General features: G+C 45.1%; 1 protein-coding gene across 1 annotated transcript; it reads right to left on the bottom strand.

Annotated features, from left to right (window-relative positions):
• Positions 1-15552: 15552 nt before the first annotated feature.
• On the bottom strand, positions 15553-30707 carry CCNJ (cyclin J). The gene is made up of 6 exons (XM_083149329.1): positions 30493-30707; positions 28121-28227; positions 24035-24245; positions 19354-19653; positions 19098-19257; positions 15553-17775 (listed from the first exon to the last, which is right to left on the bottom strand). The coding sequence occupies exons 2-6, from the start codon at positions 28187-28189 to the stop codon at positions 17361-17363; spliced, it is 1155 nt and encodes a 384-aa protein (XP_083005455.1). The 5' UTR covers positions 28190-28227; positions 30493-30707; the 3' UTR covers positions 15553-17360.
• Positions 30708-72089: the final 41382 nt, after the last annotated feature.

The following is a 72089-nucleotide window of genomic DNA, read 5'->3' as shown; positions in this document are numbered from 1 at the left end:
AGTCTGTGGACTGGCTTGTAGGTAGGGAGAGGTGACCTGTGCGCTGGGAGATATAATTGCCGGCTATGCGGTGTTCAGCAAGCCGGCGATGTCTTTTAAACCTAAGCGGGTCCAGTCCATAAAGTCACACACAGGTTGTTCTGTTCCTGGGTGAAGTTCAATTCGTTAGGTGGAATATCTAACACTCGCAGCAGGATGCTGCCGGCAAAAAAGAAAACCTGTCTGTTAAGAGGATAGGTGCAGCCGGTCTCAGACCGCTGTGCGCTGGAGGATGTAGTGACCGGCTGTGTGATATTAGCAAGCCAGCTGTGGCTCTTGAAGCCTCGATGGGTCCAGTCCGTGGGCTCACAGAGAGGTAATGCCGTTCATAGATAGGGAGCAGTAAATTGGTGATACGTCTGTGGTTAGCAGCCGGGTGCTGCCTGCAGTGACAAATCCTGTCAGTTAAGGGATTCTAAGTGAAACGTACGTCTCGGATGTCAGGTCTCCGCTGTGCACAAGCGGGACCCTGCACGCCTCACGTCTCCTTAACTGGCACAATTATCCTGTTAGCCTGTCAGCCTATGGAACGCATGCATAGCGGACTCTCAGAAGCATTGCCGGCTTCCTACAATCTACAACCGGCTACCATGGTCTGAGACCCGCTACAGCTATCCCTTAACTGACAGGATTTGTCACTGCAGGCAGCACCCGGCTGCTAACCACAGACGTATCACCCATTTACTGCTCCCTATCTATGAACGGCATTACCTCTCTGTGAGCCCACGGACTGGACCCGTTGAGGCTTCAAGAGCCACAGCTGGCTTGCTAATATCACACAGCCGGTCACTACATCCTCCAGCGCACAGCGGTCTGAGACCGGCTGCACCTATCCTCTTAACAGACAGGTTTTCTTTTTTGCCGGCAGCATCCTGCTGCGAGTGTTAGATATTCCACCTAACGAATTGAACTTCACCCAGGAACAGAACAACCTGTGTGTGACTTTATGGACTGGACCCGCTTAGGTTTAAAAGACATCGCCGGCTTGCTGAACACCGCATAGCCGGCAATTATATCTCCCAGCGCACAGGTCACCTCTCCCTACCTACAAGCCAGTCCACAGACTCTGATTGCGGACCTCCGCTATCGCCAACATAGTGACTAGCCGTCGCTGCACCAGAGCACACACACTGTGGGATTCAGGACGATCTCCCGAGCAACACACCTTGGAGGTGGTGTCCGTGAGTTCAAACAGCCCTCAAGGGCACTGATATTGCTGTAACACTATTGTATATTCATTGCTATCTAAAGTTATGGAGGGCTAATGTGATTTTAATCTACCTTACAAAGTATATGATATGCAAACATCCTAAATAATTGGTGATTACTAACTGCATTACTAAAACCTGATCCTCCATCCTATAGGTGGAATCCTGTTTGGTGTTTTTCTCCTGTCATAATTGGGATTGATATATATATATACTTTATAGTATACATCATAGTACTAGATACCAGCTCCATCTCTCTTTAGGGGATTATTGAACCTAGGCAAGTTATCCCTATAAGATTGGACGATAGATATTGTTTCTCAGCCTCTACCCTGTGTTGAGACTACCACCCTGCCTCTCTCTAGGGTATTATAAAATCTAGGCAACTTATCCTTATAATAGGTATTGTTATTTTGACCTTTTATTTTCTTCTGAGACTACCACCTTTGCACGGTATTGTCACAAGCCAGTGGACCCCAAATACCATAGTGCTATCTACACTTCCTTCTGCACTTCATCACCAGGGTGTATCGCTCATTCACTGTTCACTACGTAAATTCACGTACACAGTGGATAGCAGCATAGACCAAGGATTAAAGTGAATGTGCTCTCTTTACTTGTTATCTTTTGAATCAGGGTTCTCTCATTCCCTGGGGACCCAACATCTGACTCTGCGCTGTCTTTGTATAACAGAGCCAGTTTGGTCACCCCTGGAAACAGCAGAAACCCTCTTTTCCTAGATTCTTGTACCTGTGACGCTCGCAGGGTCCGCTCAACTGTGCACTTATCTGTCACCCGCCATATGCACAGGCAGCAGCCTCTTTGTGAGTACTAACAGCTCAGATATTTCATTCCTATTCTAAACCTATCGTCCTAACATTGTATTATGACCGAATAGTGCCTACTAATAGCCATACCCTCTATTTCTGACTAATACAGGAAATATTGTGTTGTTTGACAGGGAGCACTTTTTTCTGATATAATTATTTATTGATATTTATCTACGTGAAGACCTATTCTGGTCAGTGAAGGCGTGTGTTTTTTGTCTGAAAAATTTGGGAATACATTGAAATTTACCCCTATATTTAAAACATAGAGGCATTCCAGCTTCTATTTCAGACTTTTACAAACATTATATTTCACTACTTTTCTCATTGAAAATATTTATATATGTTATTTGTATGTCTTTGTCTCATGTCTGTTATTTTTGATCCACTTACAGGATCATTTTAATATTAATAAAGTTTAATCTTAACTGATACTACATTACTAAAGAAGGCTGTGCCCCACCCGGGAGACTTTTTCGATATCCTCTCTTGGATATCACCCTTTTTCTCTTCAGGGTCAAAAGTATGACGTACAAATGATTGGCACATGCTTTTATGATTTTTTATTGTTTAGTTAGGGGTTAGGCACTTGCAGAGGGTTACATTTAAGGCCCCCATACATTAGTCCGACTTGTCCTAAGGACAAGTCGGACCTGATTCCCCCCTGCAGCTCCCCGGGAGGGGGACACACGATTTGGCACTTGATGTGCCAAGTTTTGCAAATGATACATCGCATGCGATGTATCATTTGCAACTCCAGGGGAGCTGCAATGTGAAGGGAGCAGGGGGCAGGGGGACATTGAGGCGGCTGGGGGGACGGACGCTGCGGGGGACACAGCTGCGGCAATTACTTACAGCTGAGCCGGGCAGGGGGAGCCGGGAGCTGTCTGTACCGAAGAAAAAAAAAAGCCCATACAATGAATGGGCAGCCTGTGATTGGCTGCTGAGCGCTCTCTCAGCCAATTGCTGACTGGCTGAGAGAGCGCTCAGCCAATCACAGGCTGCCCATTCATTGTATGGGCTTTTTTTTTTTTCCTTCCGTACTGACAGCTCCCGCCGGCTCCCCCTGCCCGGCTCTATGCCGCCTGTGTCCCCCGCAGCGTCCCTAGCTCACCCTGCTCCCTCTACCGCCGCGCCGCCCCACTAGGTCCCAAGTCGGGTGGTCGGACGTGCAGCAGGTCTGACCACCCGACGCAGATCCGATGCGCACGGGACCGCGCATCGGATCTGAGGGGACATCAAAAATAGCCGATTTTGGTCCGATTTCGGCCAGATCCGACTGATCTGGCTGAAATCTGACCAAAATCGGCTAGTGTATGGGGGCCTTTAGGGTGCTGGAGGGGATGGTTTGGATTAGGCACTTGGTGAAGGATTAAGACCCCCATACACTTGTCCGACTTGTCTGAGCAACAAGTCGGACATGATTTCCCTTGAACTTCCCGGCAGCCCTTATATCTGATTGGGCACTTCATGTGCCATATTTTACATACGTTACATCGCATGTGATTTGTCGCATGTAAAAGGACTCAATGGGAGCTGCCGGGGGAATTCAAGGGAATTTGGATTAGATAGATCCGCTATGTACCACAGATGGGTCCGATTCTCCTCTATTTTATGTTCTGCAGGTCCGACCTCCAAGGGCCTTTAGGGTTAGGCTGCAGAAGGGGATGGTTAGAGTTACACTATGTGGAGAGTAAGGATCAGACACCTGGGAGAGGATAACGTTTATGGTTAAAATAACACAAAAAACATACCCCAAGATTGTTTTTGTGTCGACCATTTGTATGTCGACATTTTGACCATATCAACTTAAATCCATACCAACCATTTATCTGTGGACCTTTTGACTTATTGTCAAATTATCTAAACACTATTCATATTTTAATCCAAACCAAAAGAGCAGTGGCAGAGATCAACTAGACCAATGGTTCCCAAACTGTGTGCATGGAACCCTGGGGTGCCTCCGAGCACTTGCAGGGGTGCCTTGGATTGGTGGTCTAGGACAGGACAGCAAGGGGCTGGTTAATATAAGTATTATGACCGGCACCTTCTCGACCAATTAAAAGTCACATGGTAATGGGGAGGGAGATGGTAGGTGCAGCGGGTATGTGAATTGCGGGAATATGGTGGGTGTTGGGGGCGGGGAGGAAGGAGAGAGGAGGGTGGGTGACATATGTTGGGTGAACCTTGAAAAATATGCCGGGGGGATTTTAAATGTGTGGTGTAAATCACGGAGCGCAGGAATTGCTGAGAGGGGAGCGCAGAGCGCATTACAGAAATGGAGCCAGCTTAGCATCAGTTACTTAAACAGCCTGATCACATTTAGGTGACCATGGCATCTCTGCTCCTCATCCCTAAGGAAGAGCTAAGGGAATAGCAAACATTCCTCGCCAGTGTCGCCCTCCAGTGGCCAGTGCCAAGAGGCAAATGCCTCCAGCTGCCTACTGGTGGCACCGGCCCTACCAACAAGGTAGTACCTCTCATTACATAGGGTATGCAGTGTAGGGCCTCTCCCTATATCCTGTATTGTGTATATGTACACTTGAAGGCATAAGGCACCTTCAGCCTAGTGTAGCACCCCTCACCACCTGTCCCTCGTGGTTTTAAGTAGGCATAATAGCAATTTTAGACTGCACATTGAGGGGCAGTGTGGTTTTGTCCATCTGCAAACATTGCAGCCTTGTCAACAGGCCTGAATCGGTCCCTTTAATTCCATGCTGACATATCTGTAGATGTTTCTGGTAATTAAAGAAAGACAACATGTTTTCTTAATGTCCGATTGCTGCAGTTGAAGAGAATAGATTGGAGTTAAAGACTCTTAAACAATGAAATTGCTGAGTTAATACAGTTAGCCCCCCTGTGGTGCTCACATCCTGGTTTTGTATATTTCATTACAAATGACATAACATAACGATTGAGATGTAAAGAGCACAGCGAACACCTTAGCAAAATGATTTACAATTATAAAGGGATCTTCTGTTCCCTTTTCTTTTGTAGCTTGGCTGCAGGTTTTTTTTTTATGGGTGTAAAAAAAATTATTTGACCAAAACACTTGCAATATATGAACTTCTGTACAGAATGGATACATCATTATTGTATAACTGTTGGACTGACACTTGCATTGTTTACTTGTATATAAATCTTCTGGACACCATAATCATATCATAATATTAATAATTAGGTGGGGGACGACGATGCTGTGGTGCGGTGTTGATAGTGAAACATTAGTTTGCCAACATTGACTGCAAAACCATCCAATATTTAATTTTTTTTTAACTGAGTAATTTTAGTAAAGAAATTTTGCATTACAAAGTATGCAGAAAATTGCAAATATATAAAACAATGATCCAATATTGAATTTTGACCATTGATGGTTGGTACCCATTAATGGTTGATGGCCAACTGTAACCAAGAAGAAGCAGGGTACAATCTAAACTAGGACTGTGAATCTCCAGCTGTTGTGAAACTACAAGTCACAGCATGCTATTAGAAATGCTAAAACTGTGGGCAATGCATGCTGGGGTGTGTAGTTTCAAAACAGCTGGAGAGCCACAGATTGGCCAGTCCTGATCTAGACTGATCTGCAACGGCTCACTAGGCTTTGCACCATGGTCAGTGTCACTGGTCACTCACCCATAATTATGACACTGTCCGAAGCCTCAATAATACACAGGGAGAATATTCAAACTCCACACAGATAGGTCCAGGTCATGAATTCAACTCATGGCCCCATCCCTTTGAACAACACTAACCACTATGCCACCATGCTCCCTGAAATTGGGAGGGAAAGGATACAAGTGGGGTACCCTAGGGATCTGTACTTGGACCAGTGCTTTTTAATATCTTTATTGGTGATATTGCAAATGGAATTGAGGGTACAATGTGCCCTTTTGCAGATGACACAAAGGTATGCAACAGGGTAGACACACCAGGAGGGGTAAAACAAATGATTGATGACCTAGGTAGATTAGAGGAATGGTCAAGAGCATGGCAACTACAGTTTAATACCAAAAAATGCTAAATCATTCACTTGGGTCTCAAAAATCCAAAGACTAAATATAGTATAAATGGCACTATAATGGAAACTACTGAGGAAGAGAGGGATCTAGGTGTCACTTATTCAGGGGACTTAAAAGCAGGTAGGCAATGTAACAAAGCAATGAAGAAGGCAAGTCAGATGCTTGGTTGCATAGGGAAAGGTATCAGCAGTAGAAAGAAAGAAGTAATAATGCCACTGTATAGGTCATTGGTACGACCTCACCTAGAGTACTGTGTTCAGTTCTGGAGGCCATATCTCCAGAAGGATATAAATACATTAGAGTCTGTACAAAGAAGGGCAACTAAAATGGTGCATGGCCTACATCACAAAACTTACCGACTAAAAGATCTTAATATGTATAGTTTAGAGCAGAGAAGGGAAAGGGGGGACATGATAGAAACTTTCAAATATATCAAGGGTTTTAACAAGGTACAGGTGGGAGACATTCTTCACAGGAAGAGGAGCAGCAGAACACGAGGACATGCACTGACACTAGAGGGAGGAAGATTCAGGGGAAATGTGAGGAAGAATTACTTCACAGAAAGGGTAGTAGATAAGTGGAATAGCCTCCCGTCAGAGGTGGTAGAGGCAAATACAGTAGAACAATTTAAACATGCTTGGGATAGGCATATTGATATCCTTACAAAGAAATAAGGATCAAATATGGTTTGAGGTAACATGTTTAAAAAAGGGGCAGACTAGATGGGCCAAGTGGTTCTTATCTGCCATCAAATTCTGTGTTTCTATCTATCTGAAATGAGACAGACCTCACTAGTTGCTGCCATGTTTGTACTTTATTCATTAAACATATTCAGCTCAACTATAGGTCTCACCATGAGTCATATAAGAGTTGTCCAGCCAGTGTGCTAATGGTCTAGATAACTGTTCTACCCAGCACGCACTTCTTCTCTAGCAGTGTGTGTGTTAATGGAAGATGAAAGACTGTTTGATAGCTCTTTTAATGCTGTGTAGCCAGCCCCAGCTTCCTCTCCACTTATCAGGTCTGTCTGCCCCAGCAGCCACACAGGAGAGCTGTGAATGCCTATTCATTAACATGCTGACCCTTTTACACCACACGTCTTTTATTACACAGTCTATTGTCTACCTGTCCTCATTGCCTATGTCACCTGGTTGAGCAAACATCAGCTCTGATGTGCGGACTGCAGACCCTGAAGGTATATGCTATGGCCATTATTCTGGTTCACTTGCAAAGGCAAATTCCTTCTCAAATGGACAAAAACATGTGCACTGCAGTGGGGGCAGATGTAACTTGTGCAGAGAGATTTAGAATTGGGTGGGGTTTTACTGCAAAGTGAGATCTACTGTATATTACAGTGTAAAAATAAAGCAGTCAGTATTTTCCCTGCACAGTGTACAGAGCATGTGATTGTGTTACACTTCTTTGAATTTTATATACCACCTTATTAATAAATCATCATGTATTATACCCAGCAAACAGAATGAGATACTTAGGATTACACTCAACAGGCAGGCAAGGAGCAATGTGCTGCCATTAGTCATGACAAGGCGTGATACTATGGGCAGTACGGATGGTGTAATGGTTAGCATTACTGCATCACAGCACTGAGGACATGGGTTCGATTCCCACCATGGCCCAAACTATTGACCTTTTTATTGTCGATTGCACCCCCCCATCTTTGTAACTGAGGGGCAGATTTATTAAGCTCAGTGAAGTGATAAAGTGTCTGGTTTTTATCACCGGCCAATCAGCTCCTAACTGTGAAGTTACAGGCTTGGTTTGAAAAATGACAGGTAGGCGCTGATTGGCCGGTGATAAAAAACACTTTATCACTTCACCCGAGCTTAATAAATCTGCTCCTCAGCCCTAAGTGCAGCCTTGGGGATATTTGCACAAAAAAATGATTAGCTTCTGTGCAGTTCAGACAGGAGATACAAACAATGGATCCACCCTTAAGATCCAGTGGGGCAGGAACTGATGGAATTGACAAATAATCAGGGATGGCCTGATGTAAGTGCCAAATATTCTCTGTACAGTGCTCTGTATTAGGTGCCACTGTATATATTAAATTGAATAAACGCTTATCCATTTGCAAATAAACTACTTTGGAAAAAAATATTTCACACTTCATAGAAAAGTGCAAAATGCAACGGATTGTACAGAACGGAAGCATATACTCAATATTTATTTTTCCTTTAAAAGAAAAAAAATCTTTAGAAAGATAGGTAAACCGTAGATTTTTTTTAAAGTAATTCTAGGAGTGTGATGCATACTCAGGCAACTACTTACATGGGGAATCAAGATTTTTTTATAGGATAGGTGCTGGGAAAAGAGTGGGTGGTGGAGGCGTTGGGGTGTGTGTTGGGGGGGGGGGAGGTGCAGAAGAACTGGAAGAGCATTAAGTTACTTTTTTTTTTTTTAACTATCCCCTTGATCTCTTTATTCAGTGATCAAACTACTGCTATTTTCATTGTTAGAAGATCATTAATGCTTATATTTATAATATTGTACATTTTTAGGGTGGATAACTACGAACGATGAAAACGGCTGTGTATATTAGGAATTATATGGGCATCCCAGGCAGCAGAATGGACACACCTGGCCAATTCATATATAATGAATAGATGGCGTGACTTCAGGAATACCAGCTCCGAATGAGACAGCTCATATTCCCATCATGTCACACAGTAGATCTCAGACACGCAGCTTCACACAGCTCCTAGGGTTCATTTTCATACATTTTTTTTTTTATTTTCATACAAACTGTGGGATGCTCTAAAGCAGGGGTGTGGAACCTTTATTGTGCCAAGGGCCGTTTGTATGGAGAAAAAAAATCCTTCGGCCATACGTAAAAAAATTTCTCTTACAAATTGTCCTTCTGCAGCCGTCCCGCGCTCCAGCGGCTGCCGCTGAATAGGACTGACAGTCTCCGGCTGCTGTTGATGAAGAGGAATCTGGCGAGAACTGCCGACCTCTTGCAAGAATTCCCCTGTACTTGACTCCCGGCAAAGCCACCAGGCCAGTGGGTGGGCCACTCACACCGGCTACGGGGGGCCACATACGGGCCCCTGGGCCTGAGGTTCCCCACCCTGCTCTAAAGCAAAAATGTGGTAAAAACCCTGTATAACAGAATGCACTAAAGCCCCACCACTGCGGAGAACATCGCCAGCCTAACCTACCAGCATGTCCCTTGGCCGGCACTGTCACTCTGTACGTGCACAGATGTACTCCCGGGTATTATACCCGGAAGTCCAGGGACGGCGCTGCATCGCAAAGGACAGCTCTGATCGCATTACTAATCGCATATGTTAATGCATATTATTATGGATGCGGTAGCTGGCGAAGGAGGGAGGAGGATGTTAGAACATTCCGCCCAAAAACTGATCTCTCTCGATCTTGGACTTCCAAGGCTAGAACACAAATTTACTAACATTTAAAAACAAATATAAAATAATCATCTGTAATGTGTTTTAGCGCCGAAAACCTAACATCGATTAAGATTGATTTTAATCAATTTGATTTAGCAAAAAATCGATTAGAAATCAGCCTTAGTAAATCTACCCCTTCGTATATCTACTTATATATACAGATCATATCATAGAGGTATTTCCCTCTTCCTCAACAATATTTAAACAGGGACCATCATTCTAGACCACAGGTCCTCAGGACCCCACACAGTGCATGTTTTGCATGGCCCCTCACAGAAACAAGCAAAATAATTAGCGCAAACTGTGGATCTTTTAAAATGTGCCAGTCAGTAATGAGTGCACCTGTCGGGTGACCTGGAAAACTAGAACCTGAGGAATCAATTAGAGAACCACTGTTCTAGACCATATCCTCCTTAAACACTGTTCCTGTTATTTGGTGATATCTCCAGCTCATCAGGACCTAGGTGGATGAAATGCTAATATTCATTAAAGTTTTTATTAAAGCTTGATGTCTCCCTTCTTCGGTTTAATTGTATGCATCTGCTTTTCATTTCATTGTTGTATTTTACTCATCTGTAACTGCAGAGAACAATTTCTTGTCGTATGGTGAAAACATCCCCATCATGATTAGAAAGGCACCTATTTCTTAAGCTGTGTACACACGAGTGCCATAGGGGCTGAAATTGCTGGAAATATGGTCGCAGGAGACCATATTGCCAGTTATGGGAGTGTGCCCAGGCGATAAATCGCCGGGTGTGCGCTCCCGGTTTCAGCCCCGGTCTAATCGCTGGTCGCAGGAGCAAGCTGATTACCTCTGCGGCACCGCCTGCAGAGGTTCTCTTTCATCAGCGACCATCTCTGGCCGCTGATGAAAAGGAGAAACTGAGCAATATATTGCTCAGCCATATATTGCTAGCAATATATGGCTGAGCAATATATCTCCCCCGTGTGTACGGGGCTTAACACAGTAGGCAGCCATCTTGTGGGAGGATCATGTACACAATGGTGAAACGTATCCATTCATTTAAAATCTGTAATCACACTCAGACTGGCCCACGGGTGTACAGGGAAAGACCCCTGGTGGGCTATACTGCCTATAGGCCCCCATACACTAGCCGATTTTGGTCAGATTTCAGCCAGATCAGTCGGATCTGGCCGAAATCGGACCAAAATCGGCTAGTTTTGATATCCCCTCCGATCCGATGCGCGGTCCCGTGCGCATCGGATCTGCGTCGGGTGGTCGGACCTGCTGCACGTCCGACCACCCGACTTGGGACCTAGTGGGGCAGCGGCGCGCGGCGGTGGAGGGAGCAGGGGGGGCTGGGGATGCTGCGGGGGACACAGGCGGCATAGAGCCGGGCAGGGGGAGCCGGGAGCTGTCAGTACTGAATTAAAAAAAAAAGCCCATACAATGAATGGGCGGCCTGTGATTGGCTGAGCGCTCTCTCAGCCAGTCAGCAATTGGCTGAGAGAGCGCTCAGCCAATCACAGGCTGCCCATTCATTGTATAGGCTTTTTTTTTCTAGCACTGACAGCTCCCGGCTCCCTCTGCCCGGCTCTATGCCGCCTGTGTTCCCCGCAGCGTCCCCAGCCCCCTCCTGCTCCCATCAGCAGCCCTGCTCTGTAGCCCCCCCCCCCCCGCTTCCCGGGTTTTTTACATGTGATAAATCGAGACGATTTACCACATGTAAAAAATGGCACATCAAGTGCCAATCTAATCAAGCTCCCCCGGGGAGCAGCCGGGGAAGCTCAGGGGGAAGTCGGGGGCGACTTGTCCTAAGGACAAGTCGCCCTAGTGTATGGGGGCCTTAAGGGGCTAACCCCATCCTCTAGGGATCCAGACTGTGCACTTCAATTATACATTTACTGCAAATGATTATGGTGATTTTTTTATATTACATTGCTGTTATTAATCTGGTACTTAGGGTCTATGCAGACCTGATTGCAGGGCACATTTTGTTTTCAATTGGACAAAACTATGTGCAGTGCAGGTGGGGCAGATGTAAATGTGTAGAGAGAGTTATATTTGGGGGGGGGGGGGGGGGCGGTTATTTTGTTTCTGTGCAGGTTAAATACTGGCTGCTTTATTCTTGCACAGAAATTTAGATTTCAGATTGAGCACACCTCACCCAAATCTAACTCTCTCTTCACAGGTTACATCTGCCCCTCCTGCAGTGCACATTGTTTTGTTCATTTGCAAACAAAATTTGCCCTGCAATCATACCTGAATTAGGCCCTATGTACTAAGCCATTGAGAAAAATAAAAGCGGATAACGAACCGACCAGTCAGCTCCTGTCTGTTATTATTCAATCACAAGCTTGCATAGGGTGAGTTTTCAGTCTGTCTGGGTGGGGACTATCTGATCATCACACAGCAGCAATTAGGTTTGAATAACCCCATTTGTACATAGACCCCCAAAGTACCAGCCAACCAGCTCCTAACTGCCATGTTACAGGCTCTTTGAAAATTGACCGGAGCAGATTTACTGGTACTTCATCTCTTCTGCCCCTTTCACCAGGTTAGCCCACTTTGGGACTCGATGTGAAAGGGTTCCCAAAAAAATAGAGGGGCAGTGTGAACTGGTAACCCGGGTCCCATTATCATTCTATGGAGAACAGGTGCCCCTGCACTTGGAAATCTCCAGTACCAGCAGAGGAGAAGCTGAGGCAATAACCTGGGTACAGCCGATGGCATAAACAGTGTTTCCAGCTTGAAATCTGTGGTCAGTGACCCAGGCTGTGCCTGGAATTTGGTATGAAAGGATAAGTGATGTTATCAGACCCTGGAGAAGGGTATGGGTCAACACTTGTAATGTCGACTGGACTTCAGTTGACATGCCTAAGGTAGACATAATTTTCTTTAACTTTTTTTATTGTCCCAAATGTCGACACCAAAAAAGTAAAAAGTGCACCGTGTCCCCTTGCATAGCTCAGTGCCTCACTATGCCCCACCCACTATTATAATCTCCCTCCATGCCTTATTGCAGGGCTGGGCAATACCGGCCCTCCAGATGTTAGTGAACTACACATCCCAGGATGCTTTGCATTAGTTTTGCTATGTGGCCATGCTGAAACTAATGCAAAGCATCCTGGGATGTGTAGTTCACTAACATCTGGAGGGCCGGTGTTGCCCAGCCCTGCCTTAGTGGATTATAGGGCATGTAGACCCTCCCAATGTTGATCTAATGCTTGTGTCAACCTTTTATCCCTGTCGTCCTTAGGCATGTCAACTTTTTTTATGTGTTGACACCCATGTCAGCCAGTCACCCATGCACCCTGAAGAATATTAAAGACAAGATGGCTGCCACATGTAGCGGATATGAGCCAGATGCACTAAGCTTAAAAAGTGATAAAATAGAGAGTGATCAACAACCAATCAGCTCCTGCCTGACATTGTTCAAACACAGTCTGTGACACGGCAGGTAGGAGCCGATTGGCTGGCTGTTTATAACTGAATTTTATCACTTTTGAAGCTTAGTACATCTGGCCCTATGGCTGTTACTGTCTACAAATTATGGATTGATATAAATGGTATGCAGATTTTTTTTGCAGTGTCAAATAATCTGGCATTCCTTGACCTGGATGACTGCAATAGGAAATGGGTCTGAGGAAAGACCATATATCCTACAGGATTTCCTGCTGTTTCATATGACCTAAACCCCAAATCATCCAGATACACGGCAGACACACTCAGGGCCTATTGTACACACATGCCTAGGCAGCTGCAATTTATCAGGCTACAGAACTGCTAATCGTCACTAGAGAAGCTACCGCACATCGAAGAATATAGACAGCCCCTGGAGCCATCACGTAGGGCCAGGTGTATCAAGCTTCAAAAGTGATAAAGTGGAGAGTGATAAACAGCCAGCCAATCAGCTACTTACTGTCATGCTACAGGCTGGGTTTGAAAAATGACAGGTAGGAGCTGATTGGCTGGTTGTTTATCACTCTCCACTTTATCACCTTTTAAAGCTTGATACATCTGTCCCAAAGTCCTTACCGACTGCATAAACATAAGCAGCGATGCGGGAGCCATGTTTATCAAAGTGCATGATGGTAGCTAAAAGCAGATACAAGCACAGTAACCGCTTCCAAAGGGTCAAATGTGTAAAGAAGTCTCATTGAGAGTAGCATTGCAGTGGGATCACGGGGCATGCACAGTCTGCCAATAATCGCTCAGTTGTGTGCATTCGCCATTGCTTACAAACATGCATTAGGCCCTCAGTAGGAACATGTGCACCACAGATTCTGTAGTGGAGACAGTGACTTTTTCAAATCGACACTGATAAAATGTGAGGCATAGGAGTTCTGCATTAGAGCAGGGGTAGCCAACTCCAGTCCTCGAGAGCTACCAACATTTAACAGTTTCCATGTCTCCGCACAGAATCATAAGTGAAGTAATTAGCTCCACCTGTGGATCACTTATAATGTGTCAGTCAGTAATGAGTGCACCTGTGAGGTGAGCTGGAAAATGTGAACTGTTGGTAGCTCTCGAGGACTGGAGTTGGCTACCCCTGCAATAGAGGGAGGGTTAGGATCAGGGTAGGGATAGTGGTCTCATACTTTCTGAAATGCAGGGGATTGGGAGGTCTGACGCGGAAGTGATGGTCACATAACCACTGGGACTTGGAAGGCTCCTCTGTAGAAGGTAAGTCACTGCTGGGCTATCAGGATTAAATATTGACACTGACATGTCAGCAGTTCATCACTGACATGATGAACGTCAACACGGCTATCGTCAACATTATGACCATGTCATCTAATTATCGACCATGCGTTGCATAGTGAAGTGATTTTGAATGGCAATTTGCTTAATGATCAGACAGGGTCATCACCAGTGGGGTAGAGCATGCAGATAGTCTCTCAGATACGAACTGCTTCAGGCAGGCAGCTGTGGAACCATCATATACACACATTTAGTAAGCGAAGCTTGGAGCACTGCAATCCCCATTATGTCATGTTTTCTGGATTCGAGTGCGCTTTACATAATGTATAGCCTAATTTTTTACAATTACCAGTGTAAAAAATACTGAAAAGTAAAAATATAGGCATGGGTTTCAACAAGCAGATTTGCAAACATGGACTTGCCGTCCCCCCATTAATAATCTGCCGTTTGCAATTACCATGACAACCACAGTCTCATGACAGATGTGATTGGGATATTTATAGCATTAAAAAACACCCCTTTTTCCCACTGGGGTCACATGAATATGGCCAAAGACTAGCTTTCAGGTCAGAGACTTATACCCCTTTCACACCAGAAAATGCAGTGACTTACCCGGAAAAATGGTCCATGGATCAAGAAGGGACATTCCGGGTTGGCCCCTTTCACACCACCCATGTCCCTGCATTTTCTGGTGTGAGGGGGCAGCGGCGTCCAGACTGTGGGGATCCGGCCAGCTGCGGCAGGGTGCTTGTAGCACTATTTGCCAGGCAGCGGGGCGGGAAGCTCCGCTGAATTTGACATTTTTTGAAACTGGCCGGACGCTCTCAGCCAATCAGTGTCCAGCCAGTCTTTTCAATATGTTTTCATAGCTTGCGCTTCCCAGCAAATAGCGCTACAAGCGCCCAGCTGCTGCTGCCTGGAACCGGCTAAGTACCTTTCACACCAGCCCGTAACACAGGCTGGTGTGGCCCGGGAACCTTGCACACCAGCGCTAGTCGCGGGGCCAACCCAGGCATTATGGATGGTGTGAAAGGGGTATTATGGAACCAACAAAATAAAAAATAAAATACAGAAAAAATAATTTAAGAACAGTTAAATTAATATAAAAATAAGACACAGATGGATTTTGAAAATGTAAAACACGAAGCTATAAGACAACATCCATATAAGAAATTACTACCAGCCCACATTAAAGAGCTACAGAACTTGCTGTAAAAATACATTTTATGTGGAATTGTACTTTCGAAGGATTAGACCTTGAACCGTTCCTGATCTGACATTTCTGCCAGATGCTTTCTTTTGCAAAACTGAACAAACAGATCAAAAGTACAGCCATAGAAATGTAATGAAACTCAAAAAGAGCGATTAGGCAAACAAAAGGTTTATTTAAAAAAATCTGAAGTGCATAGCACTCACTCAGAATTATTTGTTGTGGTTTAATACTCCAACCTCCCCCACCAAAACCCACAACCTTTTGGCTTCTGCATTTGTAACATGTAATGTGGTTGAGTCCCTTGATGAACAGCTAAACATAGCTTTGGCTGTTTACATAATGATTATATCCTCGCACAACAAAAAAAGATAGTTACAGAATAAATAAAAATAAAATAAAAAAGTAGTGTTCTTAAACTTGAATCCTGCTGGCTTCAAAAATGATTTAAAAAAAAAAATAATAATGTACAGATGTAATGTATAATCATTCATAGTTGCTCCTTCTCTCCCTAAAGAACAACTCCAGTGTTAGTAATTAGCTTGGACGTTCTAGACTAGTTGGTGAGTAAAATAAACAAGAAACAAATACACACAAGTCTAATATTAAACTAAACTTCCTAAAAAAGTATTATCATCCGGCTCACACGTTAGCGGTTATTCAAGTTAGGACGGAGCTTCATAACATTGAGGTAGTTAAATAAAGACACTTATGAAGTCCTCAAATCTGGAATGCTATTCTATTATAAAATGAGGATCCTTACTATTTCGGCACTTCTCGATTAAACATAAACTTCCTAAGCAAACTGTAATTACTACCTAAATCATGATTAAAGAAGTTGAACAGGATTTACAAACCACATAAGGAAAGGAAATAAGAACAAACCATAATAAAATACACGCATTTTACAACTAGAATATTTGGACTCCATGACGGCAAGATTTAAATCATTCTTTTAATCCTACGGCTAAACGCATTTGTCTTCAAACTGGGGAGCATTCTACACCCTAAACATAAACCGTTAAATATATATCTATAGGTCCCGTTTTCTGGCCCTTTACAGGGACGTACACAAATGGTTTTACTATACGAGATCCCCTGTGTACGTCACGTGGAGGCAGAGAACTATACTTCAAGCTGAAGTCTAAGATTTGGTCGGTTTCATTTGGCTTGTAAAGTCATTACACTAACTATCATCTACTGCATTATATCCTTATCTAAAAAATAATCCAGAGAGCGGGCTTGCTACCGAATTTCCATGCATCATATAGGGTGCTTAGTTAGGACGACTGGATGCTACAATTCTGAAGAGCAGCATACAAATCAGAGAAAAGCAAAATGTATATATACACACAAGCAAACAAAAGCAAAAACGTATATATACGTAGGTCTAACCCTATGTTAAATAAAACACCAGCAGCATGATCGATAGCAAGTTATATATTATATCCCTGAGTTAGTGTGATATATTGCATAAAAAAATAAAAATAAAATAATGAGGTATAATGGAATCAAGAACAAAAATAAAAATTCAAAAAGTTTACCAGTAGAGAATGCTATCGGTAACCGTACATCCGATAAATAAGCACCACTGTGGGTGTTTGTAGATTTCGATGCGCTCAGGATCACGCGGGTGATTTGCAGAGCAGTTTGCGTGTTAACAACAGCTGACCTCTTCACGCAACATCGCTAAACATTAATACTGTAAATGTCCTTCATAAAATATTAAGGATGTATTCTGATGAAAGAAAAAAATATATTTATATTTATAAATCGTCAGATTCCCTGAAGATCTCGGTGTTCGGACAGTTCTTTAGCACCAGCAAGTGGCTTAGGAGTCTCACAATGAAAAGATCTCAGACCTTCTTGTAACAATGGAGCTCCCTTCTCAAAAAAACAAAAATAGGAACTGTAGAATTCACAGCATGTACTTTTTAGGACTTAAAGTTTCAGCAGACGTTCATCACCTCTCGAAGCACTGCGTTATACAGGAGTAGTGTCCATTCAGAGGAAACCCTCGGTTGTAAGACACGCCTATGCACGGTTTCACTTCTAAAGGCATGGCGGCTATTGAAACACTGGCAGCAGTCTGTAGGTGCGCCCGCGGCTGCATGCTGGTTGTGGTCAGGGCTGAGGAGCACGCCTGGAGGGGGAAAGCAGACGCGTGGCCTGTAGAAACGATCTGCTGGCAGCTTGGCTGTTGAGGAGCTGGGTGGTGGAAAGGCAGCTGGTGCTGCGAATGCAGGAATTGGGGAATGTGTTGCTGGATGTGGGCCTGCGGTGGAGCCGGTGACTGGGGCGGAAATAAACACGGTGCCGCCGAGTGGCCCAGCTGCGATTTGTGCTTGTTGGCTTCTTTGACATCATTGTCATGGGCACTAGAAGAAACCGAAACGGAAGATCATGAGAACAGCATCGGCTATGGGGGTTATTCAGACCTGATCGCAAAGCTGCTTTTTTCTCAAATGGACAAAACCATGCTGCACTGCAGGTGGGTCAGATGTAACATGAGCAGAGAGAGTTAGAGTTGTAGGAGAGTTATTTGGTTTCTGTGCAGGATAAATACTGGCTGCTTTTGTTTTTACACTGCAATTTAGATTTCAGTTTCAACACACCCCACCCAAATCTAACGCTGCACTCGTTACATCTGCCCCATCTGCAGTGAAACATGGTTTTGTCCATTCGAGAAAAAAGTGACTTTGCGATCAGGTCTGAATATCTCCCTATGTGGGGAATATAGTACTTCCCCCATAAGTAAATCAATCCTATAGGTCCCGAAAACAAATGTAAAATAAATCAGGTTCAGTGAGGTCATTCTAGTGTCAATTGTAGGGGTTTTCCTACATCCGTGCCTCCAACGTGCAGATTTTCATTCAGCCGCACTTTCAATTTGCCCATAAACTGTATCGCATGCCTTGGGATCCACACCTAGTCCCTGATTCAAAGATGGACACAATGATTTCCTGGCAAATTTGGCCAGAGAGGAATGGCCCCTAAAACAAAATCAATCGGCTGTGGCTTCAGCATAAATTGTGTAGAAAGCCACAATTGCAATGGTGCGTAATTCAGAATCAGATTTTAAATGACAAAACAAAAAGACAAACCGGTATAATATTCACCTTGAGGTATAACCGTCATTGAGCAGTGTCAGCAGATAAAAAGAAACAAAAAAGAAAATCAAATAAAACTACACAAATTATATAATATAATTATTCAGACTTATCGGGTGATTCTGGTTGGTTTGCAAAAGCAAACTCCTTCTTTAAATGGACAAATCCATGTGCACTGCAAGTGGGGCAGATATAACATGCGCAGAGAGAGTTGGATTTGGGTGGGGTGTGTTCAAACTGAAATCTAAAGTGCAGTGTAAGAATAAAACAGCCAGTATTTACCCTGCACAGAAACAAAATAACTCACCCAAATGTAACTCTCTCTGCACATGTTACATCAGCCCCACCTGCAGTGCACATGGTTTCATCCATTAAAGAAGCTCAGCGCTGAAACTTGTTGTATAAGTAGGAGGCGGTCTAGCCCACCTGTCAAATCGGTTACTATACAGACTGGTTCATAGAATCTGGCCAGGCAAACGCCGTATTGTGTAGAAAAGGAAGCTAGCAAATCCAAATTATGTTTCCACGGTACATAGAAGATGCGGTAACATGCAAGCTACACAAGAGTGCTAATATGCTCAGGAACTTACATGAGTAACCTCTCAATGCACGGCACAAGGATCTCCCAGGAATACACAGTGAGGCGGTGGAGCCTTGTGGGCCAGGATGGGGAAAGCCGTAAGATAATGCGAGAAGCTCCGACACACGCAGCAGCCACAAGTGATGGAACGTAATTTAAAAACATGTGATCTGTCAGGAAAGAGAAAAGAATTATAATGCATACTCATTTTTTGAGACGATCACGCAAGCCTCAACTCAGGAGATGCAATTACAAAAAGGATCTACCTTGCAGAGACACTTCCAAGAAATAGTCTGCATATTTTGCCATGTAGATTTTGGTCTTCTCGAGGCAGATCATGGGCCAACCATCGTGGAGGTCTGTGTCATGTACGGCAATGGACAAGTAGTACTCAATAAAATGGGCGGGAGTTGGGAGACACAGATTCCACTCAAAGGTTTCCAGCAGGAGAAGCTCCATATGAAGGAGGTTCTGTTTGGTCAGCACCAGGTTCATGTTCGTCATACACCCGAGGCTGTTCAGCTGATCTAACTTTGGCACTCGGTCTTCTTTGTCTTCAAATTTGCCTGCGGTTCGGAGAAAAATGGCATTAGTGAGCCACGTTTCCTTAGCGCCTTCATAGTAGGGGACTTGTGCCAGATACACAGCAAGTAATCTTATAGGGTCAGAAGCACTGAGCTTCAAAGTGATAAAATGGAGGGTGATAAACAACCAGCCAATTGGCTCCTACTTGACATTTTGTAAACACAGTCTGTGGCATGGCAGATAGGAGCTGATTGGCTGGCTGTTTTCCACTCTCCATTTGATCACATTTATTTGCAGTTTCTTATATAGCGCACACATATTCCGCAGCGCTTTACAGAGAATATTTGAACATTCACATCAGTCCCTGCCACAGTGGAGCTTACAATCTATATTCCCTACCACATACATGTACATACATGTACATGCACACACAGACGTTCTGGGGTTAATTTTTTGGGAGCCAATTAACCTACCAGTATATTTTTGGATTGTGGGAGGAAACCGGAGCACCCAGATGAAAACCCACGCAAGCACAGAGAGAGAATATACAAACTCCGCAGTTAGGGCCATGGTGGGTATTGAACCCATGACCTCAGTGCTATGAGGCAGTAATGGTAACCATTACACCATCCGTACTGCCCATGTGGTCTATAGTGTGTGTCCAGCATTACACATATCTCTTAACCAAAGCTGGGTAAACAACTAAAGATTAATCTGTACAAACGGTCTGGTGGTAACAATCATCTGGTAACATCAATCAACCATTTGCTCCCAAATGTTGGAAAAGCGTAAAATGATTCTACATATACATCTTCTAAACCAAGTGTATTTAATGAATGTATCATTTGCTTCCATAGATCACCAGATTAAGGGGGTTATTCAATCCTGACCCTAGCTCGTTTTTCGTTTTGCTCTCCTGTTTATCGGCAGGCGGGATTCAATGTCCCATCTGCCGATTGGCAAAAAAAGGTGAGTGTCAGCAGAAATGGCCGTGGATTGTCTCTGCAAAATGGGCCCGACTGCTTTTATAGTCAGGTCCGTTCTGACGAGAGGCCTTCAATGTGGCCGGGAAAGACAGCATAGAATATGCGGCCGCCACTAATTCCCCTGTCGGAAATTGAAAGTTCGACAGTCGGAATTCAATGTTCCGCCTGCTGAGTGGCGAAAAGGCGGCGTGTCGGCAACAATGGCGGTGGATTGTCTATAGACATCTGCGAATTTGACAAACCATGGCCGTTTCTGGAAAAAAACGTTTAAAGTCACAATCCGCCTTCAATGCCGTCGTATCCGACAGAATTGAATACGTGGCAGGTGCTATTTGCCCTGTCGAAAATAGCGCCCGGGATTGAATACCCCCCCCCCCCCCCCCCCAAGGTGTGTACTCTGCTCAACACATGAATCCTGAAGTCTATGGAAATCCTGGACATACTTCAAAGGGAGAGATGTATTAAACTTTGAAAGATCAAGCGTCATTAACCCCTTGAGTAGTATGCCCGGAAGTTTTCATGGCTCAGCTGCGCTGCCGCAGCGGGCTGTCCCGGAAAATTTCTGGGCATACCACTAACATACAGTAGGTGCGCGCGAGTGGTGTCCAGGTGTGCACCACTGGCGCAGCACCTCTAGAGCCCACCCCCGTTACAACCATGAAGTCCCCCCCCCATTACCTTTGCTCCGGCAATCGGCACGCCGGAGCTCCCCCGACCCGCCCGTCGTCACTCATTTTACAGTGACGTCAGCGGCAAGCTCTGGTATAGTCGGCGTGGCTCGGGGGACTTGGGAGCGCTCAGGCACCATAGTCCTCCCGAGCCGCCGCAACCATCCCCCAGCCTGCCACCGACATCACTGCTGAATGTGACAGGCGGCCGGCTAATGCAGTGGGGACACCGGCAGCAGGGAAGCTCCGGTGTACCAACGCCGGAGCAGAGGTGAGGGAGGCGGGGCTTATAACGTCCTGTGGTGGGTTTTGCTGGGGAAGGACAAACCTGCCCTGGTAGGTTTGTGCTGCCCCAGCAAAACCCACCACTCAAGGGGATAAAGCTGTAATTTTTCAAACACAGCTTATAAAATGACAGACACCGATTAGTTGGTACATTAACTGTCTCTAAAGTTTGATACAATACTGACACTGGGGTAAAGTGTAACCATTAACTGTAATTCGGAACAACCGAAATAATCATTCAGATCTATGGCTAACATCCCACTGTGACATCTAATGGGTATCATAGAAATGTCAGATCGACCCAAAGCCCATTATATACATGAATTAAGTTAATTGCGTAGTGGCCATATTCTTCTCCATTAACAGAGCATTTCATTGTGATTATTGGATTGACGTTCCCGATGAACACTCATTATATTGTTGCCTCATTCTAGAAATCAGCCGTATGTGAAACTGGAAGAACTAAATGCCATTGTGACAAAGGGGCTTTCAAAATAAAAATTAATAAATGAGAAGAGATGATTGAAGCCAGATTGCTGTGACAAGTGTTTAGCAGGCATCACAATGTATTCATTCTATGCACAAAACACACATTATTCAGCAAAATGCATACCAGTTACACGTCTGACACAACCAACGCACCGAGGCACTTCGACTAATACAAAGAACACCCCCATTACATGGATTGTGTGTGACCATGTCCCAGGCTGTACACACAATGTGATTTGGGCTATTTTGACCCCCCCCCCCTCCAAGCTGCCCATTCCTCCCTGCCGGCTCCCTGTGTACACACAATGAGATTCTGCAGCTATCTATAAGATATCGGAGGCCGCAGGGACCCACCATTGACTGGCAGGGAGGGGGAGCGTGTACACAGCATAACAGTCCAGGTTTTAGGATAGCCCACTTCAGTTATTTTGATTTGACTATCTGTGCTCAGACTGTTAATGTGCATACACACTGGCTGATATATCGGCCGAAATAACAATGCACCATCGGCCAGTGTATACGAGCAAAAAATCTAAATGGCGTCATTCATAGATCTAGTGTCGGCTATGCAACACAGCCAATGCCCGATATATCTAGAGATATCAGCGCATAGTGGTGCGTGTACGGGCAATCCAATAACTGCCCGTACAGCTGTAGCCGGGAGCTGCCGGTGATTGAAATCTCAGTGGGAGGGCGCATAATTTGGGATGTCAGTCAAGAGGATAGGGCAGCGTGTATGGAGAATACGCTGGCCCATTAGTCAGTAGCTATATCTGCAGACTGATTGATCTACAGATATATCTACTAGTGCATGCATGCCCAAACTATGGCCCTCCAGCTGTTGTGAAACTACAAGTCCCATCATGCCCTGCCTGTGTTTTACTATTAGGAAATGCTAAAACTATGGCAAGGCATGCTGGGATGAGTAGTTTCTAAACAGCTAGCGGGCCACAGTTTGGACATGTCTGTCTAGTGTGTAGCCACCTATAGTGTGGCTTGAAGATTAATGTTGGGTCAAAAGTCGAAATATCTAGATTCTAGCCCATAAGAACCAAAGTACCTCCACCACCATCTAGTCTTTGCACAAATGGGGGGGGGGGGGGGTGTTTTAAACAGTTTTATAGCTGCTGCAGTCCACTTAGCGTTATTCAATTGCTTGTAGATGGGGAATACATCTAAACCTTTCAAAATATTTCTTAGATGGACAAAACCATGTGCACTGCAGGTGAGGCAGGTGTAAAACCCCAACCAAATCTAATTATCTCTGCACAAGTAACACCTGCCTCACCTGCAGTGCACATGGTTTTGTCCATCTAAGAAATATTTTGTCGGAAAGAGTGAACTAGAATAAGGGCCTCAGTTCCTGCTGGAGCCTGCTGAAAAATAGCCCTGCCTATACTCAACTTGATACATTACAGCTGGATAGCCCACTGTCCCCCTATGGAAATCTCATAACGGACTCTTATTTTCTATGTACAGAAACTGGTGATCACCTGTTAAATAATGTGTTACATTTTATTTTGTTTGTTGAATGACACAGTGTTTTTTTATTTTATTTTATTTTAAAGAGCACTTCCCCCCTATGTAGTGCTATGATTACTGTGTGAACTGCCCCACAATCAACCCCCCCTCCCTGTACTATAGCTATAATGAAAAGTAAACAGCTAGGCAGTCTTCTGCTAAATGAGTTACAGCATGCCTGGACGTGAGCGCATGCTCCGGGGGACTAGAGACTGAAAATGCGGACAGAAGGTTAAACATGTTACAAGGCAATGTGAAATATCCATACAAAGTAGTAGTTTAATTCAAATAGGAATGCAGAGCTTAATAAAAAGTCAATCATAATAAAAAAAACATGCAGACATATATAAAAAATTAATTAAAAAAATGCTGCCTGATTGTAGGTGTTTTGCGTTACTTTTAAAAGAAAGGAAATGTTTTACAATGTTATTCAGTGACTTTAATTTTGACATCTGTAACCGTGTATTTCTTACTTGCTAACAGCAAACAGGATAAAGCCACGATGTGCAGCTGTTGGATGGAAATATCATATCGGTCCATGAAGAGGTCCAGCAGGTATACAGCAAGATGACGGGCAGTGGAGCACAGCTTAAACCGATTACTGACAATGGCTATCAGGTCTGCAAAGTAGCGTCTGAGGTTCAGCTGGGGAGACTGGCCTTTGTAGTTTGGGAGCTTCAATTCCTATGTAAACAGGAAACAGCAGAAGGGTCATTTAAGCCAGGAGGCAAGTGAACGAAATAATAGATCACAAGTATTTTACTGTATGGCCTTCAAGTTCTATACAGGGGGATGGAACACAATAAGTCATACCTATGTATGCACTGTTAACAGGCTTCTCGATTATGGACTTGTTCTGATTACAAAGCGAATGCAACAGGCACATATGCACCATGTAGATATGCTAGTACTGTGTTATATTAAACCGTATACAAGGACGCGGCCTTGTTCAGCTTTTCCCTATATAGCAGAAGTGAATGTGGCCCAAATCGCACAGTCCTGTAGTCACATTTCTGGGACATAGAATGAGAGCTTCTTAAAATCTGCTTGTCCGTACGAGTTGCTATACCTGGTTCACACGCATGGTTACCTGACACTATAAATGTCAGATGCTCCTATTCAATGCCACCCAATGGCTAAATGACGTTTGTTACTATGGCGGCATATAGAACTTAACGTTTGCATTTCCAGTCTAGCACACAGACAATGGGGGTTATTCTGCTCCGTTCGTTCGGACCCCTTCATTCGCAAGGGGTCCGATGGTGGGCATATGCACATTTCTGCACATACGCTGGGTGCGTGCGTCCACGGCGAACAGACCGTTCGCCAGGTGCACTTACCGAAGATAGCCGAGATGCATGAAGCGCTCCCATGGAGCGCCCAGCGTTTTATGGGCGTTCCCCATGAAAATGCTGGGTGTTCTCATGGTAATCGCCCGGTGACGTGTGCAGGCAGCTGACATCACTGGATGTCAGCTGCCCGCCCACTTCCTCCCGAATGTCCACACACATCTAATGCTGTGTACACAGCCGCATGATCCTGCTCATGAGCGGGTAGTCACAGGAACGTACGACCTGCTCATGAGCTGAAGGAGCCGCTGACCCGTACAAAAGAACCCCGATTTGATCGTGACCCGCACCCACTACAATGGTTGTTTCTCAGATCCTACCTGCAGCAGGTAGGATCTCAGAAAAGATCTAACAACCTGCGGGGCCGCACATCGGATCGGGATCGCATCAAACGGGCAGCGAAATGGCCCAAAACATGGCCGATTTACATACAATCGGTCGAGATTGTATCTAAATTGGCTGGTTTTGGGCCATATCGTCCTGGTGTGTACCCAGCATTAGGTTACCTGAGGATTTAGGGCGAGATGTATTAAAATACATCGCCACCCTTCGCGCCCCCCCGTCGCGATGCGAGCGCATATGTACTAACATATGCGGCTGGCATCGCGATGCGCTGACGGAGCCCCCCCCCCCCCCGCGATACCTGTACTGTGGTGTGTGGGGGGTCTCCGTCACCTCCCTGCTGCCTGGCTCTCCCCTCACGCCGGGGACAGCTAAGCAGGCTGCCCCCGGCGCCGCCTCCTCCTCCCCCCTGCAGCCGGAAGGATGTCCGGCTGCTTCACTAGGGGGAGGGGTTTACCTTCCCAAAGGTGGCGATACCCTTCAATGCGGTATCATTTTTGATACATTGGAAAATGCGGTAAAACCGGGGTTTTACCGCATTTTCCGTTTGATACATCTTGCCCTTATACACAAGCGGAGCACCATTCTCATTAGGGATCCAAGATTCATATAACAGATTCTAATATTGCAGCAACTATGGGCCCGGGTCAGGCCCCAGTGAATATTTTGTCTATAAAAACTAAAAAGTACATATTACAAGATATAGACAAATTACCATAGTAATACATTAACATTGTGCAGTCGCCGGTTCTAGGCTTCCATAATATTTTGGCCCACGCTAAACAATCTGAAGTGTTAATTAACAGTTTCTTATATATAGCGCACATATACAGTATATTCCACAGCGCTTTACACAGAATATTTGAACACTCACATGTACACACAGACATTCTAGTGTTAATTTCATCAGCAGTCAATTAGCCTGCCAGTAAATTTTTGGATTGTGGGAGGAAACCGGAGTACCCGGAGGAAACCAACGCAAGTACAGGAAGAATATACAAACTCCGCACACTTAAGGGGCATACACACGTAGAGATCTGTGCTAAGCAATTTTGCTAAGCAATTTTTCTGGTGTCAAGATCTCCCATGGAGAGCACATACACACGCAGAGATTTGTGCTAAGCAATTTTGCTAAGCAATTTTTTTAAGCAATTTTGCTTAAGCAATTTTGCTTAAGCAAAAAAAGGCCGGGTAGTGGTTCAGAATGAGAGATTGCGATCAGTATCTCTCATTCTGTACACACAGACAGATTTGCAGTCATTTGCTAAGCAATTTGACTAGATTGGGACTGCATGCACTGACTTAGTTAGCAAGAGATATTTAATCTCTCTAAGCATACACACAGAGAGACCTGTGCTTACTTTCTAAGCAATCTAGTCAGATTGCTTAGAAAATAGCACAAATTTGCTCCGTGTGTACACCCCTTTAGAGCCATGGTGGGAATCATACCCATGACCTCAGTGCTGTGAGGCAGTAATGCTAACCATTACACCATCCGCGCTGCCCCAAAGTGTTCTGTAAGCATGCAAAATATATTAATATATATTTTAAAAGTAGACACATTAACAGTTATAAAAGCGTAACTGAGCGAAGAACATAGGAGAAGTGCCTTGTACAAACACTCTCTTAGTGGGGTATTAATCAAAGCGCAGAGACTAGAGCTTAACTATTAGCCAAACATTTTGCAGGCGGAGTTGGAAAAAAATTACAGTTAGGAGCAGATTGGGTGGTAATTTATATCTTTCCATGTTTTGATAAATAACCCTCTTAGGCTAAATAAAATATTTATATATATTTTTTTCCACCAGGAACAAGCACAATAGTTTAACAATCTGAGGAAGATTTTGCTAGGTTTCTATGGATTGCCATGAAGATAAAATATACTGATTATACAGAATCCCTCCCCCCTTTTAAAGAACAGTTTATAGCACCAGTCACAGACACTGTATTCTAAACTTCTCACAATACATCCTCTTATTTTAGATTTAACATGCCTTAGGACTAATTGCATAGCACAGATTATATACGTGGCTGGGGCTGGGCAGAACAGCAATTCATCACATTAATTAATGTAGGTAACCACGGCAACCTAATCCACTCCACCAAGCTGCACTAGAAATTAAAGGGAGAAGCCAAAATTAAGTATTATATATTCTTCTTGATTTATACTGCGATTTTTAAAAGACAAAAGATGCAGGACATCTAAACTTTGCATTGCAGATCGAAAAAAGCAGAGGAAGAAAAGAGTTCAACAACTTCACACAGAACACTTGTGGCAAGGAAAAAAAAAAAGCCATTTGCAATTGCTAGCCAGTTTGCAGTCTTCAGAGACATCCCCCCGGCCCGCTGCTGAATAACAAAAGGGATTTAAACCATGAAGATATATTTGCAGCAGCGGCACACCAGGGTCTGGGGCAGGGAAGTATTCTCCTACACAAATGCCCTTAAGGAAACTGCAGGCTCCCTGCTACTTAACACTGGAGTGTGAAGCAAAGCTTGGGGAAGTTACCAGCTGGCCTTAACTCAGACACAGCTAGCAGACCAACAAGACAATAAAACACCAAGGATCACCCTTCAGCAACATCATTTACAGAGAGCAGGGACACAGGCCAATGACACCATATCTGCCCCCCACGCAGACACTAATACAATGGCAAAAATAACAAAGACCATTTAAAAAAAAAAAAACATATATACACATACATACATAATGGTTATTGGGGGCACATTTATTAGATTTAAAAACATTTAAAATTGCAATTAAAAGCAAGCTTTGGTCTTTTAATGCAAAAAAAAAAAAACTTGCATTAAAACTGCAGTATACAATTTTTTGCAAAGTCTGATTATACAGGGCATGATGAGACTTACTTTATACCGTAGAGTCTGATGGATGTCTGCAGCCAGCTGTCCCTTCCACCACAACCCTTCCAGCTCCATGGCATGGGGAAGTCAATAAGGCAAATTGCAGATCTAGTCTGCAATAGAAAAAAAAAAAAAAAAGAGGTTTTAATTTCCCCAGAACCTGCCCTGACAGAGCTGCCTGAGCGCACGGACTACTCACCCAAACTTTTACATACAATAGAGTTCCAAGGAGGGGAACTAGCAATACAATACACAGTCTCCCCAGACTTATTTGCACTTAATTAAAATCCCACCAGTAGGGTTTTATTTTAACCCTTTAGTCTCTTTAAAAAAAAAAAAAAAAAAAGATAATCCCCTGGCCCATCACACCTGTAGTGCTAATTGGCATTAGAATGAAAGCAATACTTTGTGGCTGCAATATGGGTCTGCAGCAGTCAGCAGCGCATGAGAAGATACATATACACAAATAATATATAGAACACAGAGAAATTATATATATATATATATATATATATATATATATATATATATATATATATATATATATATATATATACACACACACACACACACACATATATATACACACACACACACACAGAAAGAGCATGCAGGACATCTGTGCATATAGAGTACAAGTGATCCAAATAGATCCACACTGGGGTGGCAAAGGCACTGGCTGTAGATTATAGGGACAGGAAAGGCACTGGCTGCAGATTATAGGGACAGGACAGGCACTGGCTGCAGCGTTTAGGACATGCCGCAGATAATAGGGACAGGACAGGCACTGGCTGCAGCGTTTAGGACATGCCGCAGATAATAGGGACAGGACAGGCACTGGCTGCAGCGTTTAGGACATGCCGCAGATAATAGGGACAGGACAGGCACTGGCTGCAGCGTTTAGGGCAAACTGCAGATTATAGGGACAGGACAGGCACTGGCTGTAGCGTTTAGGGCAAACTGCAGATTATAGGGACAGGACAGGCACTGGCTGCAGCGTTTAGGGCAAACTGCAGATTATAGGGACAGGACAAGCACTGGCTGTAGCCTTAAGGGTACACTGCAAAGTGCAGATTATAGGACGGGACAGGCACTGACTGCAGCATTAAGGGAACAGTGCAGATTATAGGATGGGACAGGCACCGGATGCATCTTTTAGGGCAAGGTGCAGATTACGGAAATGGGATAGGAACCAGCTGCAGCATTTAGGGCATGCTACATATTATAGATATGGGAGAGGTGCTGGCTGCAGCGTTTACGACATTTTGCAGATTATGGGAACGGGACAGGCACTGGCTGCAGCATTGAGAGAACACTGCAAACTGCACATTATAGGGACCAAATGCAAAAGTTAGGGAACACTGCAAAATGCAGAGACACCAGCTGCATTGATTAGTGGGGCAAGCTGCAGATAATAGGGACGGGACAGGCACCAGCTCCATCGATAAATGGGGCAAACTGCAGATTATAGGGACGGGACAGGCACCAGCTGCATCGATTAGTGGGGCAAGTTGCAGATTATAGGGACGGGACAGGCACCAGCTGCATCGATTAGTGGGGCAAGCTGCAGATTATAGGGACGGGACAGGCACCAGCTGCATCGATTAGTGGGGCAAGCAGCAGATTATAGGGACAGGACAGGCACCAGATGCATCGATTAGTGGGGCAAGCAGCAGATTATAGGGACAGGACAGGCACCAACTGCATCGATTAGTGGGGCAAGCTGCAGATTATAGGGACGGGACAGGCACCAGCTGCATCGATTAGTGGGGCAAGCTGCAGATTATAGGGACGGGACAGGCACCAGCTGCATCGATTAGTGGGGCAAGCTGCAGATTATAGGGACGGGACAGGCACCAGCTGCATCGATTAGTGGGGCAAGCAGCAGATTATAGGGACAGGACAGGCACCAGATGCATCGATTAGTGGAGCAAACTGCAGATTATAGGGACAGGACAGGCACCAGATGCATCGATTAGTGGAGCAAACTGCAGATTATAGGGAGGGGACAGGCACCAGCTGCATCGATTAGTAGGGCAAGCAGCAGATTATAGGGACGGGACAGGCACTAGATGCATCGATTAGTGGGGCAAGTTGCAGACTAAAGTGACGGGACAGGCACCAGCTGCATCGATTAGTGGGGCAAACTGCAGATTTTAGGGACGATGACCCCCAGCCACTACATCTGCAGTTATAATGTAATCACCCGATACAGGATGGGCTGCGTGTTTAGCGTCTATAGGGGAGATAGCTCCTGCTGCAATGGGCAAGATGTGATGTGAAAGCACAGGCAGACTCCGAGTACAGCAGCAAATAAAACCCCCAGCAGAGCCCACACTCCCCGGGGAAGTTCAATGCAAAGCCCCGCCGACACCGACCTCAGTCAGTGGTCACCTCCCGAGCGCATATCGTGTCCCGTCGTGCTTCTCGCTGCCCCGGCCCCGTCCATCAATCGGCCAGGCTTCCCCCATCCATTGTTAAAGGGCAGAGCCGACTGTATACAAAGCCTCAGCTCGGACACATGCCGCTGGGGAGCTCCGCCAATAGAGAACTCCCTTACAAGTTCGGCTACCGCCTCCCACCAACCGCGAGGCGGCTTTCACAAAAGGGCTTTAAAAAAATAAAAAACGCATCGCCGCACCTCGGTACAGGTTTGAGCCCCGCAGGTTTCCGTAGGGGCCTGTGGGCGGCAGATGCCTTCTACGTCATGCAGAGGCCGGGGCTGGGGGTTGTTCAGACTGTGGGCGGGGCGTGACTTTCTGTAGGGATGACGCCCCGGGGAAATGTGTCGGCCGTTGGGCGGGGCTTGGCCGATGGATAGCGCGCAGCCAGCCGCAGCTGTGCCTATGAGAGAACGAGGCAGACAGCTCCCGGCGGGTCACCTAGGGACAACTGCACACACTGGGTGTCATGGCTGCCTCTCTATACTTGGTATTATTGTTATTGTGGCAGAAATACTAGTAACGTAGTAAAAACACAGCAATAAGTAATATAGAGTGCAGTATTAAATAATACAGGAATAATGTAGTGCAGTGATATACAAAACAGAAATAATAGATTGCAGTATTGTACAATAGGGTAATAACAGTGTGCAGTGATATACAGAACAGCAATGATAGCAGTATTTTGCTGAACAGTAATAATAACTAATACATTATACAGTACAGTAATAATTTGTAGAGTGCAGTAATATGGGATACAGTCATATTGTGGACCCGACTTAGGTCGACAGTCGTTTGGTCAACATCGTTGGGTCGACAGGCAACAAGGTTGACAGGGTTCTAGGTCGACATGGATGAAGGTCAACAAGTGTCTAGGTTGACATGGTTTTAGGTTGAGAAATCCATTAAGACGACATGGGTTTTTTGTGCTGACAGATATTTCATGCCCTACCATCCACTAGGGAGTGGTGGGAGAATAAAATAGTGCCCAAAGCATAGTGAGAGAAGCAAGGGGCTGCGGTTGACTTCCAGCTGTGTCCATATCGACTGTGTTGACATTCGGGTAAAAAAAAACAGTGAAAAAACCAATGTCGACCTTGCGACCTGTCGACCTAACCCATGACGACCTAATGTATTTGTCGACCTAAAACCCATGTCGACCTAGACACCTGTCGACCTTGACCCATGTCAACCTAGAACCCTGTCGACCTTGCTGCCTGTTGACGTCCTAATGACTGTCGACCTAAATCGGTCGACAATACGATCCACACCCAGTAATATACAGAGCATTAATAGTAATAGAGTGCGGTAATATACAGAACAGTAGTGATATAGTGCAGTAATATGCCGATCAGTAACAACTAATAGAGTGCATTACTGTACAGTACAGTAATACTTTGTAGAGTGCAGTAATATACAGAGCAGTAATAATAGAGTGCGGTAATATACAGAACAGTAATGATATAGTGCAGTAATATGCTGATCAGTAATAACTAATAGAGTGCATTACTGTACAGTACAGTAATAATTTGTAGTTTGCAGTGATGTACAGAGCAGTAATAATAGAGTGTGGAAATATATAGAACAGTAATGATAGAGTGCAGTAATATGCCGAAAAGTAATAACTAATAGAGTGCCGTATTATACAGTACAGTAATAATTAATATAGTGCAGTTATATACAGAGCAGTAATATACAGAGCAGTAATAAATATACAGTACAGTAATAATAATAGAGTGCAGTTATATACACAACAGTAATAGAGCAGTAATAAATAACAGTAATAATAATAGAGTGCAGTAATATACAAAACTGAAATACACAACAGTAATAAATATGCAGTAAGTACAGAAATACTATACACATTACAGAAATAATTGAGAACAGTAATAAATATACAGTACAGTAATAGTAATTGATTGCAGTCCTAATTTACTAAGTGGGGGGTTTTGTTTGCTCAAAAGAAAGCAAACAGAAGACAGAAAAAAGGCTTTGTGGGCGCACTGTTATTTTTATGTATGTGAGATTGGTTAAAACTTAGCTTTTATTTTGATCTTTTAAGATAGAGTAACAAGAGCTGTTAACAATAAGGAGAAATTTACTAAAAGAAAATTAGATAAAATTAGATAAAATGTAGTGTGATGGCTTTTGATGCTATTCACACCTTGATCTCCATTCTGCGCATCACGTCCTTGTCATCATTGACATAGATACAATGTGATTATGGGTGATTTTGGTCCCTTAAATAATATCGGTTTAAATAACCCATAGGGATTTGTTGCCCCAGCAACAGTGATATCGGTATTGACAGCTTGTATTGCTCATGCAGTAGGCGTGTCCAGTACAATTTATTAGGGATAGATATGCCCTTTATTTATAATACACCAGTTGTTCTTCAGGGGTCTCCCACCTGAATACTGTTCTGGCCCGTCACTGCTTAGCTTCCAAGTTCGGGAAGTTTTTGGGCAGTCCAGTGAGGAATGGTGGTATTTTCAGGCCTACTTTCAGACCAGACAATTATAACGGTGGAAACCGTCGCTAGCAATCATTAGATTTACTGTAATTTATGGTCAAACCAGAATAGGAGCCAAAATCACGCATACTATCAATAACCATGGGCAATTGGCTAGGGTGATCAGTCATTCCGACCATTAGATCGTCCGCATATAACGAGATGATATTAGTATGCAGCAATCGTCTTTTACTGTCTAGTCCCAAGATTGAGCGTAGTTTACAAGCTATTGGCTCTATGGCGATTGCAAATAATAAGGGTGAAAGGGGACACCCTTGACGAGTGCCCCTAAAGAGTGAAATCGGACCAGACAGGTATCCGTTAACTAGAACTCTAGCTTTTGGGGATTGGTATAACAAAAAAAAAACATTTGATGAACCTAGGGCCTAGTCCAAAGGCCGATAGCACTTGTCTTAAATATGGCCACTCAACTGAGTCGAATGCTTTATTAGCATCGAATGAGGCAACAGCGACACTGTACCCATTTATATCCGCCATCTGCAAAAACATAAACAATCTATGCAGATTTATGACTGTGGATTTTCCACTCATAAATCCGACCTGGTCTGAATGTATAATCTTCCTGATCACGGCATTCAATCTACTGACAAGAATTTTAGCAAAGATTTTTGCATCTGTCGTGATCAGGGAGATTGGTCGGTATGAGTCCACCAACTTTGGGTCTTTTCCATTTTTCGGAATGACCGTTATAATAGCCTCTGTCATGGAACTGGATAGTCTGCCTTCCAGCTCCATTTCCTGGAAGAATCGTAGTAGGTTAGGGGCAAGAGTTCCAGCAAACTTTTTATAGAACTCACTGGGCAGCCCATCCCCACCGGGAGCTTTTCCCGTCGGAAGGGACTTAATTGCCGCTACTACCTCTTCAATGGAGATAGGCGCGTCCAGCAGGCCCCTATCTTCATCGGAGAGAACTGGAAGACTAATACTTTCGATATCTATGTCCTCATATACAAGTTTTGTATTATAAACCTGGGTTAAGTGTTCGCAAAATGCTGCAGCAATATCTGGAGCAGAGGTGACCGTAACTCCCGTGTCTAGACTTAATTTCGTGACAATAGTTGACGGCTTATCTAGCTTAGATAGGTAGGTCGTGTATTTACCGGCTTTGTCGATATTCATGTAAAATTTATGCGAGTCGATTAGTACCTTATGAGCCATCATGGTCTGCAGGTGTTCGACCCAGACATGCTGGGCTTCCAACCATTCAGTTTTTGCACCTTCTGTGTGCTCTCTCAGAAATTTCTGTTCCTTCACTACCAACTGGTTTTCTAACAGCAAAGCGGCATCACAAAGTTTCCGTTTTACTTGCGCTATTTTTTTCAAGCACACCCCTCGCATAAAAGCCTTAGATGAGTCCCAAATTATTGAGGATTAGTCAAAATTGTCTCCAAAAAAACCGTCAACCAATGAGCGGAACTCCTTGCCATTGTCAAACTGAGAGAGCCACGATGGGTGAAGTTTCCAAAGTTTAATGCCTGTACTGACCATTGGCTCAATCTGTATCCGAACCGGCGAGTGGTCTGATATTCCACGGCGCATGTATTCTACTGCCGACACCTCCCCAAGCACATTTCTAGACACAAGAATATTATCTATTCTTGAGAATGTATTGTGGGGGGGGCGAATAGAATGAATATTGTTTCACTCTAGGATGCCTTTTCCGCCAGGCATCCCACCAGTCAAACTCGGACACAAACTGAGCCAATTTCGTTTTTGTGTTGGACCCACCCCCTTTACTGTTCCACCTGTCGATATCAACGTTCACTACGGCATTAAAGTCTCCCAGACAGATAGTGTAACAATCAGAACGAGCAGCAGCGAAATTAACCGCCAGACGTAACACCTCAAGCGAGAAAGGGGGAGGGATATATATAGCAAGGATACAATACCTATTGGACTCAACCAACCCATCTAGGAATACGTATCGACCCGACGGGTGACATTCTATGGTTTGACATAAATGCGCATTTTTTTTATCGCACCACTTCGCACTTTTGAAAATCGCAAGATTGGCCCGTTTTTTGCATATTTAATGAGATGCGAAAAACGGCCCAAATACTGCGAATTGGTGCGAGTTGGTGCGATGTGTTTAGTCCTGAAAATGTGCGATTTTCATGTCTGAAAATCGCACGTTTGCAGGAAATCGCAAATTAAAATAAAAAAAAACCAGCGCAGGGTCCCCGCCAGACCATAACCAGCCCCGGGTGACATAAAATCAGGGTCCCCGACAAATAGGGGTCCCCTTGATTTAATGAAACCAGCACCAGGCTCAAGGTCCGGCGCTGGTTCCCGAAATACGGGGGACAAAATGACTAGGGGTCCCCCGTATTTTAAGAAACCAGCACCAGACCCAACCAGCCAGCAGGGTAATGCCACAGCCGGGGGACACTTATTATATAAGGTCCCGCGGCCAAATAATTATCCCCCTGGCTGGTCAGCATGGGCAGGGGTCCTGGGGAAGTGGGGACCCCCCCAATGAAGGGGTCCCCCCCCCTCCAGGACTTACCAGCCCATGCTGAAAGTCCGGGGCTGTCCCCGATGCCCCTGGGCGGTGGGCATCGGGCTGATGGATAGTGTAAAAAATAGAAGAAAAACTATTGTTTTCTACTGTAGAACTATGAGTCCCAGCAAGCCTACCCCGCATGCTGGGACTTGGAGAACCACAAGTCCCAGCATGCGGGGCAATAAAGGGCCCGCTGGCACTTGTAGTTCTACAGTACAAAAAATAGTTAAATAAAACACACTGACACCCTGAAAAATAAAAGTTTAACACACACACTGATACTTACCTACCTTGAGCCAGTAGGTCGGTCCCTGGATCCGGGGCTCCTGGACAGAAGAGTCGGCTCCTGATTGGCCGCTAGGCGGCCAATGGAATCATTCTGAGAAGAGGCGCGGAAGATGAAACATCTCTGCGCCTCTTCAGTCCGTGAGCGGGTACCAGCCGGGAGCAGCGCGTCTGCCGGAGAAGATGCCGATGTCGTCGCCGGGGACCAGGTGAGTAGGATTTCCTTCCTTAGGTACCCCTTTTGGACTTCTTCGGATCCTGGACCGCGGAGACATCAGCCCTGGAGCCCAGGACCCCGGACCAGCCCCGGAACCAGGACCAAGGCCCCGGAACCGGACTCTTCTGTCCAGGAGCCCCGGACCCAGTATCCAGGGACCGACCTACGGGCTCAAGGTAGGTAAGTATCAGTGTGTGTGTTATGTGTGTATTAAACTTTTATTTTTCAGGGTGTCAGTGTGTTTTATTTAACTATTTTTTGTACTGTAGAACTACAAGTGCCAGCGGGCCCTTTAATGCCCCGCATGCTGGGACTTGTGGTTCTCCAAGTCCCAGCATGCGGGGTAGGCTTGCTGGGACTCATAGTTCTACAGTAGAAAACAATAGTTTTTCTTCTATTTTTTACACTATCCATCAGCCCGATGCCCACCGCCCAGGGGCATCGGGGACAGCCCCGGACTTTCAGCATGGGCTGGTAAGTCCTGGAGGGGGGGAACCCCTTCATTGGGGGGGTCCCCACTTCCCCAGGACCCCTGCCCATGCTGACCAGCCAGGGGGATAATGCTTTGGCCGCGGGACCTTATATAATAAGTGTCCCCCGGCTGTGGCATTACCCTGCTGGCTGGTTGGGTCTGGTGCTGGTTCTTAAAATACGGGGGACCCCTAGTCATTTTGTCCCCTGTATTTCGGGAACCAGCGCCGGACCTTGAGCCTGGTGCTGGTTTCATTAAATCAAGGGGACCCCTATTTGTCGGGGACCCTGATTTTATGTCACCAGCACCGGCTCAATGAGCCCGGGGCTGGTTATACTCTGGCGGGGGGCCCCGCGCTGGTTTTTTATTTTATTTTAACTGTTTAAACTTATTTTTACACCAGAACCCTGCACAGATCATTGCGATCTGTGCAGGGTTCTGGCTAATTCGCCCATCAGAACCTGGTCTGATTTTTGGGCGAATTATAGACACACTTTATACAAATCGCATACCATTAAATATGCGATTTGTATACTTTTTCATGTGAAAACATCTGGATGCGATGTGCTGCAAAAAGCAGCCATCGCATTTCCAGTGTGTCCAACTTGTTGGCCAAAATCGCACTTTTTTCCCATTTTCGCAGCTCATTAAATATGCGAAAATGGAAAAAAATGCGATTTCGGTCGTTTTTGCGAAAAAAATCGCAAAAGTCTAATTATCTCAACCCATAGAATGTCACCCGACGGGTCTACATCAGATGCCAAGAGCTCAAAGGCGGTATTTTTTTAATAATAACCGAGACACCTCGGGCAGATGAAGAAAACTGTGAATGAAAGGCTCTTCCAATCCATGGTCGCCGCAGAGATGCCACCTTATCCCCAAAGATGTGAGTTTCCTGGAGACAGATGACATCTGCCGAGGCCACCCAGCACTGGTTAAGCACTAGAGAACGCTTGATTTTCTCATTCAGGCCCCTCACATTCCACGTCATAAACCCGACCATAACAGGAATTGTGTATTTTTTACCAACTGGACGCAGTAGCCTATTAAGCAATCATGTTTGTTAATGAAAGTTTGTTGGAAAGAGATAATTCTTTTTTTTTATTAAATATTAAATTTGTATTGATAATTTCAACACAGTACAAATGTATCGATAACAGTAAACCGTCGATATTTTGTAAAAACATAAAGGGGGAGTGAGACAAATTAGGGGAATGGGGAGAAGGGGGAGGGGACACTCTGAGCAGCTACAATTGCCGGTCACATGTGTAGAGAAAAGCAACCCAAATCCGTCCATTTATGTGCCTGCGAAGGAAACCAATTACATGAGAGAGGTTCGCCAAACAAGAGGGATCTCGGACATTGGAACATATTGTGAGAAGCCTGAACCTGTTAACTTCCAAAGCTGTTGGACAGGTCTAGAGGTTGTGTGGGAGGAGGCTGGGGGCTAGGGGAGGACGTGGGTATCCTGGATAGCCAGTGTTCCGTCCAACTAAACCATTTGATCAGGGGGTTTGAGGCTGATGGAGAGTAGGTAATCCCAGCTATCTCAAATTCGCAATGCAGCTGTACACTCGATTCAACCATGTCTAGAGTTGGTACAAATGGGGTACGCCAGTGTCGTGCTATAAGGAGTTTCGTGGCCACCAAAATGTGGCCCATGACATAGCGGTCGTTGGCTGACATGTTACCACGGTAGACATGGAAAATAGCTAATAGTGGGTTTGGGGTGATTGGAGTTACCGTTATTCTAGATATGGTGTTAAATACAGATGACCACAATTTTGACAGAACGGGGCAGGACCAGAATATATGAAGGAGGGTTCCCGCATGGCCACAGTTGCGCCAGCATAAATTAGATGTAGAGGGCCACATGGAGTGTAGCAGTACCGGTGTCAAATACAGTGGGTGAAGGAGTTTATAGAAGTGTTCTGAGTGGGAAATACATCTGGACAAGCTGAAACATGTCCGGAAGACCAAGTTTCATTCATCCTCAGAGAGTGAACATACTAGGTCAGATTCCCATTTAATTATGGAGGGCAATTTATTGGGCATTCTTGGGCTGTTTAATATAGTATACCACCACGTTATGTTCCCTTTACTCTCAGGGGCGGTCAGTTTGTCTCGAAGGTATCTGGGCAGAGGTGACACCTTATGGGGAGATGGGGTGTTGTTGTAGAGCCAATGTCTCAGTTGAAGAAATTTATAAAAGTCTTTGTGGGGAGGGAGTAGTGGTCTTGGAGTTGGGAGTAGGACATCAGGAGGCCGTTAGATGTGATTCCCTCCAGGGAAACCGCGTTTCTTGCTATCCATGGTGTAAGGTTTAGGTTGGGTATAAGGTGGGATAGGCCTTGTAAGGAGAAGTCAGCTGAAGGGAGTGAAATGTCCTTTGAGTCAGAGGTAATAGCTAACCAGGCTTTACGGGTGGCCTGTACTGCTGATGAGCGGGATGCGTGGGGTGGGTTTATAGTCGACGGTAGCCATAAAATGTCCGTTAAAGGGAAGGGAGTGACTAAGCTACGCTCCAGAAGGGCCCAAGGCTTGGCATCTTTTTCTGCAAACCACGCCCCTACCTGGGCTAGCAAGGTGGCATATTGATAACGTTGCAGGTCTGGTAGAGCAAGGCCCCCATCCCATTTAGGTAGAGACAGAATTTTATTGGCCAACCTGGGTTTCTTGCCTCTCCAGATATATTTGAGAAAGAGGGAGCGGAATTTACAAAGGATGGTGTTGGGGACTAGCACGGGGATGGTTCTAAATAAATATAGAATCTTAGGGAGGATCACCATTTTTAGGGCCGCTATAAGCCCCATCCAGGAAACCGTTTGAAGCATCCAGTCCGATGTTAACATAGTAAGTTTTGCCAACAGGGGGGGGTAGTTACATGAGATTAACTCCGAGACTCGTGGGGGGATTTGGATCCCCAGATATTTAAAGCTTCTATCCTGCCACAAGTAAGGATACTCCCCCTTGTGTAATTGGAGAAGTTCCGGGGAGTAATTAATAGGTAGGGCTTCGGTTTTAGTATTGTTTAAGGTACTTGTGGAGTATCACGGCTCCCATCGTATGGCATCGTATGCCATATGTAGTGGCATACGATGCGATACGATTTTTACCGATTTTTGAGCATTTTTGCTCAAAAATCGTATGCGATCGCATCGGATGCCATACGATGGCATCCGATGCGATGGCACCGATTACGATTTTTACAGATTTTTGAGCATTTTTGCTCAAAAATCGTATGCGATCGCCTTGGATGCCATACGATGGCATACGATGCGATGCGATGGCACCCGATTTTGCACTGAAATGCATCAAAATGCATTGAAATGTGTAATAAACTTGTGAAATGCCCCTAAATGCCATTTTTCATAGTGCACCACCCCCACTATCAACGTCAATCCGAAGCGTGGCGAGCGCAGCGGTACGCGTCCTACGACCTTTTCATACCCCCACTATCCACGTCGGCGTGGAGTTGAGAATAGAAAGTGTGGCGAGCGCAGCGAGCCACCGAGCCGGAAGCGTGGCGAGCGCAGCGAGCCCCGCAAGGGGAAGCGGATACCTGTGAAGCCCGCGAGGGGACGCGTATAGCTGTGAAGGTATCCGCTTCCCCTCGCGGGGCTCGCCGCGCTTCGGGCTCGGTGGCTCGCTGCGCTCGCCACACTTTCTATTCTCAACTCCACGCCGACGTGGATAGTGGGGGTATGAAAAGGTCGTAGGACGCGTACCGCCGACCCTCGCGGGCTCGCTGCGCTCGCCACGCTTCGGTTGACGTTGATAGTGGGGGTGGTGCACTACGAAAAATGGCATTTGGGGGCATTTCACAAGTTTAATACACATTTCAATGCATTCTGATGCATTTCTGTCCAAAATCGGATGCCATCGCATCGCATCGGATGCCATCGTATGGCATCCGATGCGATGGCATACGATTTTTGAGCAAAAATGCTCAAAAATCGGTAAAAAATCGTATCGCATCGTATGCCATCGTATGCCACTATATATCGTATGCGATGCGATGCGATTTTTAGCATACAATCAGCATATGATGAAGATCGTGGGAGCCGTGATACTCCACAAGTTCCTTGTTTAATTTATAGTATGAGATATTTGAATATTCATCCAGTAATTCGTGGAGGTATGGAAGCGAGGAGGATGGGTTGGTGACCGTCAAGAGGACATCATCCGCGAATAGGCAGATTTTGTGAGAGGTTCCTGAAAAGTTGGGATCTGATAGATTCGGCTAGGTGTTCAATCCCAGTGCGAATATTAGGGGGGATAGAGGGCATCCCTGGCGAGTTCCGTTGGTTATGGGGATCAGCGGGGATAAAACTCCATTAGTGTACACTCTGGCCGAAGGATTTGAATAGAGAGCCATAATGGAGGAGAGTGTCCTACCTGTGAAACCAAATTTTAAGAGGACGGCACGTAGGTAGCCCCAGTAGAGTCGATCGAATGCTTTTTCTGCGCCCAAGGACAGCAGAAGGAGGGGGTTGGAGGACTTTGAGTTGGATAGGGATTCTAATATATTAATAACTCGTCTGGTGTTGTCAGGTGATTGGCGACCCATGACGAATCCTACTTGGTCCTGATGTATAAGGGAGGGTAAAATAGGATTTAGTCTGTTGGCTATAAGTTTAGCATAGATTTTGACATCTGTGTTGAGCAGGGCAATTGGGCGATAATTTGCCGTGAGTACTGGTTTTTTTCCAGGTTTTGGAAAGGCCACAATCCTGGACTCTAGCATCTCTTTGGGAAAGGAGCCTATTTCCGAAGCACTGTTGAACATCTGGGTTAGAAGAGGTGTAAGCTCATTTTTATAGGTTTTGTAGAACGTATTGGTATACCCATCTGGGCCTGAAGCTTTATCCGAGGGGAGCGAATTAATCACTGTATCTATCTCATCTGCTAACCACGGTTTCTCTAGAGTTGCAAGGACAGAATCTGAGATAGAGGGCAGAGTGAGTTTGTTCAAAAAGTTTTGAATATTTGGTGGGGAGGGTTGATTCGTCATGGGGTCATTCGTAAGATTGTAAAGGGATGAGTAATATTGTGCGAAGGTAGCAGCGATTTCGGAGGGGTCTGTGAGTTTAGTACCATGGGTGTTAGCAATGGATCTAATGCGTTCCTTTGCTTGCTTCCCACGTAACTTCCTAGCCAGCATCCTACCTGCTCTGTCACCATATACATAATATCTTTGCTGCAGTCTGAAGAGATTTTTATGAACTTCCTTCATAGTGAGTACATTCCATTCATCACGCGCCTGTAATAATGCTCGGTACAGAGCTTTATCCGTCAGGGTTCTTTTATGTTTGGTTTCCAGGTCTAAAAGTCTAGATTCCAGTTCAGCTTGGGTGCGTTGGGCATTTTTACGGATATGGGCAGCAGCCTGAATTGCTGAGCCGCGAATTGCAGCTTTAAGAGCACACCTGAACGTGAAGGTAGATGTGTCACTAGGATGATTAGTGTCTATATAAAGAGCGAGGGCATCTGTGATGGTACGCCTTGCTCCCGGGTCGGTTCGAAGGTGGTTCGATAAACACCATGGCCTAGGGGGGGTCTATTCTCGGAACATTCCCAGCTGAGTTGTATTGCAGAATGGTCAGACCAAGTTATGGGCAGGATAGAAGCCTTTTTGATCTGTTGGAGAGTCCATTTGTCTGAAAGAGCCAAATCTATGCGGGAATAAGAATGGTGGACCTGTGAGAAAAAAGTATAATCTCTCGTGGACGGGTGCCTCGCTCTCCAGACGTCATAGAGGTCGAATTCTGAGAGAATACATCTAAAGAGGTGGGATTGGTCACGTGTGTGTGTGTGTGGGGGGGGGGGGTGTCGTGTGATGCGGGGGTCGGTGGATCTGTCCATTGTCGAGTCTACTACCATGTTAAAGTCGCCCATAATCAAAACAGAGCCAAGAATATAGCAGTTTGCAAAATTTCCGAATAAATTGGCATTGCTTAGAGTTTGGTGCATAGACAGTAGCTATCGTGACTAGCTTGTTGTGCAGTTTCCCTAGTAGGATAAGATATCTACCATCGGGATCAGATATTAGTTTATCCAAAACAAAGTCACAGGAATTTGACACCAGAATTGCAACCCCTGCTTTTTTACTAGGTCCATTCGAGGCATAACAGTGGAGGTATTTAGCATTTGAGAATCGTGGTGGGGCTGTCTTAATAAAATGGGTCTCCTGTATTGCTACAATATGCGCCCCTGATTTGGTAAAGTAGCGTAGTGCCAGTTTTCTCTTGTTTGGCGAGTTTAAACCTTTAACATTCATACATAGCACCTGTATCATGGCGGATCGGGGAATATTTTATAAATCCACACAATAAACTGCAATTCGGTTGGTATTTTGGGGGCATCTCTATAGTACTCTTGAGTGTTGGGGGGAATAGGGTTGAGGAGGGGGGCTGGGGAGTAGCAAAAACAATAATATAAACATACAAAGTAACACCAGGACGGTGTCACAGAAGGGCACCAAATAGGGTGGCACATTGGGGTATGTGCGGCGAGGTAGAACATTGCAGGGGGGTAGGGGAAGTGTTTAATACTAGGGCAAGATCCCGGCATAATGCATACAACTCTAACATAGTAGTGTAGTATTGGTGGCCGGGTGAAGCAGGTATGAGTGTGGAGGGGGGAAGGTTACTAATCGGTCAACTTGACACCCGCTGAAACTGCAGCAGGAGCCCTTCAACATTATGTTGCGGGTATGCCATCTTTAGGACCTAAAAGCAACTCACATCTTGGAACCTATGGTGTATCGTGTATACATTGGTCTATGAACTGATTATGCAAATCTCAACATGAAATACGCCAAAATAACATATTTTGTGGGTTTAACACTCTAATCAACAATAGAGACAAGGTATCTAACAATAATGCAGTAATAATACTTGCTATTTTCTGGAGGCATACACAGCCATCGTCCCAGGAATTGACAGTCAATAGCGGGGGGGGGGGGGGTGGAATCGACCGTGGACCACTCCGAGGTAATTCGGAGGCTGGGAGGTGCCATGGAAGGAATGTTCTCTAGATTCCACGCTGCTATTATCTTGGCACCTTCATCAGGCGTAGAGATAACTGTTGTGGATCCGTTACGTCAGATGATTAGTTTAGTCGGAAAGCCCCATCTATATTGGATCTCAGCTTCTCGAAGTATCTTCGTCACCGGGTGGAAGGACCGTCGCAAGGCAAGCGTTGCAGCAGGGAGGTCGCCAAACAGTTGTAAATCGCCCAGAATATTTTTGAAGGTCTGGCAGCTTGCAGAATTTTTTCTTTAATGTGGTGATAATGTAGTCGCATCAGAGTGTCTCTAGGAGCATCATCCGGCGCATTTTTCGCTTTGGGTTGGCGGTGAATCCTGTCCAACAGGAAGTCTGTTATAGTGACCTCTGGCAACAGTTTCATGAATACATCTGTAGCATATTGCTCGAGGTCCGCGTTGGAGACCGATTCCGGGATGCCGCAAATTTTTATATTGTTACGGCGCGACCGGTCCTCCAGGTCACAGGTTTTGTGTCTCAGGGCCGTAACCTCCACCTGAAGGTCCTCGTGTAGTGAGATTAGGTGATTGTGGGATTTAATGACTTCTCCAAGTTTGTTTTCTAGATGATCCGTTCTCTCACCCAGTGCGTCTACTGATTGCTGGCATGTTTGTAGAGCAGTTTTAAATTCTGCGGTAATATATTGTTTAAACGAGGCGAGCAGTTGTTTCATTGTGCCGACAGGGAGTGGTGCCTCATCATCTACTGTAGTTGTCAAAGTCTGTCTTTGTGACGTGGGATCAGACTTGGCAACAGGAGGTGATAGTGTGTCGGCGGTTCTGTTTGCTGGCGGTCCCCCCCTTTGTTTTCTGGGTTGTAGGAGAGGGTTTAAAGAAGGTAACCGGAGGCACTCCAGGGGGATTTTTCTGACGTTTAGTAGGCATGGCGTTCAGAGATCGATTATGCCGCGGTCAGTGGGCTGTACAGTGTGAAATCAGACAGGTAGCTGGAAGATACCCCAATTGTGGGGGGCTTTACGTGGGGTGGAGCGATGGAGGGGGTGAAGTGGGTTCAGGATTTCTGCATCAGGTAGGGCTTCAGCGCGTTAAGCACCCCCTTGTTGAAATGATTAGAATTATAGAAGAGGATCCCAGTATTCGTTCGGGGAGAGTACTGGTTTGGGTCACACAGGGTCCGTGCCTTTGGGGTATGACAAGTCTCGGACCAGCCAGAGACTCTGAAGAGTGTGACTCAGTTAGAGTATAGAGGGTTATCCCTCTGCCCCAACCAATGTGGCCGCCGCTCACAGTCTCTTTTGTTACTATCTGGTGGCACTGGCAATGGTTATGGCATTTGTGGGGGCCACTTATATGAGTCTGGGGTGAGGTCCGCAGGTTGTGGGATTGGAGGGCAATGTGGGGAGAAGTTCTAGTGTGGGGAGATGGCTTCCAAGTTGGCCGCCGTTACCTCAGCTCCGGAGCCTTCAGGGCCTTTTTCTCACCAGGTAACACTGGATGGGGGTCCTGGATGGCTTCCAGCAGAACCTGGAGGGGTCCCGCTGGGTAGACAGCCTATCTCCAGCTGTCCCAGGCTCGTTTTTGCCGTGATCGCGCCGCGGAGCTCCGGCGCCGGGCAGCTGGCCAAATCAAGGCCCCGGCTTATAGGCAGGCTAGGCCACAACCTGCGGAGACCTGCAGGCAGCGGCTCCGTGACCGTGCCCAACCCGGTCCCCCGGTAATCAGAGGGCTGCTGAGTGGAGGGTAGGTAGGGAAAAGGGTGCAATGTGGCAGTGGGAAACTTTTTTATAGGGAAGGGAGCAGGAGCTGTAAATGGATGCTGCTGTCCGTCTCCCTGGCCAAGCCACGCCCTCTGGAAAGAGATAATTCTTAAACTTACTATAGCACCAAGGACCGTGATAGATATATTTACCCTTACTACAGTGCTAACTCGCCAAAAAATTACACTAAGTACACACAGACAAACAACATGTAACATAAACCCCGCCCACCCCCTCCCTGTATCACCTACCCTCTTAGGCATACCTCCTCTATGCCCACCCTCCCAGTTCCTTAATTTGTTTACCATTAACCCTTTAACAAGGGGCGATTTAATCCAGGTGCCCTCACAAGGCATGTTCGGCTCTCCAGCGTCACATATTCTTGAATTAGATGTCCCGAACCCTCCCCAACCTTCTCCCAACAACACTGATAAATGTAAAGAAGATACAATAGTACTAAATCACTAGATGATATTATGCAAAAACTTATCAAAGACCAGATTAGAGATGACCTATCTAACACCAGATCTTAACAGAGGAATAGCGCTCATATGAGGAGAACTTTAGTCCTGTGCAAGTTGTATTCTACTAGGATAAGTTTTGTCAAGCCAGACCGCTGCTTCTCCTGGGGAAAAGAAAAATTTAGTCTCATCCTCAACCACAACACGAAGCTAAGTAGGATAAATCATCGAGTATTTAAGATTCAGATCTCTCAATCTTGTTTTCACGTCGCGATAGCGTGCTCTCTCTTTCTGGACCTCATATGGTAGGTCAGGAAATGCTGAGACCCTCTTGCCGTTGTGTTTTAGATCCCCCACATTTCTAGCGAGTCTCAAGATATTATCGCGATCCTTTGAGAGTAAGATTCTCGTTATTAGAGTAGAAGAGTAGAATGGACCACCAGGAATTGGGGCTCTGGTTGGGATCCGGTGCGCCCTTTCCACTGTAAATTGAGGAGAAAGGGCTTCACTCCCGAGAGTTTGCCTAAACCAGTCCTCAATGAATCTTTCTGGCGTATATTTCCCTCAACCCGCTCCTCCAGACCTACAAAGCGAATGTTATTATGGCGCAGCCGACCTTCCATATCGGATACTTTATTGCGCCACTCAGACAGCTTTTCAGACATGGTCTTAACCTGGGCCTGCATGGGAGCGACAATGTCCTCGATACCAGAAATTCGTGACTCTACTTCAGTCATTCTAACCCGTGTTTTCTGTAGGTCATCCCGAAGTAGCATAATGTCGGATTGCACTTTGTTTATTTGTACCGATAAGCGGGATTCGGATGCGTTAACCGCTTCCAGAACATGGGACAGTGACCTCATTTTGCTGGGGATGGTTTCGCGTGATGCAGGCGGACCTTGTGCCTGTGTGCGAGCAAATTTTTTCAGCCACGAAGCTGCAGCATTTTGACCGGATTTACCCATAAGGACAAGCAGCGTACTCAGACCGGTATAGAAATAAAACGTCGACAGTTATTCTGTACTTGGTTGATTGATTTGATTTTATCAAAATATGACACAGACCAGTGTTACCAATACAGAGCCAACTGGATGCACCGGCTACTCTTCACCACACACACCTACACTTATTACATCAAGGGCTTACTCCTAGCTGCCCACAGTGCAGTAACAATGCTTTGTTGCCAGCTCTTTCACCAGAGCTGTATACACAAGACAATGTCCACAGTTAGAACGTTCCTTCAGCTCCCATGCTAAAGACAACTTAATAAGAGTGTGTGTGGACTTACCAGACTTTAGCCTTAAGTAGGCACCTATAGCGGTAGCTTATATTCAGACGGAGTTATGGCTGTATAGATAGCCCAGCAAACTTGCTGCTTGCAATAGTCCAGCGTGGTACAACGCCTTACTCCACGAGTTGCTGCGATTATACTGGAGCTCCACTAGACCAGGAGACCAGTTGCCACACTGCCTTGTCTGCTTTAGTCCAGCGCTGCTAAAGGTCCTGTGCCCGACCCACACCAAACTGGGCCTCCAGGGTATGGCATTCAGGGCCCCCCACTAGGTGACTGTGCAGGGGGATTGCGGAGGGGAACGCCGGAGAAGCTCCCAGCCGCTCGGCAGTCAGCGCGTCCCAGCACGCCGCGCGCTGAGTCTCACGTCACTCCTGAGCACCGACCAGTGTCTCCAACAAGCCGCGCGGCCGGGCAGGGGGGAGAGACCAAAGGCGCCGCTCCACTTCGTCCGCACAGACAGGCTCACTCACTCCCACGGAGCTTATGCCGGCTGCCAGCACAGACTCAACACCGGTAAAACAGCGGGCATAGATGGGAGGGTTGGGGAAGGTCCACCGGCTGGAAGTTAAACGCTGGAGAGCACACACGTCCTCCCTCACTCACACGCCGTCGTGGCCCCGCCCCCTGTCAAATAAGAAGTATATTCTGATCCCATCTGAAACAGAACGCCCATCTTAGAAAATTTACCCCGATGAATGCATAATTTAGCTGTACAGCAGAACTGCTGCCTGGTGATATGGTACCCATGGTAAGCCATCATGACGGGATACCTGTCCACAACCTGCCAACCTGAATGGTGGCTGGTGATCATTTATCTACTACTGTAGTTTATGATGGTTCTGTGAGCTGGTCCTGTACATGGAAAAACACATATTACTGAGAGACTTTCCCTTTGTCTTTCCACGTTGCTCTCGCAGTGTCTGCAGGATGTGTGATTACATAATGACATAAGACAACATGTACTGATTGCATGCATAATTGTGGACAAGAGGAAAATGGGCAACTGTTTTTTCTTTTTTTTTTTTATTGAAACTTTCCATTTCTCTGTTCTATCATAGCTGACTTCCTGGGGTATTTACTAAAGGTAGCGTTTGTTTGATTTTAATTGATTTTTTTCTTTTTCACTATCATATCGATTAAATCGATCTTGAACGACGTTGAGCTTCCAGGGCTAAAATACACATTTACTAACAGATGATTTCTTTATATACATTTTTTAATATTTGTAAATGTGTGTGCTAGCACTGGAAGCCCAACATCAAAACCGACCTTTAGTTATTACACCCCTGCAGTCTTATGGTGTGTTCACACGGGTACAATCAGCATGAGATTTTCACTATATAGTCAAAATTGCACGCAGATCGTATTCAGATCGTACAGGTTTTAACCTTGCGATCCTGATGCGATCCCAATAGCAAGCTACCCGCGCTGCCCTTAGACATCAGTGTTTATCTGTCCCGCACTGACACGGGAGGAGGAAGCAGCAGGATTAATCCTAAAAGGCGTTAGCGGGAACCCTGGAGACAGTACACAGCCAGCGGCTAGACACATAGGGAGCCAATTTCTGACCGCACACTACTCCTCCGCTCCTCCGCTAATATAAGGACACACATAAGGAACTGCCAGCATCCTCTCCTAAGGCTGTAGGGAGGGGTGTGTGACCCACGGGTCACTGCAATACACTGGGACCCTGGGAGGGCACTCAATAGGGTGGTCTTAGGCATAGCAGCCTACCCTCCCTGAAATAGCAACAATCTCCCTCTCTCCCTCATAAGTCTAGCAATCTCCCTCATTTCACCTAGCCCACATTACACTGTTACATTTGCATTGAGTAATCAGCACCATTTCCCAGCACTTTACCAAGTATAGTAGCTCTTACTAACTGCTTTGTGGCTCATCTACATTTGGATATAAGTCATTTTAAAAGATTCCTCTCAGATGTAGCAGTACACACCCACGCTTCTAGGTCACAATCTCTCCATATATGGAACTAGACACGCCCTTTAGGTGGAGCATGACACCCCCCTCAATGGGGCACTGTGTAAAATTAGATTACCAACTATAATCTCCCTAAAACTAGTTTTCAAAAGTAGGCACAGGCATAGGCAAACTAGGCAATTGCCTAGGGCATTTGGAATGCCTAGGGGCATCAGCAGCTTCTGCTGATTAAAATGATATGCAGCATGCCTATATTCTGTGTGTGAGTGAGGCTGTATCTGCATATGAAATAGTGTATTCATGGAAATCACTAACATAGCATTCCGTATGCAGGTACAGCCACAGTCGCACACAAAATATAGGCATGCCGCATATCATTTTAATCACCGGAAGCTCCTTGTGTGTGCTGGTCATAACAATGCAAATAAGACGAATTTTCAGCAAAAAAGGCACCCAACGTTAGCAGAACTGGCCAGGAGCTGCATGGCCTATTGAGGCAAGATGTATGAGGAAACATCTGTATCCAAGCAGAGGCAGAGGTCACAGTGTTAGCAGCTGTGCGAGTGCTGTCTGCGGGTGGGTTGGTTGTGCAATAGTGTTCGGCATATGTGTAAGGTGCATTATGTGTGTCATGTATAAATGCATTAATAATGTGCGACATATGTGTAACAGGTATTATGTGTGTCATGTGTATAAGGGCATTAATAAAGTGCAACATATGTGTAAGGGGCATTATGTGTGTCATTATGTGTATGAAGGGCATTCATAAAGGTTGGCATAATGTGTAAGGGGCATTATGGTTATAAGGACATTAATAATGTGTGTCATGTGTAAGGGGCATTACTGTGTATACCCTTACACATGACACACATTATTAATGTCCTTATAACCATAACCATATAACCATATCAGGGGTGCCGAGAGAAAGGGGTAGGGGGTACAAATTACCCAGGCCAAAGTCTGATGGGAGGGCCCAGTGGGGGCCCCCGGCACCCTCCCTTTAAGTGACAGCAGCAGCTGCAGCTCTTCTCCTCTGCCCAGCACACACTGCTTTGTCCTGGGTTGCAGTGTGGCCATGGAGGTGGTTAAAATACAATATTTTCTCAGGATTGTTTTCTAAGGGTATAATGTGAATAATGTGAGGAGTAATGTATATAAGGTAAAGTGGTACTACAGTGTGATGTAACGTGAATAAGGGACACCATCGCATGATTTAATGTGAAAAAAGTTACACTACTGTGTGGCATAATTTGAATTGGGGGTAAAATTGTGTGGCCATGCCCCTTCCCAGCAAGAACACACCCCTGTTTGGGCTGCGCACCAAATGTGTGCACTGTTTTTTATTTAAAATATTGCGGGTAGGAGCACCAAAATGATGACTGCTATGATGAGGGTTGATGGTGCTGGGAAAGGAGAGCAGGGTCAGAGGCGGAACTAATGGCGGTGCTAGGGGCACCAGCCAAAATCTTGCCTAGGGCATCATTTAGGCTAGGGCCGGCTCTGAGTAGGCAAGTATGGTCTTAGGGCATGCTCAGTGCCCAGCTTCCTGGCCACTTCTGACCGGGCTTCCTTTTTGTGACAACATGCCATCCCATGTTGTGTGTGGGGGGGTAATATGGACTGGCTCAGGGGCAGAACTTCTATAGGTGTACTGTACCTGCCACCTCCATTCTGCTAGAGACTGCAAGATTAACAATGGATTGATCTGCAGAAACGAGCTGTATGCTTTAATGTCAGAAGGCAAGCCATTTGCTAATCACATCCTGCCATAAATCTATGTATTTGTGTAATAATCAAATTAAATTGTGTGGTAATATTTTCCCTTAGCTGTTTTATTGTGGTTCTCGATTTCGTTAGTGCTATCATTTCCGTGCAGACAAGCTTTATTTGTATGTGTAGTTAGTTACAGAACATATACATTTTAACAGAAAATAAATGTTTGTTCTTGTGAGGTTTATTTTTGTGCAATCTTTTAACATATATTTTCTAACTGTTAATTGCTTTTAAAGGTCCATACACACTAGGCGACTATGCCCAGCGTGAATGGACAGTGATGATCGCTATCATCGCTGGGGGGTAAGCCGCTCATCTGCTGGTATTACCAGCAGATGAAACGATTTCCCGGCGATGATGTGGTCGCCTTTCAGCTGAAAGCCACTCAAACATGCTGTTTTGAGCAGGCTTTCAGCTCAAAGTCGCTCAGTGTGTATGGGCCTTTATATTCTTACCCACTTGCATAGTTAGCATGATGAGTGCACGGGGATGTAGTCATGGGGTAAATTTAATAAGATGGGAGTTCTATTGAAGATGGGATGTTGCCCATAACAACCAATCTGCCAGGTCCGCCAATGTCATGCTGCCATTTGTGCCCCTCCTGGTCATGCCTGGAATCTCTGAGAGCCTGGTGCATCTGCATGCGGGCCTGGCATTTTCCTCTTGCCAGTTTCCTTGGTTGCAGAACATGATTGCTGCCATCTCAGATAGCTCATATGATTACTACAACCATATAATCCGCTTAGCCAATCACCATTAGGAACACTGTATTTATTCTATGTCCAGCACTATGCTCATCACCAGAAGAATACTCTTCTTGAGATCCTGGCTACTGGTTGTGGTGGTTTCCAGCATCTGTTCCAGTCTCCAGTTACCTCCACTGCCAACTGCATTCTGCATCTAAATCAGTCTCCACCTAACACTATCAATACTAATGATAATGACGTCTGCGGATGACAGAACGGGAGGTGGGATAAGCTTGCACTTTTGAACGCACAAATTTTAATCTTTTCTGATTGTCACATTACAATATAAAAGAATGGTACTTGTTTCCTAGCACGGCCACAAATCTTGGCCATCGGGGGTAATTATAGTGGCCTGCGACGCGACCGACGCGATGCCCCCGATTTTTCCATTGAAATGCATTGAAAACAGTGAAAAATCGGGTCGGTTGCGTCGTGTGCGCCTAAAAATGCTTAAATGGTCCACCCGCGATGGCCGCGATTTCCCCATAGGGAACAATGTTAAATGCCTCAATTTACCCGCGATGACCCCGATTTCCCATAGGAAACAATGTTAAATGGGTCAATTTACCCAAATCATCATAGGGAAGAATGGTAAATGGGCCAGAAAGCCCAAAAAACCCCCCTGACCAGTGAAATGTCCCCCCAAAAGTAGTTCACGCCACCCCGCGATGAACGTGAACCCGAAGCGTGGCGAGCGCAGCGAGTCCACGAGGGGCGGCGGTACGCGTCCTCCGACCTTTTCATACCCCCACTATCCACTAGGGCGTGGAGTGAGAATAGAATAGTGTGGCGAGCGCAGCGAGCCACCGAGCCCGAAGCGTGGCGAGGGGACGCGGATACCTTCACAGGTAAACGCGTCCCTTCGCGGGCTTCACAGGTATCCGCGTCCCCTCGCGGGGCTCGCTGCGCTCGCCACGCTTCGGGCTCGGTGGCTCGCTGCGCTCGCCACACTATTCTATTATCACTCCACGCCCTAGTGGATAGTAGGGGTATGAAAAGGTCGGAGGACGCGTACCGCCGCCCCTCGCGGGCTCGCCACGCTTCGGGTTCACGTTGATCACGTGGTGGCGTAAACTACTTTTGGGGGGACATTTCAATGTTCAGGGGTGTTTTTGGCCAATTTACCATTGTTCCTATGATAATTTGGGTAAATTGAGCCATTTCACATTGTTTCCTATGGGAAATCGTGGTAATCGCGGGTAAATTGAGGCATTTAACATTGTTCTCTATGGGGAAATCGCGGGCATCACGTCTGGCCCATCGCACCCGATTTTTTTGCGCATGCGATGCCCGCGATGGCCCCGATTTTACCCCCGATGACCGCGATTATGATCGTTGTGGCCGTGCTAGGAAACAAGTACCAAAAGAATATATAACTGAATAAAATGCTGCAGACCTTGGGAAAAGCAGCAGACTGTGCGACTTAAAACCAGGGTTCCTCAAATTAATAAGAGAACAATGACATCACAGTTGTTTGAGCTCAATGATGTCGCTAATTCTTAGAGAGTTGATCGGCTGCATTCTCATAAATATTTGTTCAACCCACATCCCACACTAGTAAATAAAACAGGGGTAAGGATATATTCAAGCGCTGTCTGTATGTGTTCTCTTCACTTCTCCCGTCCTCGTGAGTCGATATGCGGAAAAAGAAAAAAGAACACAATGTGTGGGACTGTATTTTACTTTAAAACATACAAGGGAAATGGAAGTAGAACGTACCACACTCACAAAGGGAGTGTGTATTTCAAATACGTAAAGGTATCTTTTATTCAACGATAGTATAGCCTTCACCAAGTCCACCCTGGTGTCCAATGGAAATAGATTGGGCGTACGTTTTCACTCACAAGATAAAGATGTTATAATACATATAAAGGTTTCTTTTCAAGGCAAGCGTACCAATAACTCACAATTGGCAGGAATTTTCAAAGCACATCTGGGTTTCTTTTGCTTGAAAATTTTTTTATTTTAGTGCCAAAAAAATATTAAAATGCACTTAGACCATAGGTACACTGTAAAAAAAAAAATCCAAAGGTGGGTGATGGATGTCGGTAGAGACTCACACTAAATAACACCAAAAAACTCTCCGGATAAGCTTAGAGATGTCGGTGAGTGAACACCCGGTACCTTTGTTTCAAAGTCCAGCATAGAATGGTCCAAAGTTTAAAAAAGGGGTTGTGCAGATCCAGAAAGCCAGCCAACGCGTTTCGATTTAGAATCTTTTTCAAGGCTTGTCTCTGAAGTGCACTGCATTCATATTTATACCATAAACCAGGAAATAGATGCTCCAGGAAGGGGAGGGGTCACAGTAAACTCAATCAGATAAAACATATCAAAACAGTATATAAATGTAAGTAATGTTAAGCTTATTTATACTAGATGACATCAAATGGTTAAAAAGTGTATAATAACGAGTAAAACCAGAAAAACGAGCGTGCGTTCCACATACTTGGAACGCACGGATTTCCGGGGTTAATACCCTGATTATATATTTTAGTGATGACGCTGGATGCAGGGGCGTCTACAGGGCGGAGAATCACACTAACGTGTGATTGAGATGCCGGCCAGGAGGAGTGACGGTGGGCGAGGGGTTGGAGCCTTCAACGCGCCCGGAGTGGTCCCTCCGTCGCGCGTCATCACGGCAACACTCCCCCCCATGCCGTCAGCCTTATGCCGGAGATTTGAGATGCGCTCGTTCCGGAAGTTATAGCTGGAACGCATAGCGCTGTACAATGGAACGCACGGCCATTTTGGAAAATGACCAGTGCTTTGAAATAGATATGGAATGTATTGCGCTCATTCAGGAAGTGTTTAATGGAACGCACGTCGCTGCAATATGGAACGCACGGCCATTTAAAAAGTGACAGGTGCTTATCAGGATACATAACTTAAAATTCAAAGATGTTAAAGTATTATGAAATATTACTGTAACATCTTTGAATTTAAACACTTAAACACTTCCTGAATGAGCGCAATACATTCCATATCTATTTCAAAGCACTGGTCATTTTCCAAAATGGCCGTGCGTTCCATTGTACAGCGCTATGCGTTCCAGCTATAACTTCCGGAACGAGCGCATCTCAAATCTCCGGCATAAGGCTGACGGCATGGGGGGGAGTGTTGCCGTGATGACGCGCGACGGAGGGACCACTCCGGGCGCGTTGTAGGCTCCAACCCCCCGCCCACCGTCACTCCTCCTAGCCGGCATCTCAATCACACGTTAGTGTGATTCTCCGCCCTGTAGACGCCCCTGCATCCAGCGTCATCACTGAAATATATAATCAGGGTATTAACCCCGGAAATCCGTGCGTTCCAAGTATGTGGAACGCACGCTCGTTTTTCTGGTTTTACTCGTTATTATACACTTTTTAACCATTTGATGTCATCTAGTATAAATAAGCTTAACATTACTTACATTTATATACTGTTTTGATATGTTTTATCTGATTGAGTTTACTGTGACCCCTCCCCTTCCTGGAGCATCTATTTCCTGGTTTATGGTATAAATATGAATGCAGTGCACTTCAGAGACAAGCCTTGAAAAAGATTCTAAATCGAAACGCGTTGGTTGGCTTTCTGGATCTGCACAACCCCTTTTTTAAACTTTGGACCATTCTATGCTGGACTTTGAAACAAAGGTACCGGGTGTTCACTCACCGACATCTCTAAGCTTATCCGTAGAGTTTTTTGGTGTTATTTAGTGTGAGTCTCTACCGACATCCATAACCCACCTTTGGATTTTTTTTTTACAGTGTACCTATGGTCTAAGTGTATTTTAATAATTTTTTGGCACTAAAATAAAAAAATTTTCAAGCAAAAGAAACCCAGATGTGCTTTGAAAATTCCTGCCAATTGTGAGTTATTGGTACGCTTGCCTTGAAAAGAAACCTTTATATGTATTATAACATCTTTATCTTGTGAGTGAAAACGTACGCCCAATCTATTTCCATTGGACACCAGGGAGGACTTGGTGAAGGCTATACTATCGTTGAATAAAAGATACCTTTACGTATTTGAAATACACACTCCCTTTGTGAGTGTGGTACGTTCTACTTCCATTTCCCTTGTATGTTTTAAAGTAAAATACAGTCCCACACATTGTGTTCTTTTTTCTTTTTCCGCATATCGACTCACGAGGACGGGAGAAGTGAAGAGAACACATACAGACAGCGCTTGAATATATCCTTACCCCTGTTTTATTTACTATTGTCTTACTTGTTTTGGTTGAACAAGTTCTAGGTTATATTGAGCTGCTTTTCTGTTTCCTTTGCGCCTTGGAAACCTCCAGTATTTCATATTCCACATCCCACACTGTGTACATTTTAGGTAAGCATAGCATTTAGTATATATTCTAATTTTTTTATTCCTTATTGCAAATGATGCTGCTTTCCCACTGCAGACCAGTTTAAAGTACTGGTAATCTTAAATGGTATTTAAAACGGTATTAGCATTCACACTGCAGCAGATTACCGTTTTAAATACCATTTAAGTACCATTCCCATTGCAGTGAACCGTGTAAAATGTAGAGTGCCTAACCCCCCCCCCCCAGTGTAAAGAGTGCCTAATCCCTCCCCCCCCAAGTGTAAAGAGTGCCTAACCCCCCCCCCCCCCCGTACCTGCCCTGTGCCCCCACCTCCCCTCCCCTTGTACTTACCTGCACGGGGATGCAGGGCAGTGGGGAGGCAGCGGGATCCAGGCAGTCCCAGTGCCTGATGAGAACTAGTAGTTCTCACTTTGCGCATATGTAATGAGTGCACGCGCTGAAAATCTGCAATTTACCATTTTTTAGCTGCAGTGGGAAAGGGGCATTATATTGAGAAACACTGTATTATTAGGCTGCTACATTTTTTTGGCAAGCCCTTTCTATACATATGAAGCAGAATGATGCAACTACTTAGCTGAAGAAATAATAAAACATACATTGCAAGACAAAATAACAAAGGGGTGCTGAAAGCAGAGCAGGATGGTTCCCTGGGGCTCAGACCGCTGCAGAGTTTCATACTGTGAAACACAATACTCGCTCTTCAGATATTCCCTGAGGCTGAAGAGATTGATAATTATCTTTTGCCAGATTTTTTGATAAAGCATAATGACAGCCTATTGTTCACAAATTAAATATGGTATTCAATGTACTCATGTGTTCTAAGCTATAACATAGCCGGAAAGCCCCATACACACTGGGTGATAATGCTTAGCGCTCACTGAGCGATGTAGGCTAGGCAATTCCCCTTTAGCTTCCCTGTTAGCTAGGTCGCCCATACACACATAGCGATGTGTGTATGGGTGATCTGTGCCAACTCTTTATGCACATGCAGGAGATCTAGCTACATCCTGACTGCAGGTGCTAAAGATCTAAGCGGGCGATGGCGACGCACGGGGCCATGCATCACTATGGGGCATTCACATGGGGCGATGTGTGCTTAGTTTCTAAGCGATCTAGACAGATTAGTGTTCTACTTCCCCCTGCATGTCTTGCTTTACTTGCCATGTTTTGGGCCTGGTGCCTCGTTGCGCTCAGCACACTTTACCTTTCCCAATCACAGACCACGTGGATGATAAAGTATGAAAAAGTTCAAAAAGAATGTTGACCTTTTGCATGTGTCAATTTTTCCACGTTGACCATATTTTTGTCAACCTAGACATTGTTGACCTATACTGAATGTTATTCCCTTGTTAGACATAAATTGACCCAGGTCCGGTTTATGTACCAGGGTTAACAGTCTTGTGTCTGCAACCCTGCAATCAACTACAGTTATTCCTGGGACTTGCAACCCAGGTCTGTGCCCCAGTTTACGCGTGAACAGTATGACACAGGTCTTCATGGCATGGGTCATACCTAAAAGGAGTTAATTGGTGGCCACAGTAGCATTTGTAGATGGCATCATCTACAAGCACTGCTAGACGGAAGACCCGTGTGAATGGAAGGCCTGGGTCCAATGTGAAGGGTGATAACCTTAGAATAACCTGGTTCCATCACCCAGGTGTGAACTGGGGCAAGTGCTGAAACCTTAATTTCAAACATTGTTCTGTGTCAAGGTCTGTGCCTAGTTAAGGCCGGGTTTATATCTGAAAGGTGTATAATTCTGTTCTGTTTGTTCCATGAATTAATAATATAGACATTAACAGGGATTAACGTGGGGGGCGGGTTCCACCACCTTTGGGGTGTCATATGTATAAAGCTTCAACAAGTGATAAAGTGGAGAGGGATAAACAACCAGCCAATCAGCTCCTAACTGCCATTTTTAAACCCATTCTGTAAAATTGCCGTTATGAGTTCATTGGCTGTCTGTTTATCACTTTCTATTTGATCACTTATTGAAGCTTGATACGTTTGGCCCATGGTGAGTTGAAACTAGTGAAACCCCCTCCTGACCCTGCACGGTAATTCTAACAGTAAAGCTTTATAATTTGCAGCGGGCCCAAAGCCCTTCCACTGGCCCTGCCTTTTCCTTATGGGGGAGGGTAAGGGGGGAAAATAAGTGGCAGAGGGAAATTAATCCACAACCTCTCTAGGACCATTTTAAGCCCTGGACATGAATACATTGGCCAATGCTGGTGTACCTTAGCAATATACCAGGGACAATGCTGTTTACAGAGGCTACAATACATGGGGATGCGGTCAATATGCCGGCAGTTGGAATCCCGGCGGTCGAAATCCACGCCGGCATATCATACCGGACCCAATACATGGTGGGCCAGTGTTTTAGTATTTCATTTCAGGCCACAAAATCTGAGCTTTTTGAAGTAACTGAATTTCTGCTGCATCACACTGCATTTGCATATGTCCATTTACAAGAAAGATAACGTAATCACAGATAGACATGGACAATTTGATCAGATTATTGATAATGAACACACACTGTCTATCTTTTCTTGGCAGATTGATACAATAATTGAAGGAGTGTCTGCTATTTATAGACCTCATTGCAAAACATATGTTTTTAGCAAATGGACAAAACCATGCTGCACTGTAGGTGGGGCAAATGTAACATGTGCAGAGAGAGTTACATTTTGGGTGGGGTTTGTTTAAACTGAAATCTAATTTGCAGTGTAAAAATAAAGCAGACAAAACTAAAATAACTCCCCCCACTCTGTCTGCACATGTTAAATCTGCCCCACCTGCAGTGCAAAATGATTTTGTCCATTTGCTAAAAAATGTTGGTTGCGATCAGGTATGAATAACCCCCATGATTTCTCTGGTGTACTGATATGATCATTCATACACACGAAATAATAGATCAGGCAGATAATTCGCTACTTGTTTCCTAGCACGGCGCCCGTCGGGGTTGATCGCATGCCTTAAGTTAAGGTACTTAACCCCTTCCTGACAGAGCCAGTTTTTGCGTTCCTGACAGAGCCCTTTTTTTCAAATCTGACATGTATCACTTAAGTGGGGATAACTTTTTTTTGCTTTTACTTATCCCAGTGATTTTGAGATTGTTTTCTCGTGACACATTGTACTTCAAATTAGTGGTAAATTTGGGTCGATACAGTCTGTGTTTTTTTGTGAAAAATACCAAAATGTCGGAAAAAAATGGAAAATTTAGCAATTTGCAAAATGTTAAATTTTCTGCTTGTGAGACAAATAATCTTACCACTCAAAATAGTTAATAACTAACATAGACCATATGTATACTTTATGTTGCCATCATTATTTCAACCTCATTTTCATTTTTTTGGACACTAGGAGGCTTAAAATATGAATAGCAAATTCTCAAATTTTCAAGAAAATTTCAAACACTGATTTTTTTAGGGACCAGTTCAGTTCTGATGTGACTTTGAGGGACTTGTATGTGAGACACCCCCATAAATGATGCCATTTCAAAAACTGCACCCCTCACAGTATTCAAAACAGCATTTTGGAAGTTTGTTAACCCTTTAGGTGTTTCACAGGAATTAAAACAAAGTGTAGGTGAAATTTCAAAATTTCATTTTTTTTGCAGATTTTCAATTTTAATACATTTTTCTAAGGAACACAGCAGATTTTACTAGAGAAATGTGACTAAAAATTGATTCCCCCAATTCTTTGGTTTTCATAAATATCCTATATGTGGCCCTAGTGTGCACGGTGACCAAACCACAGGCTTCATAATAGAAGGAGCACCTACTTGATTTTGGAGCCTCCTTTTTATGAGATTATTTTTTAGGCACCATGTAGGTTTCTAGGCACCATAAGATGCTAAAAGTTAGGAACCCCCCCACAAGTGACCCCATTTTGCAAACTACACCCTTCAGGGAATTCATCTAGGGGTATAGTGTACATTTCAAACCCCCAGGGGTTTCACCAATTGTGGTACAACTGGGCAGTGAAAATGAAAAAAATTAATTTTTCATTTTCACAGCTCAGTTGTATCAAAATTGGTGAAACCCCTGGGGGTTTGAAATGTACACTATACCCCTAGATGAATTCCCTGAAGGGTGTAGTTTGCAAAATGGGGTCACTTGTGGAGGGGTTCCACTGTATGGGTGTTTCGGGGGTCATTCAACCAGAATCTGTGCTGCAAAATCCAAATATCACTCCTTCCCTTCTGAGTCCTGCCATGCACCCAACTGGTATTTTTTGGTCACATGTGAGGCATTGCCGTACTCGGGAGAAATTGGGGCACAGATTTTGGGGTGCTTTGTCTCCTTCATTCCTTGTGAAAATGAAAAATTTTGAGCCAGAACTGCATTTTTCTGTAAAAAATTACATTTTTTTACACAAAAATGCAGATCTGGCTCAAAATTTTTCATTTTCACAAGGAATGAAGGAGACAAAGCACCCCAAAATCTGTGCCCCAATTTCTCCCGAGTACGGCAATGCCTCACATGTGACCAAAAAATACCATTTGGGTGCATGGCAGGACTCAGAAGGGAAGGAGTGATTTTTGTATTTTGCAGCTCAGATTCTGGTGGAATTTTGGTGGGTGCTATGTCGCATTAGCAAGACCCCCAAAGCACCAATACAGTGGAAGCCCCCCACAAGTGACCCCATTTTGCAAACTACACCCTTCAGGGAATTCATCTAGGGGTATAGTGTACATTTCAAACCCCCAGGGGTTTCACCAATTGTGGTACAACTGGGCAGTGAAAATGAAAAATTAATTTTTCATTTTCACAGCTCAGTTGTATCAAAATTGGTGAAACCCCTGGGGGTTTGAAATGTACACTATACCCCTTGATGAATTGCCTGAAGGTTGTAGTTTGCAAAATGGGGTCACTTGTGGGGGGGTTCCACTGTATGGGTGTTTCGGGGGTCATTCAACCAGAATCTGTGCTGCAAAATCCAAATATCACTCCTTCCCTTCTGAGTCCTGCCATGCACCCAACTGGTATTTTTTGGTCACATGTGAGGCATTGCCGTACTCGGGAGAAATTGGGGCACAGATTTTGGGGTGCTTTGTCTCCTTCATTCCTTGTGAAAATGAAAAATTTTGAGCCAGAACTGCATTTTTCTGCATGTTTTTACACAAAAATGCAGATCTGGCTCAAAATTTTTCATTTTCACAAGGAATGAAGGAGACAAAGCACCCCAAAATCTGTGCCCCAATTTCTCCCGAGTACGGCAATGCCTCACATGTGACCAAAAAATACCAGTTGGGTGCATGGCAGGACTCAGAAGGGAAGGAGTGATATTTGGTGGTGGAATGAATGGTGGGTGCTATGTCGCATTAGCAAGACCCCCGAAGCACCAATACAGTGGAACCCCCCACAAGTGACCCCATTTTGGTCACCAGCTTTGGGAGGGGGGCTGGCGCTGCGGCTGGCGGGGGGGTGGGAGGGGTGCTGGCGCTGCGGCAGCCGGGTGGGTGGGAGGGAGGGGGGCTGCCGGGTGGGAGGGGGGGCTGGCGATCGGTGGTGATCGGTGCTGTACTTAACAGCACCGATCACCACCGATCACTGTGTTACCGAGCGGCTTAGCCGCCGGTAACACAGAAAACGCTGCAATTGGCTGTTCACATTTGAACAGCCAATCGCAGCGATCGCCGCGAGGGGGGATGTCTGCTGTCAGGGACAGCAGACATCTCCAAACTGTCACCGCGTCTATAGACGCGGTGACAGTTTAAAACCATGACGTATATATACGTCTTCGGTCGGGAAGTACCTCCCGACCATGACGTATATATACGTCATATGTCGGGAATATCTTTTTATATATATATATATATATATATATATGTATGTATGTGTGTGTGTATATATATATATATATATATATATATACAGTACTCTGCCGGCACTCCCAATCTTGCTGATAGCAACAGCCCGGTGCACTCCACGATAAATAGATACAAGTGTCCAATGAAAGGAGGCACACGGATAGGGTAGAATAAACAACGATTGTAATTAGGGCATAGCACAATACAAGCGCTTTCGGGGAAACATCCCCGTCCTCAGGTAAGCAGCCCGTTACAAGGAGAAATCACAACAACATGACATCAGACAAACATAGATTTATACATACCCGCTCTTTCTGCACACCGCGTCGCCGTCCGTCCTCCCAGTGCAGCATCCTCCCACTTCCTGTAGTTCGCCGGATGTGCTCACTGGAACGCAGTCTCCTGCGCTCCAGATACTTACTTCCGCGTTCCACCAGTCCGTCAGAGGGCTCTCTCCGTCACTGAGGGGATTTAGCATTGGCGACCCTGGTGCTAACAAAAAAGAGAAGGACACACCATAAATAAATACAATGATAACCACAGTGATAAATATAAAAAAACAAAACAGACACAAACTGATCAATTAATAAACGCTGGTAACTACTGTATATAGCAGATGGAGGGAGAAAATAGTATTACACCAGTAAATTAATATATTTGGCACAAGTGCATACAAGTTAAGTGAGGCTGTTCCAATTTATTTTATCATTGAGACCTCCGGGTCGGATAGTCCCGAGTCTCAGAATCCATTGGGTCTCTTTAATCAGGAGCTTTTTAGCTCTATCCCCACCTCTAGCCGTGGGGGGAACCTGGTCGATAATATAATATCGTAAAGATTCTAGAGAATGGCCAGCCTGCTTAAAGTGTCTAGGAACAGGCTGATCCACCTCTTTCCCTTTTAGTGTAAGATTGATGGAAGACCGATGCCCTGTCATTCTTTCTTTAAACATCCGAGTCGTTTGACCGACATATCGTAAGCCACACGGGCAAACGATAATGTACACAACATACGAGGATGAACACGTCAAGACTGAGCGAATATCATATGTTTTAACACAGTGAGGATGTTCAAATGTTTTGCAAGTAATCATAAATTTACATGTGGTACACATGCCACAACCATAGCAACCCGGGGGTTTGGTATATACATTGGGGGGGACTACAGGGTGATAGTTAGTAATATCGGCATGTACCAGCCGTACCCCTTAAGTTACGCCCTCTGGTGTAAGCCAACAAAGGTTTGTGACCCTTGAGGCCCACAAGTTCTCTGTCCGTTTGGATTATTGGCCATAAGGCCCTAGAGGCCCTCTGTATCAACGGACTAGACAACGAGAATTCATGGACCCATGGTATCCTTTTCTCTTTTTGTCTCTGTTTTGGTATCCACAGAGATTTAGGATCCAGATCCAAGACCTGTTGTTTCTGCACCAACAACGGTCCAAGCTCGTATCCTCTGGTGTGGAATCTGTGGACCATGAGATCCAACTCCGCAGGCAATAGTTCCCTATTACTAGTTAGTCGGGCCACCCGCAACATTTGTGAAAGTGGCAGCCCGCGCTTCAGGGAAGGAGGATGGTGACTAGTTGCTTTAAGCAAATTATTTCTATCCGTGGGTTTGGCATATCTACCCGTGGAAATGACCCCATTAGTCACTGTGATGGCCACGTCTAGAAAGTTGGCCTGACATTCACTGAAAGAGTACGTGAATTTAATGAATTCGCTAGTGGAATTAACGGTTTCCATCAGGTTTACAAACTGTTCCTCACCCCCCGTCCAGATGAGGAACACGTCATCGATATATCGAAGATACATCATGACGTGTCCACAACAATCCTGGTTGGCGAGGAACAAGTCAGCCTCCTGTGCAAACATGTATACATTCGCGTAAGAGGGGGCCACGGAAGAACCCATGGCACACCCTCTTAGTTGAATGTAATACTGTCCATTGAATAAAAAATAATTACGGCACAATGTAAGCTCTAAAAGAGAAAGAAAAAGTTCATGATTAAACGATACAGGATCCAAATACTTGACCAAGAAGTCCTTCATGGCTCTGAGGCCTCCTTCATGGGGAATTGACGTATAAAGGCTGCAAACGTCCAAACAGCATAGGAGAGCCCCTGGGGGTAGGATGCCAATGTCCTTCAATCTCAACAGGAACGTATTTGTATCCTTAAGAAAAGAATCCTCTAGTGGAAGAAGCGGCTGTAGAATGCTGTCAAGCAACTGGGACACTGACTGCAATAGTGAGCCCCTTGCCGAAATAATCGGGCGTCCTGGCGGTTTCTCACAGTTCTTATGTAATTTGGGCAACGTATAGAGGACCGGAACTACAGGATAATTCACTTTTAAGGCCTGGACCACTTTCTCCGGTAGAAGCTTATTTAGCAATGCTCTATCCAAGATACTGAATAGTTCCTTTTGAAATCCCCCGGTGGGGTCTCTTGGGAGCAACTTATACACTTCTTTATCCGAGAGCTGGCCCATAATCTCGGCAACGTAGTCCTCTAGATTCATGAGAACCGTAGCTCCGCCTTTGTCGGCCGGTCGTATCACTATTGTTTTGTCCTGTTCCAGAGATTTAAGAGCATTCAGCTCTTCCTTAGACATATTAGGTCTTATGGTATAAGGAGTTGCAACGAATCGATCCATCGACTCATCAATTAGTCTCGTAAATGTCCTTAATGAACTATTTTGAGATGGTGGATCAAAATTTGAACGAGAGGTTTTGGCAAGAAAAGGGTCAAAGACACTGACTGACGAAGTTTGCGGTTTGTGCTGGAAGAATTCTTTGCGCCGTAATTGCCTTGAGAATTTATGTAGATTAAGCTTCCAGTTATAATCATTGTGGCAATTTGTTGGAACAAAACTCAAACCCTGATTCAGCACCCGGACTTCACTTTCAGAAAGAATACGATTTGAAAGGTTAAAAATTACACTTTCAACTTGGTTGCAGCTACCGACGCTGCCTTTCTTATCTCTCTTATTCTGCTGCCCCCTGCGGGTGGCAGAGCGCTTGTGGGGCCTCTGGGGTCCGCTGCCCGAATCCCTAAAGGTGCGGCAGTTCCTCTAGTGGACTCCTCCAGGTTGGAGACTTGAAAGTCGCTGTCACTGCTAGATTTTGTCCGGTCTGACTGATCTTTTTTGCGCTGCCAGGGCCTTCTGCGGCGTTGTGGTCTGGGGTGTTCAAATGATTGTCTATCCCCACCATAGAGCCAGGGATATACCCTGTTTTCTTCATAATCCAGGTCAACCGCGAATTTCTTGCTCTTTTTGAATTTTGATATCAAGTTGCCACATTTAAGTGGCTAGTAGCAGGCCTGCACACTGTTTAAATTAATTTTCTCATATGCTTTCTGAGAGAAAATTGATAATTTTTAGAGAGAACCCCTATATTTCATTTGAGATCTGGGGGGTGCTGTACCCAACAGTCATAGGTTGAACATTTTATACAAAGAAGAAGAAAAGAGACTGTTTTATGGGACGCACACTAATACAATTAAAATAAAACTTAGCTTTTAATAGATTTATTTTCAAATTCCCTTTTAATAGTTTGAGGGAAATAGTAGTGAAATAAAGAAATTAAAATCACGGACATACACAAAACCACATAAAACATACACACATATATAGTGCTCGAAAAATAAGAGGGTGTATTTAAAACCACCACGATATGTTTACTGAAAAAATATTGTATCTATTATAGCACACCCTTGTGGGGATACAGTTTATCACTTATGGCCTTAATTGGCTTAGTTATCTAGTGATATTCAGAATGGGGAGATTTCAAAACCTGAACATATAGTAATTGTTAATGTGAGTTTATTAGGATCAAATGTGATTCAACAGTGCTCAACTGCCACCTAGTGGTGGTTTAGTTAATTGGAAAAATTCACAACACTATAATAAATCATGTTCAGGTCACTGTAACAATCAATTGTTTAGCAGGCTGTTATAAACAAATAATCTGACTTTATAGGTGCAGCTTGTTTTCTATAATGCTGCTACCTATCCGTCTCCCCAAATCTGTCTGCACCCTTAATAGGTATGCAGTACTGACATTTTCAGCTGATCACCACAATGGGTTAAAGTAATGCTAATACATATTTCCAGTAAACAATCTTCCTTCCTACACGTGTTTCACTATACTGCTTTCTCAAGGCCTTGAGAAAGCAGTATAGTGAAACACGTGTAGGAAGGAAGATTGTTTGGGATCTTTGGATCCAGTTGTTTCATACATTGGACTTCTACCTGGATTATACACAGGACCGCCGTGGAGGCAGTGAATTGTATATACTTGTTTTTTGTTTTTTTATTTTTTTTTATTTTTTCTGCTGGTGCTGCAAGATGGAGGAACTGTCTGCCAGCCAATCAGGTGGATTCATTCCTATGGGGATTCCTGTATCCGCCCCTATGGGCGAGGTTTTCAGTTATTCCCAGGACCAAATTAATTCTATACTGGTACAAGAAGCAGCAGAGGTGTTGGATGACACAGATAACATTGAGGATATTTACCATCGATTACTCAAAATGAGGCGCAGGGAAACAGATTTCCTGCTACATAGTTCTTCCCTTGCAAATTACTTCAAGGAACACAAAATTCCCCGGGGCTTTCGGGTCCGTAATAATCCGACTATAGGCCGACATAATGCAGAGTTTGTTAGGAAATGGGTGGCCATTCTTAACAAGTGTGCCTTCGACCTCATGATTCTAGTGGTTGAAGAAGCCAACAGAGAATTGAATGTCACTAGACAGAAAATTACTGTTCTCCACCAGGAATTCAAACAGATCTTGGAAGAAGAATCCAGTGCTAGTTGGCTATCTAAACTGGAGTCGCAATGTGATTCGTATAAAAAAGAGTTGTTAAAATTCAAAAAGAGCAAGAAATTCGCGGTTGACCTGGATTATGAAGAAAACAGGGTATATCCCTGGCTCTATGGTGGGGATAGACAATCATTTGAACACCCCAGACCACAACGCCGCAGAAGGCCCTGGCAGCGCAAAAAAGATCAGTCAGACCGGACAAAATCTAGCAGTGACAGCGACTTTCAAGTCTCCAACCTGGAGGAGTCCACTAGAGGAACTGCCGCCCCTTTAGGGATGCGGGCAGCGGACCCCAGAGGCCCCACAAGCGCTCTGCCACCCGCAGGGGGCAGCAGAATAAGAGAGATAAGAAAGGCAGCGTCGGTAGCTGCAACCAAGTTGAAAGTGTAATTTTTAACCTTTCAAATCTTATTCTTTCTGAAAGTGAAGTCCGGGTGCTGAATCGGGGTTTGAGTTTTGTTCCAACAAATTGCCACAATGATTATAACTGGAAGCTTAATCTACATAAATTCTCAAGGCAATTACGGCGCAAAGAATTCTTCCAGCACAAACCGCGAACTTCGTCAGTCAGTGTCTTTGACCCTTTTCTTGCCAAAACCTCTCGTTCAAATTTTGATCCACCATCTCAAAATAGTTCATTAAGGACATTTACGAGACTAATTGATGAGTCGATGGATCGATTCGTTGCAACTCCTTATACCATAAGACCTAATATGTCTAAAGAAGAGCTGAATGCTCTTAAATCTCTGGAACAGGACAAAACAATAGTGATACGACCGGCCGACAAAGGCGGAGCTACGGTTCTCATGAATCTAGAGGACTACGTTGCCGAGATTATGGGCCAGCTCTCGGATAAAGAAGTGTATAAGTTGCTCCCAAGAGACCCCACCGGGGGATTTCAAAAGGAACTATTCAGTATCTTGGATAGAGCATTGCTAAATAAGCTTCTACCGGAGAAAGTGGTCCAGGCCTTAAAAGTGAATTATCCTGTAGTTCCGGTCCTCTATACGTTGCCCAAATTACATAAGAACTGTGAGAAACCGCCAGGACGCCCGATTATTTCGGCAAGGGGCTCACTATTGCAGTCAGTGTCCCAGTTGCTTGACAGCATTCTACAGCCGCTTCTTCCACTAGAGGATTCTTTTCTAAGGATACAAATACGTTCCTGTTGAGATTGAAGGACATTGGCATCCTACCCCCAGGGGCTCTCCTATGCTGTTTGGACGTTTGCAGCCTTTATACGTCAATTCCCCATGAAGGAGGCCTCAGAGCCATGAAGGACTTCTTGGTCAAGTATTTGGATCCTGTATCGTTTAATCATGAACTTTTTCTTTCTCTTTTAGAGCTTACATTGTGCCGTAATTATTTTTTATTCAATGGACAGTATTACATTCAACTAAGAGGGTGTGCCATGGGTTCTTCCGTGGCCCCCTCTTACGCGAATGTATACATGTTTGCACAGGAGGCTGACTTGTTCCTCGCCAACCAGGATTGTTGTGGACACGTCATGATGTATCTTCGATATATCGATGACGTGTTCCTCATCTGGACGGGGGGTGAGGAACAGTTTGTAAACCTGATGGAAACCGTTAATTCCACTAGCGAATTCATTAAATTCACGTACTCTTTCAGTGAATGTCAGGCCAACTTTCTAGACGTGGCCATCACAGTGACTAATGGGGTCATTTCCACGGGTAGATATGCCAAACCCACGGATAGAAATAATTTGCTTAAAGCAACTAGTCACCATCCTCCTTCCCTGAAGCGCGGGCTGCCACTTTCACAAATGTTGCGGGTGGCCCGACTAACTAGTAATAGGGAACTATTGCCTGCGGAGTTGGATCTCATGGTCCACAGATTCCACACCAGAGGATACGAGCTTGGACCGTTGTTGGTGCAGAAACAACAGGTCTTGGATCTGGATCCTAAATCTCTGTGGATACCAAAACAGAGACAAAAAGAGAAAAGGATACCATGGGTCCATGAATTCTCGTTGTCTAGTCCGTTGATACAGAGGGCCTCTAGGGCCTTATGGCCAATAATCCAAACGGACAGAGAACTTGTGGGCCTCAAGGGTCACAAACCTTTGTTGGCTTACACCAGAGGGCGTAACTTAAGGGATCGGCTGGTACATGCCGATATTACTAACTATCACCCTGTAGTCCCCCCCAATGTATATACCAAACCCCCGGGTTGCTATAGTTGTGGCATGTGTACCACATGTAAATTTATGATTACTTGCAAAACATTTGAACATCCTCACTGTGTTAAAACATATGATATTCGCTCAGTCTTGACGTGTTCATCCTCGTATGTTGTGTACATTATCGTTTGTCCGTGTGGCTTACGATATGTCGGTCAAACGACTCGGATGTTTAAAGAAAGAATGACAGGGCATCGGTCTTCCATCAATCTTACACTAAAAGGGAAAGAGGTGGATCAGCCTGTTCCTAGACACTTTAAGCAGGCTGGCCATTCTCTAGAATCTTTACGATATTATATTATCGACCAGGTTCCCCCCACGGCTAGAGGTGGGGATAGAGCTAAAAAGCTCCTGATTAAAGAGACCCAATGGATTCTGAGACTCGGGACTATCCGACCCGGAGGTCTCAATGATAAAATAAATTGGAACAGCCTCACTTAACTTGTATGCACTTGTGCCAAATATATTAATTTACTGGTGTAATACTATTTTCTCCCTCCATCTGCTATATACAGTAGTTACCAGCGTTTATTAATTGATCAGTTTGTGTCTGTTTTGTTTTTTTATATTTATCACTGTGGTTATCATTGTATTTATTTATGGTGTGTCCTTCTCTTTTTTGTTAGCACCAGGGTCGCCAATGCTAAATCCCCTCAGTGACGGAGAGAGCCCTCTGACGGACTGGTGGAACGCGGAAGTAAGTATCTGGAGCGCAGGAGACTGCGTTCCAGTGAGCACATCCGGCGAACTACAGGAAGTGGGAGGATGCTGCACTGGGAGGACGGACGGCGACGCGGTGTGCAGAAAGAGCGGGTATGTATAAATCTATGTTTGTCTGATGTCATGTTGTTGTGATTTCTCCTTGTAACGGGCTGCTTACCTGAGGACGGGGATGTTTCCCCGAAAGCGCTTGTATTGTGCTATGCCCTAATTACAATCGTTGTTTATTCTACCCTATCCGTGTGCCTCCTTTCATATATATATATATATATATATATATATATATATATATATATATATGTGTGTGTATGTATATATATATATATACACACATATATATATATGTATATATACATATATATATATGTGTGTATATATATATACACATATATATATACACACACATATATATATATATATATATATATAATTCAGTTCATTATCATGTTTTTTTTTTACTTTTTATGCAGCTCATGCTGCTGCTGCGGCTGGCAGGGGGGGGAGGGGGGTGCGTGCGCTCCTGCCGCTGCGTGCGCTCCTGCCGCTGCCGCCGCCGGGTGAGCCTGCTGCCGGGCCGGGTGAGTGCCGGGTGGGTGGGAGGGGGGTGCTGCTCATCGGTGGTGATCGGTGCTGTACTTAACAGCACCGATCACCACCGATCCCTGTGTTACCGAGCGGCTTAGCCGCCGGTAACACAGGAAACGCTGTGAATGGCTGTTCAGATTTGAACAGCCAATCACAGCGATCGCCGACCGGGGGGGGCACCCCTGCCCCCCCTGGGCGGCGAGGGGGGATGTCTGCTGTCAGGGACAGCAGACATCTCCTAACTGTCACCGCGTCTATAGACGCAGTGACAGTTTAAAGCCATGACGTACATGTACGTCAAATGTCGGGAAGTACTTCCCGACCATGACGTACATGTACGTCAAATGTCGGGAAGGGGTTAAGGCATGCGATGGATGCGATTTTCTATCAGCTTTAATTGCCGGTAAACAGAAAACCGCGTTGATCGCGTCCATCGCGTGCCATTATAATGGCATGCGATGTGATCGACGCGATCAACGCGATTTTACATAGGGAACAATGGGAAATGGGCCAATATGGCCAATTTCTCATTGTATATGCCCCCTCATGGGTATTAAGTATGCTTAATGCCCCCCCCCCATTGTTAACGCCACCCCCCTATTGACGCCAACCCGAAGCGTGGCGAGCGCAGCGAGCCCGCGAGGGGCGGCGGTACGCGTCCTCCGACCTTTTCATACCCCCACTATCCACGTCGGCGTGGAGTTGATTTTATAAAGTGTGGCGAGTGGCTCGGTGGCTCGCTGCGCTCGCCACACTTTAGAAAATCAACTCCACGCCGACGTGGATAGTGGGGATATGAAAAAGTCGGAGGACACGTACCGCTCGCCACACTTCGGGTTGGCATCAATAGTGGGGTGGCGTTAACAATGTAGGGCCATTTCACCCATGAGGGGGGTTTACAATGAAAATGGGGGGTTTTGGGGCTTTTTACTTTGAAATCAATGTAAAATTGGGTCTCAGGGACCATTTTACATTGATTCCAATGCAAAAATCGCGTCGATCGCATTCCATGCGATTTGATTGGCTTGCGATGCGATCGACACAATTTTTGCGATCAATACAATTAAAATCGGTGGCGCTGTGCTAGGAAACAAGTACTGATAATTCTTTTACTGGAAAATTGGGGAAATAATTGTAGTCTGTACCTAGCAGTAGTCAGTAATGCATATGAATTCTCTACAACTCATATTTTGAGTAGAAATGAGCTTGTCCGGATTCAGGGAATCTGGACACCCCCGAACACCCCCTTATCCGAACGCATTCATGAGCCTGTTCGGGTTTTCCCGCCCAGATTTGGAGCGCGCCTTTCCAGTGCTGGCAAGGTCCCACTGTCGGATCTCGCGAGATCCGGACAACGTCACTATATATAAATATATAGATGGCCGGGCGGTCGCCATGGTCACTCCAGTCTAGGAGATTGAACAGTGTGCACGTCTGGCTGTCTTCCCTGGCGCCCGCCCACATGCTCACTCTCCCGCCCCGCTGTGCAACCTGCGTGGTCTAGTAGTTTTAACTGGCTGACTATTGAAAGCTGACTATTGATATTTTGTCAGCTTTTAAAGTAGGAAGATTTTTAAGTAGGGAGAAAACAGTTCTATAGCTTAAAGTCTGGACTTAGCCTGTACTTAAACTGGACAGAAACTGCCAAGCAACTTAACATCTTGATATCAAAGTGATTCAGAAAAACAGAAACTGCAGCAACTCAGAAAACCAAGGGACTGCTTTGAGTGCGCTCACTTCATACTCACAACATACTACTCCTGGGTATCTGACTGTTCATCCAGCTTATCACCATTTCTGCAACTGCTAAAACTTTGAATATCACTGTTAATGCTTGTATTTGCACTGTCTGTTTTGAAAATGCCCAGATGTACCTCTAATGACTTCACCACTTCTGTTCTTCCATTGATAGTAGGTGTCCCCCATCATTTTATTCTTGGCCCTCTTCTCTATCTCTACATGTCCTCTCTGGGTGAACTTATTTGTTCACTTCCACTATGCTGATAATACTAAAATCTACCGCTCCTTTCCTGATCTCTCTCCTTCCATCATCACTCATATCTCCTACTGTCTCTCTG

The sequence above is a fragment of the Crinia signifera genome, chromosome 6, assembly GCF_055691185.1.
Source record: "Crinia signifera chromosome 6, ASM5569118v1, whole genome shotgun sequence".
Lineage (NCBI taxonomy): Eukaryota > Metazoa > Chordata > Amphibia > Anura > Myobatrachidae > Crinia > Crinia signifera.
The sequence above is the reverse complement of the archived record's forward strand: the minus strand, read 5'-3'. Positions and strand labels throughout refer to the sequence as shown.

Bases quoted from the DNA above. Each gene is read 5' to 3' on its own strand.
- CCNJ (XM_083149329.1), bottom strand. From the start codon at position 28,189: ATGGAGCTGGAAGGGTTGTGGTGGAAGGGACAGCTGGCTGCAGACATC. The intron at 24,246-28,120 runs GTAAGTCTCATC...CTGTTTACATAG, and splicing joins ATCAGACTCTACGGTATAAA to GAATTGAAGCTCCCAAACTA. The intron at 19,258-19,353 runs GTAGATCCTTTT...CTTTCCTGACAG, and splicing joins CTTGGAAGTGTCTCTGCAAG to ATCACATGTTTTTAAATTAC.